A 72089-nucleotide genomic window follows, 5' to 3' on the forward strand; every position below is an offset into this window, starting at 1 on the left:
ACAATAAAAGCAGTATCATAAGTGCTTTCGGGTAAATCCTTTCATCAGATGATAAAACACTAGTAAAAACATAGTATCTTATATAGTACAACACAGCCAGTAAAAATCAATAGTTTACCCTCCTTTTTGCTAGAGCTGGTTTTAAAGGGACAACATCATTTAATCCTGGGGCTTTGTCAGCTCCCAGTCTAAGAATCCATTGCATCTCTTTGTATTCAGTTTCATTATACAAGTCACCCATTCTTTGACTTCTGTTTACAACACATATAACCATAAAAGCAAATACATGACCACTATGCAATTCTATATGCTTGTACAGTGCATTGTGTTCTTTTCTTAACCATATATCTGATAGATGCTTAAAAATTCTATCTTTAAGTCTGCAGTTTGTTTTTCCTACATAATATGCAGTACACTGTTGACAGTTAGCAATATAGACAACATTTTGCGTGTTACAGTCAGCATACATATTTGAAAGGTAATTCTTGTTGGTCCTGGGATGTATAAAACAGTTCCATTGTAGGATGTGCTTACAGGCTTTACAATGTAGGCATGGATAAGTTCCCTTCTTCTTAATGCCTGAATTTTTAAAATGCATAGGTTATTGACACAAAATAACTTTCAAATTTGTATTTCTTTTAAAAATAAATCTAGGTTGTGTCCCTACAACTCTAGTTATATTCTCATCTGTTAAAAGAATTCTCCAGTTGTCTCTCTCCATTTTCTTTCTTAATAATACTACCATCCAGGTATTCAATAACTGAACTAGAAAAATCTTGCAATATATCTTGCAAATCCATCAGCTATAGCAATCACTCAGTAGTTCAGTCTGTTAAATGTCTTACAAGCTGTACATTTTGCCACACACAGTCCTGGGTTCAAATCCAGTGGTGTGTAGTAGTGGAATTATAGTATTGTGAAGCCAGCAAATAATGACTGAGTCATGGACTCTTTATCCACACAATGCATATCAAATGAAATGCCTGCATTTCACTGATGGAAGTCACAGGCTGGCAGATAGAAACACACTTCACATATCCCTATAGCAAAAGTATAAGTGCATAAAGTGTCACGTCAAGCATTAATATGCATTCACAGAGAAATTCAACTCAGGTACTGCAAATGAGGGCCACTAATATCAGAGTGTACCACACGATCCTTTCAAACTCAGTGCCGATTAGCACAGCTGTGCACATAACATAACACATTTGAAATACCTGCTTGTAACATGAGATGGTCTCATACATGCTCCAAATTAATACTACACTGTAACACATGGCCTGACAGTTGGCCAAATGTTGGACATATTGTTATATTTATCCACCATGTTGCTCAAGGACACAAGTATGTGGCCTAGTACTCTGTTAGTGATTATATTGTCTAACATACTTACCTTAAACATATGCTTTAATTCATGGACTGGAAAGGGTAGCTTCCCACTGGCTCTGGCTCTACAACAAGGCTGACACAGCTCCCAAAGTTACTCCTATAGCTTGCTGTCCTCCAGCGTGATCACACTCTCTGTCTATGCCTATTACCTGCAGCAGCAGTTGTAGCGTGTAGCATCCCCATCTTTATGTAAATGTTGCTGCTACAGACCTACCCTCTGCAATGGAGTAGTCTCATCTCCCCAGTAATGTCATAAAATAATAAAAACATATCAGAAAGGGCCCTTAATCTATATGAAGAACTTATATATTGTACTGCTGTTGCATGTGATAGGCTGATGATAGTGCAAATCAGCTTTGTTGGCTGCAATTAGCATTTCAGAACCACAGATGGTTTAAGAGGCAATCACCTGCTGATGAGAAGCATGTTAAAAAGGCAAGCAGCTGGCTATGGGGAACCATTCTGTATGAGACTTTCCTCACACAGACCATGCATATACAAAGTATTACCTATCAGCATATATCAGCAGAGGAGTTCTGCACTCCATCAGATATGTAACCATCTTGTTTACATCAAGATGCAGATGTCTGACTATACTTAAGGGGAACAGGGATTACAGCATTAAGACTTTCTTAGAACTGTGATAATGACGTGTCAGTGATCTCCCGATTTGTTACACATACAGAGGATGTGCAAGACATCAAGGGTGGAATGTATATTTTCAATGTGGCACACTGGGCTCATGGAACACTTCCTTTACAGTGGCTGTAACAGCACACTGCTATTTGTTTGGCACAGTTGGTTTGACATATTATCAGGGGTCTTTACCCCTTGGGGTCACAATGCAATAGACTTCAGTATCAGCTGTATGAACATACAGCAGTATCTGTCATGGCACATACAGGAATACCTGACTATCGCTAGCATCCTAGTTCTATCCACATGCTTAACATGTTTGCACATTGTGGAATATGACATGTGTGATCAAGCAGTGGATATTGCCAGCCATTCTGTCCTTACTGTATCTCTACATAGTGTACTTCCACGTATGCTATCCTGACATGTGTTCTCATGTTGTTGTCTTTCAGGGAACATGTATGCAAGACACAGTGTAGCTTTCGCAGATGCAGAGAATGAGTTAATACTGGAAGGGGGTCCATCAACACCATGACCTCCTACTGTCCAGGGAGAGGCACAACAGGGAACAGTGGAAGGCATTATGGGCTGACTTTGTCTGTGATGTCAATGCCACTGGTCATCAGAGCAGGACATATGAGCAGGTTCAACAGTGCACAATGGACATGATCAATGCTGCATGTAGAAGAGCAACAGATCTAACCAGGGATCATGGTGGCACCAGTGGAGGGCCTGTATTGGGGTAACCAATCTCAGCCACTGAGGAATTCCTGGAAAATCTAGGCACACATGACAGCTCCCAGGCATCCATCACACCCAGCATCATGGAGGTGGGTGCCACAGTGTCCATGGCAGAGGAGTGTGCAGGTAAGCTTAGTTTGATCAGCACTGCAATACTGGAGCATTCAGTGTGTCAGGGCATACATAGTCTTACGTGGGTGTCCAGTCTGTCTGCTTTTGGGAGGAGAAGGGTTTCACTGCAGTTTGACTGTCATGCTCAGATTCTGATCAATATAACAATTAACAAGCAACTAGTGTAAATGTGAGATATATAGAAGTATTACCTTGTGGTGGTGGAACATGCGGTGGTACTGACATTACCCTTCCCTCAACTTTTCACAGATCTGTCAGGTTTTGGCCAAACCCATGGTCTTGTTCCTGATAAGCATGATACTGTCTTGTTGCAGGTGTAGGTTTTGTTTACATCAGTGTAATCCCTAGACTGTCATACCAGGCCAGTTGCCTGCATTGTTGTACTGTTGGCATGATTTCCAACTGCACAGATATATTCTGACTATACACATGTTGAACTCATACCTGTGCCTTGTAGATGTGACCACATTGATAGATGTGATGGTATTGCCAGGACACTACAGAGTGTCATATGTGTCAACTGTGGAGAATCTACACAAATGTCAACAGTGTACCTCACTGTTGCTGATGAGATTGCAGTGTAATGAGATGTTATTTTCAAGTAACTACAGCTGTTAGTGGGAAGAATACTGTCCTCATGTCCTACCATATGAGGTTGGGATTTCAACAGATCTGTCATAGTGATGATAGTATATAGAGCCTTACATAGATCACAACATAGTACTGCAGAGCATAGTAGTGAAGGTATTAATGTACTGCTTTTTTCTTTCTTATCACAGGTGACGTAGGGATTGGTGTCTGTCCCCTACACAACCTGATGTCAGTGTCCCTTCATACTCTAATGATGATGATAGACAGAAAGAGGTAAACATGGGGGTTTCAGGGGCTGAATCTGTCCCAGAGGTTGACACCACCTCTTCTGGTCTCATTGTCACCACACACAGTCAGTATGCCCACACATACCCAGTCCCTGGAGGCCACAGATATTGGACAGTCAGAGGGTGGGGGCATTGAACAGGAATGTGTGGCAACTATGGCTCCAGTGAGTGTAGACAATGGTCATAGCCTGAGAGCTGGCAAGGTCCCACACAGGCAGTTTAACAGGGGTGCTTGTAGGAGGCTTGCTGTCCATCCACCATCTGTTGCAGGTGTCACATCATGGATCACTCAGCACATGTTTAGGCTCATCATAGAGGCACAGGCACATTCTGAATGGAACACCAGATGTATGCTTAGGATTATGGATGCAGCACAGTCTGACATCCATGACTGCCTCCATCACATTGGGGACACCCTTGATCTGTTCACAGTTGCAGTGGACAGAAGTTTGGCTGAGACAATGTCTGTCTTGGACTGCACATTATCTGTCCTGGAAAGTGTGGTTGGAGTTGGGTGTTGGACCCCTGGATGTAGGTCAGCAACACCATCTGCTGAGAATCCACATGACCATGCACAAACACTCTCTCATAGTGGAAGTATATCAAGTGCTGCAGAGGGGAATGTGCTGTCCACACCATGACATGGCAGACCATGGGCTCCTGGTCTTGGGCATTCCCATGAGGGACACAGTCACAGCAGATAGCAGTCACCATCAGGTACTAGCACTGCTTCTGACCTTGGGCATCGAGTTGCCAGTGCAACTCCTGGCAGAGCCACTTCCATTGTTGAGGGTCAGAGATGGTGAACTGACAACTCTACCATGTATGGTCCAAAGCTGTCCAACATACACACATGTAGGGCTAGCACTGAGCTTGACTATGTACAAACACATACTCACACACCACAGTTAAATGCAGGTCACCTACAGACACGCACTGTACCTTTCTATGGTCCATCTTACCTTCTTTCCTTCCTGACTCACACACATGCTGTCAACCATATGGGTCAACCTAGACCTCCTGTGCCCCCACACAACACCCTGTGCAAGTGATGATACCTGTGCCAAATCCCTGTCATCCTTGCCATTGATGCAGGGAAATGAAGCTATGTGTCTAGATGCACAGGTGACTATATTAGTTAACATGTACTTGTGTAATGCAGTGTTGTTTTTGCCATGCCACTTGTAATGGTTATGAACAGATATTGTATGCTGGCATTTGTCATGAGTATGCCACATACTTTTGTGTACCTTATGTTTTATTATGTTGTAATGGTTGCATAGTTACACAATGACAGGTGTGTCATGGACCTGTTTATTTTTCTGTTTAAGGAGTCTGTTGGGATAACCCATGGATATACAGCGGCAATAAACCAGCACAGTATGACATGTCAGCACAGCAGAAATAAGCCTTCAGCAAGGAACAGCACTATAAGTGCATGGCTCCATAGGTTCATATGTATATAACAGGCTATCAAGGATGATGGCAACATTCAGCATACTCATGCATCCCTAATCTGTAAAAAGGTCTGCTACCCTTGATAAGTGTCACCAGGGTTTTGGGAACTAACACATCTCTATGGTGATGGAGATGACCCATCTGCAAATATCCTGTGTCCAGTACACAAAGTTGCCCGACACCAGTTATGATTGTCATGTTCTGCATCCCATTGTGTAACCTGCATATTATGTGTGTCATAGCAGATGTGTGCTTCACATGCATGGGGAAGCCTATTTCATGTAGGGTGTACTGTCTGTGTTACATACCTGTTTCTACAGCATGTACTATGTATATCACAGTGATGTTGTAGGTGTGTAGAACAGGTGAGACATGTGTTAGCCCTGTCATGGATATGCAGGAAGTACACAGTGGGATCCAACACCTCCCTGTATGGAACCATACACATCCCCTCCAAAGCATTTAGGAGATAGACTACACATGTACGGTCATGACACGGACTCCATAGGACATGTTATCTACACTGTTTATTGGTGTACCATGGAACATGTGTGGCTGCTACAGTTGTATAATATGCCTGTGTAGTGACATAGCACAGGTGCTATTGCAGACAATGATAGGTGTGATGACTACCACATTGAGTATAGCAGTAACAGTGTGGGATTTACATCCCAAACCTATTGGCATAGGTTGTACAACAGTGAATGCATCTCCACATCTTACTGACCAGCGAATGTCAAAGGCAACATTGCCCTCTGTGTCCATAACTCTATGAGTAATGGCTCAACTGTGTGCAGTGTGCAGACACTACAATAGTTTGCAGGGGTAGATGAATTCCCACAGGATATTTTTGTGCAGTCTGTGGTATTTAGTCTTTGTCAGTGGCTCAGAGAACAACTGACTGTGTCTTAGGCCATCCTGGATAACTGTTAGTTCTGTGTGGGATTCTGTGACAGCTCCTAATATTAGCAATCACCTGCTAATGTACTCAGTCAGAGGTCACTGACAGTGGGTGTGAATTGCAGAGAGGGAACAGGTAGATGGGGTATGCCAATAATGGAGGATGGTGAACACCACTGGTGACTGGTGTCATTGCATCTTAGGTCTCCCAATGCTGTCTTCCCAGAGTATGACTGTCAGACACTTGCCTATCCTCCAGCTGACATAAAACTCTGTACATGATGTGTACAATTTCCAGCAAGGCCTGGTGGCCTAATATTGTCATAAACCTTGTCAGGCCATGGCTGGTGGAGTGAGACATGTGTCTGACACCCATTGCATAGTGTAACAATCAATGGGCTCTGTCAGCTACAGTCAGTAGGCATGATCTGGGGTTCAGCAAAAGTAACAGTGTCTGGTCCAGTGTCAGTAAGTATATGACAGTGCTAGTGCTCATATCCATGCTAACTCCTATCATGGCATTTTAGCTGATATGACTCAGAGATCTGGGGACACCACTTGACACTACATGCTAGTTGTCCTCTGTGCAAGTAAGTGCTGCAGTTACTTCCAGCATGTTGCAAGAAGACAGTCATGCAAGGTGTCTGTACATAGCACAAACACTTTAGGGAAGTGTAATATCTACACACTGTGTTGCTTAGTCATGCTGCAGTTCATACATAGAAACACAAACCACACACCCACCTTTGCAAAGGTTCTCAATACAAATTTACCCAAACAACAGATACCTCCAAGGCAGAAATGCAACCGACCACCACAACACACTACCAGCCTCAGGACACATAGCTCACCTCCATAGTGTGCCCCTCAACCTAAGCCCCCTAAGGCAAAACACCTTGCCCAACATACTAATTATAGGAGACTCAATAGTGATATACACAGATGTCCCACTCACTATGCTGAACAAAGAGAAGGTGACAGTCAATTGTTTATCAGGTGCCAGGATCTGCCATATAACACATGCACTCAGGTCACTCTACAGCAAGTATAAGTATGACTCAGTTATTGTCCATGTGGGTGTGAATGATCTGAGACACACCTCCTTGGACTATATGAAAAGCGGCATGATGGAGCTCCTAGATTATGTGGCCCAGGCAGGCTGAGCAGTATCCTACCATCACCCAGAATGGTACCACAGTACAAGCAGAAAATAATTGACTTCAACACTTGGCTAAGTTTCTGGTATCATTCTAAGGGGATCCAGTATCTGTCTGCATGGGATGACATGATTAACAGACCTCAATGCTTTGCCAGAGATGGCCTGCATCTGTCACCCCAGGGATTCGGGGACTGGCTAAGGCTCTTGCCACCCCTATAGTGCTTTTTTAGGTGGTGTTCCAAAGACCAAAATCCCACTGTAACAACTATAAACAAATACAATCTGAAGGTCATGCTACTCAATGCTAGAAGTCTAAATCTCAAGATGCACTCATTCAAAGCTTTCCTCAAAATGGAGAAAGTTGACATTTGTGCTGTAACTGAGACTTGGTTTAAAGTGGCAGAAGGCACCCCCTGCACTCCCAGGCTGCAACACATTCCACACCTTTCAGCTCCTGAACATGGCCAGAAGCTCCAAAGGCAGTGGTATCTCCATATTCATAAAGGATCTCCGCACCTCCAGACTAGTAGCCCAGCATAATGCATCTGAGATACTTCAGGTTCAATTAACATTGGGTAAGACTGCAATTCAGGTCATAGCCTGTTATAGGACCAAAAACATGTCCTTAGACTCCCACTCCATGTTCCTAAGCACCCTAGAATCTATCAAGGTCCAGCCCAATACTCTCATACTAAGTGACTTCAACTACCCTCTATCAACTGGGAAAACTATCCTTGTACCAATGCACGAGCCCAACACTTCTTGGAATTCATGAATTCCAATGCCCTGGACCTGTTCATCCTGACCCACACTAGAGGAAGCAACATCCTTAACCTGGTTATCACTAACATGGGCGACCATTGCTCTATACCAACAGTCATTTCTCCCTGGTTAGATCTGACCACAAGCTAATCACCAGGGAAATCTACATCTCACCCACACCCCCCACAAATGTGACCATCTTGATAAACTTCTCCACAGCTGACTTTGGGCTCCTGAAAACAGAGGTGACTAACTTCACAGTACCCATAACAATGGAAAATAGCTGCATGACTGTCGAATCATACACCTATGCACTGTACAAACATGTACATAAATTCATGGAACTAGTCATACCCAATAGAACCAGGATGCTTTCTTCCCAAAAAAGGAAGCCAGTCCAGTGCTCCCCAGCTATCAATAAACTCTACAACAGAAGGAAGAAACTGTTAGAAATAAAGGTAGTCCCAAGACTGGAAAAAAACCCTCATTAGCCTCAAGAAAAAGTTGAGATCCCTTATCAAATCCTCTAAAGTCATCTATGAAGGCAAAATTGTGGCAGATACTAAAAACAACCACAAAGCCTTCTATAGTTACATCAAGAACCTCCATGGAAATATCCAGATTTGCTTTGAGTTATTGCAGAATGGTACCCCCTACACTGAGCCAACAGATATTGTCAACATACTAACTAACAGATTCAATGTTAACTTTACCCCCCCAAAGCCCCAATCACAATACCAGAAGAATGCCAGGTACCCAACATTTCTGCAGCACAAGTAAGAGCTGCATTGCCCAAGGCCAAGAATATAGCATCCATGGGACGTGATAATATCCCTGGCTGTGTTTTACATGAACTACAAAATGAACTGGCACCACATCTGTGTGCCCCGTTTAATCACTGCCTTACATCAGGCTTTGTCCCTACCAAATGGTGTAATGCTACAGTCATTCCTCTCCATAAAGGGGGAGTGACAACATACCCTAGGAATTATTGCCCCATTAGCTTGATGAGTCTGATTTGTAAAGTCATAGAGCTCATCATCATGGACCTGCTTAACAAGGATATAGGTAATCAGCAAACTCTAGACCCCACACAGTTTGGCTTTGTTAAAGGGAGATCCTGCCTACTTAACCAGGTTGACGTCTTCAAGACAGTCACCAGGGCTGTGGATGAGGGTAAGGAAGTGCATACAGCCTACCTCAATCTGGCCAAGGCCTTTGATGCCATTCCTCACTCAGGAATTATTGATCAACTCATCAAACTAGGCATCAACCCCTATATCACTAGGTGGATTGCAAACTGGCTCACAGACAGAATCCATAAAGTGAAAGTAGCAGATTCCAAATCTGACTGCTAACCAGTCATGAGTGGAGTCCTACAATGTTTGGTCCTAGGTCTTCTCCTGTTTGGCATCTACTTCTCAGAAGACCAGGCCAACACAGAGGGACTCTGGCTGGCCAAGTTCACAGATGACTGCAAACTGGGGAGCCATTATCAACTAACCAAGTGATGCAGACATCCTACAGAAAGGCCTCACTAACAACAATGGTGTTGGAGCCATGGCCTTAAACCTAACGCAAAAAAATGTGTTATCATTCCCTTTGGTAAAAACTCAGTTCCCACTAATTACCACATCGATGGGAGCCCACTGAACACTGAAGGTGTTATAAGAGATCTGGGCACCCAGGTTGACTGCAAACTCTCATTCAACCACCACATTGCCACTGTGGTCGGAAAGTCCTTTTGTGTGGCACATCTCATAACCAAGGGTTTTGCATCCAGGAAGAAGGAGGTCATCATCTCTCTCTCTCTCTCTCTACTCATCCCTCATTAGACCAGTCATTGAATATAATGCCCCATTTGGCATGTACCTCAACAGACACCTGTAACAGCTGGAGAGACCACAGAAGTACCTCACAAAGAGATCCTAGGCTTTAAACACATGTCCTACATGGACAGACTCAAGAAACTTCAGCTATTCTCTGTCTCTTATTGTCTACTTAGAGGTGATCTCTGCTTGACATACAAAGCCATGTCTGACCTAGCTCTGCTAGAAATTCTACACCTAAAGAAATCCCAATCAATCCACATCACACAATCAAGAGATCTCAACTTCATTACCACAATCAACAGAACATGCTGGAGGGACAGGCTTATCACCCAGAGACTGCCCATGCTCTGGAACAAGCTTCAAATTCATGTCAAGCATAGCACCTCACTGGCCCTCTTCAAGAGAAACCTTGATGAGTGGATGGGTAACAGAAAGTTCACCCCATGGATCACTCCAGTGGCTGTACTGGATAGAGGCACTGGGAGCTAACGTCGTGCAGTACAATGACAGGACACTTTTATGAGCTAGACATGTGAAGGCTCCAGGGTCGTTAGCCTAGTGCACACCTATGAACCCATGAACTTGCCCAAAAGATGGTCCAGGTCTTTACCTACAATGTCCTGCAGAAGTGTTGTGACATCCCCACACAGGGAATCAATGTATTGCATCATGTGTTTACCAATATTGGTGACCAGTACATCCCCCACAATGTGAGGCCCTCCCTGGTGGGTTCTGGCCACAGATCAGTCTCCTAAGAACTACCTGCATGTATCCCACCTTGCACACAATACAGACATATATGTCAAGAAAGCCATTTTTCAACTCCTGCGGGATGGTTGGCATAGTGACTGCACCTCCCCCTTCAGATGGGACAGGCAAGTATGTAGAGCTCTACATCCATGCATTATGTCAGCAACATTACAACTGCATGAACTCAGCTGTACGTGATAGGGGAGACACAGACTCATCTTGGCTCAGCAAACCTGACTGGTGGACAACTGCCTTTAGCAGGCTGTACAATAACAGGTGGACAGTGCTGTGTAACAGTTGGCGTGAGGGTGCTCTCCTTAACATGGAGGCACTATCTCCTCAGCTAAAAGAAGCACATAGTGTTGTTGTGATGGTGTGTAGACATGGTAAGTGACAAAAGTAGTCACCCACACAAAGCAGAATCTCAATGCACATGTGTGATCTCAAAGGACAGACCCAGGTTGCTGGTGACCTTATATGTCATAGGTTCATAGGGGCTATACAAGTCTAGCCCTAGGGGCTATACAAGTCTAGCCATAACAATTCCCTGGATATTTCTTCCCACAGTATTTACTTCCCTGGACCCCTGTCTAGCAGGGGCGACTGATGTGATCCCCAGGGTGAATTTTCTATCTCCCATCCAGTCGACAATGTTCCTTTTGAAAAGGGCCAAGGAGGCGCTCTGCTTGACATGTATGGGCAGTCTATTCCAGAGCATGGGGAGTCTCTGTGTCAGGAACCTATCCCTCCAGCATGTTTTGTTCATTGTGATGACAAGGTTTATCCCTGGATCATGTGGCTCTGAGGGATTGGGATTTCTTTAAGTGGAGGATGTCCAACAGCTCAGGGTTTGACATGGCCTTGTATGTTAAGCAGAGATTGCCTCTGAGTAGACGATATGCCACAGAGCCTAGCTGGAGTTTTTTAGATGGTCAGCATAGGGCATCTGCTTTAGGCCTGTGATTCTTTTAGTGAGGTATTTTTGTGGCCTTTCCAGCTGTTGCAGATGTCTTGTGATGTACATACCAAATGGGGCATTATACTCTATAATGGGTCTAATGAAGGATGAGTAAAGTGGGACAATGACCTCCTTTTTTTCTGGATGAAAAGCCCTTAGTGAGGAGGTGTGCCACATAGAAGAATTTCCTGACTGTTGTGATGATGTGGTTATCGAAGGTGAGACCACTGTCCATCTGTGTCCCTAGGTCTCTCATCACACTTTTGGTGTTTAGTGTACTGCCACCTATGAGGTAATTCATGGGTACATGTTTTTTTCCAAAAAGGATAACTATACATTTCTTGTCATTAAGCTTGAGCCCATGGCTCTGGCACTAAGCATTTGTTTCTGTAAGGCCCTTTTGCAGAATAGCCACATCATTTGAGGATTCAATAATGGCTCCCAGTTTGCAGTCATCTGCAAACTTTGTTAGCCAGAGTCGCGTAGTGTTGGCCTGTACTTTAGAGAAGTAGATGCCAAACAAGAGCAGTCCCAGAACTGAACCCTGAGGTATACCACATGCCACTTGTCTAGAGCTGGATTTGGAGTTGGCTACTTTTACAGTCTGGGTTCTGTCAGTAAGCCAGTTGGCAACCCATTGAGTGACATAGGGATTTATGCCCAGTTTAGTAAGTTTATCTATGATTCCAGAGTGGGGGATGGTGTTGAAAGCATTGACGAGGTCCAGATAGGCTGTGTAGACTGCCTTACCCTCATCCACAGCTCTGGAGACTGATTCGAAGAAGTCAATCAGGTTCAGGAGACATGATCGGCCCTTCACGAACCCAAACTGGGTGGGGTCCAGTGTTTGAAGATTGCCAATGTCTTTGTTTATACGTTCCATGATAATGCATTCCATGCCCTTGCAGATCAGGCTCTTCAGACTGATGGGACAGTAGTTCCTAGGATCTAAGATGGATCACCCCTTGCGGAGTGGGATAACTGCAGCTGTGCACCACTTAGTGGGCATGAAGCCTGAGGTGAGGCTATGATTAAACATGACACTTAGGTGAGGTGCCAGTTCATTTTGTAGTTCATGTAGTACACAGCCTGGGATGTCATCTGGTCCCATGTATGCTGTATTCTTAGCTTTGGAGAGTGCGGTTTCTACCTGTGTGGCCATGATTACTGGAATTTGGCAATCTTTAGGTATTGAGATGGGCCCTTTAGTTGGTGAGAGGGGGGTGAAGTTGGCACTAAATCGATCTGCCAGGATATTGGCAATATCCTTGGGATCAGTATATTTAATGCCATTCTTTTGTAGCTCAGAGCAGATCTGAGCATTGCTGTTTAGATTCTTGGCATAACTATAGAATGCCTTGTGGTTGTCTTTGGAATCTTTGGCAATTTTATTTTCGTAACTAGCTTTAGAGGATTTTATGAGGGATCTCAGCTTTTTATTGAGGCTGGTAAGGAAGTTTTTTGCATCCTGGGATTTTCCTCTTTTCTGCAACAGTTTCTTCTTTTCTTTTGTTGCATAGTTTGTTTATGGCAGGGGACCACCAGATTGGCTTCCTTTTTTTGGAGTACAGCATCTTGGTTCTATTTGGGATGGCACGATTCATGCACAAGTGGATGTGCTCATACAGTGCCTTAGTGTAGGATTCAGCAGTCAAACTTTCAGCTCCCGTCTCCATGGGTGTCATGAAGTTTGTCACTTCTGACTTGAGTAGAATGAAGTTGGCTTTGGAGAAGTTTTTTACGGAGGTTTCCTAACTGGGGGGCCACCATATGATGTGTCTGTAATCATACCTAACCTGTACTCCCACACTGTCTGTATTAACTGCACTCCCTTGTCCCTACCACATGTGACACATGCCATTCCCACAACCTGTCCCATAACTTCCATAGTTACAGAGCAGTTCATAACTGACCTCTCACTGGAAGATGCACAACATTTATTGCACATGCTAACATTCCAGGCTGCTTCCCACATGTGATTTGACAAGGATTCCTAACACCATTGCAAATCCCTTGCAATCATACTGACACCACTGGCTGCATACCAGCTGAGTGGACAGTGGCAAGTGTTATACCCTTGCACAGAGGTGGTGCATCCACTGACCAACATTACTATACACCTCTTTGTCTGACCAACATAATTATACAACTCTTTGTCTAAGTATCCATATCTGTATGCCCATAGGAGCAATCATCACAGAGCTGATCAGCACATATGCATGTGATCTACACATAGATGACTGTACACAGTTTGGATGTGTGACAGGGGGAGCATGACTGTTATGTGTAGTGGACATTGCTGAGGCAGTCACGAAGGACCTGGGTGAGGGTACATCAGGGTGCACAACCCCCTAGACTGTGCAAAGCCATCTGACTATATCCCCAACTCAGGCAACATTTACGAAGCACCCACTTAGGCATCCACGATGCTGTCATTGTATGGGGTCACTAAGTGGCCCATTGATAGCACATGTACATGACATTGGGACATCCACTTCCAATATCTGATCTGTAAGTAGAAGTGCTCAACATTGTGCAGTCTTGGGTCTTCTACTGCTTGGAATCCATTTAACCACAATACACTTAACTACTGACTGTGGCTAACAATGTTGGCTGATGCCTGCAAACTGTGAGCACTCATAGAGTCTCTGTGGTATATTACTATCCACTATCCTGCAACAGGGTATTGTGAACACATACTTGTTGACATGCTAATGGCCATAAACTCCATGCAAATATATATGTAGTATCATTTTCATCAGTTAGACCTATGTACCTGGTAAGTAGCATATCAGTTGAAACATGTGATGTACATACTCAGGGGTGAAAAAACTGGGCACATAGAACTGGCCACACAGGTTTACACCTAATGTGTCTCAGATCACCATGTCTCTACAGTGGTATGGCAGGAATCATATGGCATAGCTGAGGCCACAGTCACCAGTAAGTGACATACTCATAACCTCCAAGTACTCGTCCCTCAGCATGCTAATATCTGAGAGCAATGGCCATTTGTTGATGTACCTTTCCAAAGCAGTACTGGCAGTTGCACACAACAGTATGGTCCCTCAAAAGGTCACTTAATGTTTTCAATATGTGTTCCATGGGGATCGTCTGCAATGAGTGTCATTGTCGCTTGTGACATATAGACTACTCAGAGGTGATCTGTGCCTTGCATATAGGGAAAAGTGTCATCCTGGTTGATTGCATATGCTGCCTATGTGTAGGTGGCATAGTAGATGGATAACTCACTATAAGGACATTAACCTCATATGTGATGTTAGTACTACATGCTTGTGGGGGAGATTTGTCTAGCAGACTTAAACACATCCTTGAAACCGAACCCTGCCTAATGGAATACAAAGCACCTCAGTGCACCTCAGCACATGCCATCTATATGATTGGCCCAGTGACCGCCATCTCAACACAGGGTATCTGCCTGTATCCATCTTGGACTGGGGCAATATGTGCTGATCCTGTAACTACAGGTATAAAGATATCTATGATTGTGAGGGCTGTATGGCCATTATGCTAGTGAAGTTCATACATCCTATGGTTCCATAACATGATGTAAAATTCTCTAACAGGCTCACACACAAACATGGCTACATTGAGGCTAGCATCACTTCCAATCACTGCATACAGGACATGCCAGGACACACACGTAGTGCAAGTTAGACGTATGTAGATTAAAACACTTACCTATGTAATGGTGCACTTTGCAGATCACAGTATGTGATGCATGCAACACACCTCATGTCTGCTAGTACTATCAGTTTAGGACATATTATGCTTGATGACACCAGCAGGCATTGTTGTGGTCAGTCCTTTGGGGGGCCATATCACACACTACAAATAAAATACTGGAAAACCCTACCTATTTCTAATTTACCAATGTGATCATATTTATGCCATATGGACATACACACACCAAGTAGCTTGGAGGGAGCTTAGAACCCCAACCTGTTTAGTCTTACACACTACAGCTCACAGCATTTATCACACATGCCACATCTTAAGTTAGATATTATGCTGTAAGCCGGTAGTCTTAAGGTGGATGACTTCATCAGGACTTGTAGAAGAGGAGAGTTTGGAAGCCAGCAGCAAGTTACAGAGACAAAAAGTGCATAACCATTGCAGGTGGATAACCCATGAGAGCATGCCTGTTTTCTATAGGGGTATATACAGACACCAGCATGTGCACCAAATGGCCTGGAGTGACATTAGAACTCCTACCTATCGAGTCTTATACACTATTGATGACAGCACTTATCACATGTGCCACAGGTTAGGTCTGTTGCAAATATAATTGCAGGCACAATATTTGTGCATTACACAAACTAGCCTTGTATTAAACAGTATCTTTGGCCTGGAGAGTGATATTGCTCTGTACTGTTATCTGCATCTAGTATCCTAGCAATGAGATAAGTATTATTATCCTAGCTATGTGTGTACAGTTACCTGTATGGTCATTTGTGGCTGTTTGCACTTAGATAGGCAAACCTGTGGGCAGGAACAATGTGCCCTGTCCATGCGTGTATTGACAACATTATACATTACACCACCTGCTCTCCTGTGTCTGTCTAAGTGGTGATATCCAGCAGGCACAGGTGTGTGTAGGTAAGTGGATTATGTACTGTTGCTCCCTTAATTTGGATCCTTTCAGCAACTGTATGGATGTGTGAAAGTGCAGATTTACTCACCATTATTAGGGTATGTAGGACAATTCAGACATCCACGTACATATTTATGTATATAACAGGGATGTATATATAAATGTAGCTGTGTGTGTGTATGATATGTATATGTGTTATGTAGATATATGGGAAGAGTTTGTGTATCATTTTAATATATATATATATATATATATATATATATATATATATATATATATACATATATATATATATATATATATATATATATATATATATATAATATATATTTATATATATATATATATATATATATATATATATATATATATATATATCTATAGCTGTATATATCAGTATATATATATATATATATATATATCTATATATATATATATATATATATATATATATATATATATATATATATATATATATTTGACACTACACAGAGATAGATATACTATGTATGTGAGAGAGAGATAATGACAGACGGATATGTATACATGTATGTCTGTATGTATAGACATATCTATACATAACAGGTTATTCTGATGAAGGGGCAAGAGAATTGCACTCATTTTAACTAAATGTATGGGCATGCCCAATGGGATTGTCAGTACTTATAAAGTGACTCCAGGCCACACCTATATGTACTCCAGTCGGGGATTTTGTGTGCTGCAATGACATCTGTCCCTGGGGATGTGGGAACAACAGCACATAATCTGTTGGGATAAACAGAAGCCCAAATATCATGTGACCCCACTGTTTAACATCTACTTTTACTGATGTAGTGAATATTCCAATGATGAGGCCTAGTGATTATTAGGAAACACATACTATTGGACTGGGTATCTGTAGTCCCATGTTAATGTTAGTTCTGGCCACATAGCCAACTATATTTCCTTGCATAAATGCAGCAGATCCATACATACAATACCATATTATTATAATCCTTACAATTAGTGTGTAGCTTAGAGACTTACATTGCAAATGCAACAGTTGAGAGGACTGTAGTTCAGGGCTGACTCTGTGTGATGCAAACAGTGCACAGCCAATACATGGATAGGTACAGGTTGTATGGGTTGCCTGTCATCAATAATTTTAATATATGTATGTAAGTAGGAGTAAGGTGTCTGTCCCTAGGGCCCTAAGTTGTCAATGAATGTGCTATGCATTGTCTCTTAGCCAAAGCCAGGGTGTACTGGGCATGCCTAGATCTGCCTACAGAGACATCATCAGGGGTTCCTCCTGTGAGTGCGACTGTGGTGACCTAGGCACTGGTGGGGGACTGTGTATCCTTTCCCTTTGCTGATCCTACTGCAGCTATTTCCATAGGATCATATTGTGTAGCATGGCACATACTGTGAACATATGTGCACATGTAGCTGGAGATTACTGCAGGTCTCCACCAGATATATCAAGGCATCAAAACCATGACTTCAGAAGTCCAGACACATGCTCTATGATGTTCCTAGTTTATGCGTGTGCCTCTTTATGGCATTCTTCCATGGGTGTCTGTGCATTTCTGATGGTTGTCATCATCCACGGTTCCAGGGCATAGCCAACATCCCCCGGTAAATGCCTTGTGGGATGTCCTCCCTAGCAAACATCTGGTACAGCTGTGATGTGTGCCAGATATGGGAGTGATGATAACTGCCAGGGCTACCAGCACACACATTCATGATAATTCCCTGGGCATTGCACATGACCTGGCAGTTGATGGAGTGGTACCCCTTGTGGTTGATGTAGAGTCTACCCTCCTCACCAGGTGGTGACTTGATGTGTACATGAGTGCAATCTATGGCACCCAGAACCTCAGGGTAGTGTGCTACATGTTAGAAGTGTTGCATATTGCTGGGCCTCACCTCAGTGATGAGGGGAAAAGAAATGTGCTCACTGACATGTAGTAGCATGGCACCCAGGAACTGGTGGAGTACCCTGGATGCTGATGCCTGTGAGACCCCCATCATGCGCCTTTTTGTCTTTGGAACATACCTATAGCTCGTATTCTAAGGGCTACACATACGTTTGTTTCCACTGGGATGGGTTCCCCTCTGTTGGCTCTGGGTCTGAGATGAGGGCGACAGAGCTCAGTGAGTTCTTGTAGTATGCCCCTGTCCACCCTGTAGTTCTCTACAATCTCCAGCTCATGTAGCTCCTAGAAGGTTACTCTGGGCCTGAACACTCATCTCCTTCTGTTTCTTGGCCTATTGTCAGCAGCAGCAGCACTGACTTTAGCATTTATCACACACAGATGTAGCAGACCTGCAGCAGCCCCTAGCATTCTCTCAGTTAAAATCCCCAAGTTTGCACTCCAATGGTGCAAAGTATGGGGAAAATCAGATTGTAGGGTGTATGCATACTTTATAGTGTTCTGCTGTAGGTGCTGACTGTGTGATTGGCTACATATGATGCATTCCATCTGCCTAGTATATCATCAAAATCATTTAATGTCCCTAGTTTAAGTTAAACTGGGGTCAAAACTAATTAATATGTCATTGGCTTTTAGACATGCTCAGCATTGCAGCACTCTGCACAAATGCGTGCCCAGTAGGTAAACAAAGCTTAGCACCTAGTGTACACCCCCCCAGACTTCCATGCTCAGCATAGTGACATGTCACACAAACATACAGAAACATGTGCCCCTTAGCTAAGCAAAGCTTAGAAGTTAGTGGACACAACCCCCTTAAAGGACACTCTCAGCACTGTGGCACACCACACAAACAGGCACAGCTAATCTGAAATAAGCTTAGAAGTCATTGGATACACCCTCCTCTGATGTCAGCTACCTCCTCTGTAAACACCAACATGGTTCTCTGCCTACATGAAGGGGATATGCAGACATGATTACCTCTTTATGCTATTCAGTAACTCCACCTCATTTGTATAGGCATCCGTGCTCACAGCCTGGAAACTACACACTTCATAGCCCTACCACATTAGCAGCAGCACCAATGCACCATTGTAGGTACTCCACAAAACGTTCTGTAATACATTTCTTTAACATAATATTAATTTTGTTTTATACAGTTTTTTAAAGCATGTTAGTGCACTGCAAAGTGCCTCACAAACATGCCCAGATTATTAAAAAAATAAAATTAATTTAACTTATTTTCTTTAATTTTTCAGACATACAGGAGGATAGTTTCACTCATATCTGTATGTGGTATACCATTTCTTTCCCTATATCTACATTTTTACAGCCCTTTTTGTTTGTCTACACTCCTGTACATGGAATGTTTCCATGTACACTACAGACACTAACACAGGGTCTGAAGAGCTGCCTATCTGCTTGCTGGATTGTTCTACCTGACTCATTTTCATGAGATTCACCTGCTTATGAGGTCATTTGCATGCCATGGAACCTCCCGTATTAGTGCATGCATGCACCCCACTCAGCAGTGTTTATTGAATCTAAAACCTTCTTACTTTTATGTAAGCAGAGTGGCGCGATGCCTACACAGTAAAAAACCACCATGTAGGCTTTATTAAATTCCCCCCTTACTCTGATGAATCTGTGTTTGACAAGAAGGAGTGGATCTGTACATAGGTACATACATTATTTATTTATTTATTTATTTATTTATATTTTTTGACCGGGAGTGTCCGACTGGGCGTAGGTCCATTTTCAGTGGAGGCCCAGGGAGAAAAGCTCCACAATTACATAAACAGACAGTAGTTACATTGGATTACATAGCGATTAACAATCTACATAGCAATTACTTACAACATATTTACAGATGAAGAACACAGTACATCAGTAGACAACTAGAATCTTTATCTGTGAAGTACATAACAGACATTAACAAATGTTAAAATAAGAAGTTCCTGCTGTATAAGTACTAGGCTTATGAGCATCTGAGCTTGCTATAATCAAGGTAGTTAGTGGAGTGGAAAGAAAGGTAGTGGTTGGATGGGGTGGGTGATATTACAGTGGGAGTTGCAAGGGCATAGCCAGCATGTTTTTAGGTGCGCTTTTAGTAAAATACATAAATACAGAGACATGCATACATACATGCAGGCATGCATACACAGATAAATAGATACATAGTTAGATACATGCATACATACATAGATCGATATATACATTGATTTTTTTGTTTAATGCATTTGCTTATGCAATTTGTTGAAGTTTTCCTGAAAGTCTGCATTTTTGTTAAACTGAATTGATCTTGATTGTACTAAAATATATTTTGAAACAACACTGCCTGAATCCACATCTGATAAAATAAGATCAATTTGGCCTATCAAAGTAGATTCATGGAGGGTAATTTTTTACACATTAATATCCTATGTGTTTATTTTTACCTAGGTGAGGAAAAGTTCCTGGAAAGACTGCAATGGCCTTTACCATGCACCCAGTGTTAAATTATAGCCTTCTGGTCATTTTAAATAAACTGTAATAAAATGATTCAGAAAACTCAGAAATCGTGTTCATTCTACAAGCACACAATCTGGCAAGCTTTCATGTTGAAAAGACTATTTTTCATTACAAATTGAGCCTAATAACCTCATACATTTAAATACCCCCTGACATATTATGATAGACTAAAACTACCGAGTGATATCAGGGACATGACTTGATATCTTAATGAAAGAGTGCTATGCAGACATGAATGTTTCAGGTTTTAGATGTTTCAGAGTTGCATTTCCACATTACTAGACATTCCAACTACAATGTAAAGTGCCGCTTGCCCTACTTTTTCATTTTCATTCTTTGTTTCTCAGCATCAAGTACCTTTTTATAAAATCTGAAAAATGATTTTATCCTGTAAAGTTGTAGTTGACACAAATACTAATGAAAACAACAAAAACAAGGCAGTCTTATCTGGACCTGTAGTGCAGAAGGATAAGGCCTTTACTGCATCCGAGATGATCCATGCGTGAGTAAAGGCATGGGTACTGAATGGATCAGATGGGTGGATGATGGGAGTGAGCAGTCTGTGCCAGCATAGCCATCCTAGGGGGAGGGTGGCAGCCTAGACTTTTTGCAGTAGCAGCATCAGCATCTTGGTGGAATCCACTGTACAAAGAGGTATGCCAGTTTGCTGGGATGCTGCACATGCATGGAGGTGTGCATAGATCTCCTGAAGGCAGCAGTTGTGTGGCTTCCAAGGTTGCCATGTGGGGGAGGAATAATGCCCAAGAGTCTTACAGCTCCTCACTGGCCCCAGACATGGGTTGCATTGAGCCAAAGAGAGGCTAAGGCATGACTGATAGAATTAATGAATGATGCAAGAAGCTGGTAGCAACTAATGCCCAACTCTGGTGATTTAGAGAAAAAAAAATGGAATCATATTGGCTTGAAGGGATTTCTCAAGTCTATAATATGTATTAAAGAGGGTCAGGCTATAGTAAGGTATTTTAATGAAAAGAAGGTGTATCACATGCCAAAATGTTGCAAAAAAATCTGAGAACTTACTAAGGTAAATTAAACTGAAACACCACTTTCTTCATGAAATGTAAAATGCAAGTCCAATCTCCACTGATTACATATAGAATTCAAAACGACTTTAAAATTGTAATAAATGTAAACAAACCATGGCAGCATAGTTGGCTTCATAGTAAAGAGGGAAGAACCCATAACTCTGACCCAGAAAAACACAATTATATTAGCAGTCTGGGAGTTGGAAAGCCAAGCAAGGGAGGTGGGAATCAGTGGTGAACTCCTTGTCATACATCCTGGAAGAAAGAGACACTATCTTATTTATTGCAGTGCTGGTTCTTGAATTAAGTGGCAGCAGAGATTATATCATACAGGTAGAAGATCAATCTATATTCTGCCAGCCAGCAGTAGGTGGTAGCCTTTCAGGGCTATGTGCATAAGTGTGCACATCCTTGCAGAGTTGAAGGCCCTTGCAAATTTGACTATGCATGTCAGCTACTTGAAGTTGGACTTACCGTACTGCGGAAATTCTTAATGACTTCCTGTATGACAGAATTTCATGTCTGGCGCACATGTATAGGAGGGATAAATAGGCCAGTCTGCATAGGAGGGCTCATTGCTGGAAGACAGTACGGAGGAAAACATACTACAAAAATGGTAGCATAAATTGGTAGAATCATTGTGTGAAAAAGTGGTGAAAGACAAAACAGACTAAAGTGGATTTACACTTGAATGTGTGGTATTCGTACATTGCAGCTAAGCAAAGGAATGTATATGGTAATGCACAGTGAAGGAACACAAATCATATCATTAGAAAGATGAATGCAATTCCACAGAAATACTACAACCTGCATTTATCAGCATACCAGATGGTGGTACATTATGTATAATATCTGCAGACACTGCCATTGCACAAAGTCAGGGTGTAGTCCACACTGGGCATTCGTCTAAGGACACAGATTATTTTACAGGCATGTATGTGGGCCACAGAACATTAAGAATAACAAATGCTGTTAAAAAGAAAGGCAAAAATGGCACAATCAAATACTGAGTAACGCACTTCTTATCTATCAAGGTAATGCAGCATACTTACTGTAATCGTGCACTATGAATACTATCGTAATTCACGAACAGTTAGTTTAAGAGTGTTACAACTGGCTGCAGAGGCACATCTGTGATACATAGGCATGTACTAAACATGGGTCATCAGGTAAACAATAAAGGCTTTATCCTTCTGTACTCAGGCCCAGATAAGTCTAACTTATTTTTTGTTAAGTTTTCATTAGTATTTGTTTTAACTACAGCTTTACAAGTTAACATCATTTTTCAGATTTTAGAAAAAAGTCACTTGATGCTGAGCAACAAATAATGAAAATAAAAAACTAGTCAAGCTACCCATTACACTGTGATCTGAATGCATAGCAATATAGAAACGCTGTTCAGAAACAGCTCAAACACCAAACATTCATGAGCTGCCCGTTACACTGTGATCTGAATGCATAGTAATGTAGAAACATTCAGAAACACCTAAAACATTAAACATTCATGAGCTCTACATTACATTGTGATTTGAATGCATAGTTATGTAGAAATGCCATACAGAAACAGCTAAAACATCAAACATTCATGAGCTGCCAGTTACATTGTGATCTGAAATCATAGTAATGTAGAAACGCTGTTCAGAAACAGATGAAACATCAAACAATCATGAGCTGCCATTTATACTGTGATATGAATGTATAGTACTGTAGAAATGCTGTGCAGAAACAGTTAAAACATCAAACACTCATGAGCTAACCATTATTTTGTGATCTGAATACATAATAATGTAGAAACACTGTGCAGAAGTGCATAAAAATCAAACATTCATGAGATGCCCATTACACTGTGATCTGAACGCATAGTAATGTAGAAACACTGTTCAGAAACAGCTAAAACATCAAACATTCATGAGCTGCCCATTACACTGTGATATGAATGCATAGTAATGTAGAAACGCTGTTCAGAAACAGCTAAAACATTGAACATTCATGAGCTGCCCGTTACATTGTGATCGGAATGCATAGTAATTTAGAAACGCTGTTCAGAAACAGCTATAACATTGAACATTCATGAGCTCTGTGTTACACTGTGATCTGAATGCATAGTAATGTAGAAACGCTGTTCAGAAACAGCTAAAACATCAAACAGTCATGAGATGCCCATTACACTGTGATCTGAATGCATAGTACTGTAGAAACGCTGTTCAGAAACAGCTAAAACATCAAACATTCATGAGCTGCCCATTACACTGTGATCTGAACGCATAGTAATGTAAAAAGACTATTCAGAAACAGCTAAAACATCAAACATTCATGAGATGCCCATTACACTGTGATATGAATGCATAGTAATGTAGAAATGCTGTTCAGAAACAGCTAAAACATCAAACATTCATGAGCTGCCCATTACACTGTGATATGAATGCATAGTAATGTAGAAACGCTGTTCAGAAACAGCTAAAACATTGAACATTCACGAGCTGCCCGTTACATTGTGATCGGAATGCATAGTAATTGAGAAATGCTGTTCAGAAACAGCTAAAGCATCAAACATTCATAAGATGCCCATTACACTGTGATCTGAATGCATAGTAATGTAGAAACACTGTTCAGAAACAGCTAAAACATTGAACATTCATGAGCTCTGTGTTACATTGTGATCTGAATGCATAGTAATGTAGAAACGCTGTTCAGAAACAGATGAAACATCAAACATTCATAAGCTGCCAGTTACATTGTGATCTGAATGCATAGTAATGTAGAAATGTTGTTCAGAAACAGCAAAAACATCAAACATTCATGAGATGCCCATTACATTGTGCTCTGAATTTATACTAATGTACAAATGTTCAGAAACAGCTAAAACATCAAACATTCATGAGCTCTGCGTTACATTGTCATCCCAATGTATATAATGTAGAAACGCTGTTCAGAAACAGCTAAAACATCAAACATTCATGAGCTGCACTTTACATTGTGATCTGAATGCATAGTAATGTAGGAATGCTATTCAGAAGCAGCTAAAACATCAAACATTCATGAACTCTGCATTACATTGTGATCCAAATGTATATAATGTACAAATGTTGTTCAGAAACAGCTCAAACATCAAACATTCATGAGCTCTGTGTTACATTGTCATCCCAATGTATATAATGTAGAAACGCTGTTCAGAAACAGCTAAAACATCAAACATTCATGAGCTGCACTTTACATTGTGATCTGAATGCATAGTAATGTAGGAATGCTATTCAGAAGCAGCTAAAACATCAAACATTCATGAACTCTGCATTACATTGTGATCCAAATGTATATAATGTAGAAATGCTGTTTAGAAACAGCTAAAACATCAAACATTCATGAGCTGAATTTTACATTGTGATTTGAATGCATAGTAATGTAGGAATGCTGTTCAGAAGCAGCTAAAACATCAAACATTTATGATTGATGTATTTCTTATTCTGCATAGTACCTTCAGGCACCTGTATACCTGAAGGATTGTGATTTGTTTCTTTTTTTTAAATAACATCTTTATTGAATTATCACTTAAGACAGAGGCAAACTTACATAAACATAATCAAACCATATTAACAAGTTCACATTTACAAACATTATACATCACATGCTATATATTTGCATGTGCAGTTGAATCTAGTAGTGCAGAAACCAGGCTGGAGCCATTATTGCAGACACAAGCCTGAGGCACCACAGCAACTGAACTTGGGTCACAGGAGATAAGGATGGAGTGTCATACAAAATGCCATCTTTAAACATTGTCTATAAGAAGCTCTAGTAAGCTCAAGTCAGAATCTCCTGCCACTGACTCATATTTTGTATTAAAAAGCTACAAAAATAATGGCACCAGTCAAAGTTAATGAGCAATCATTAGAGAATAATGCAGGTCATTGTCAAGTTTATATCCATTTCTCAGCAAATCTGAAAATGTGACATTGCTGCTAAATAATCTAAATATGTGATCATACCTGGTCCACTACATATAATTCTGCAGTCAAAATTGTATTTCATCTGTTTAAAACAATATTGAGACATTTATGTTATATATGAGTTGCTAACTTTATCTAGTAATGTTTTAAAACACCTACAATGTCAGTCTTTTTACTTTCTTCTGTTGTCAACTGTCACTAGATTATTACTGAAAATGTATCTTCTGCAGTCCCGTGTACCTACCTGTAATAGAAGAAAGAAAGAAAGAGAAAGAAAGAAAGAAAGAAAGAAAGAAAGAAAGAAAGAAAGAAAGAAAGAAAGAAAAAGAAAGAAAAAGAAAGAAAGAAAGACAGGAAATGGCCTTATGTATGACATCCACGGATGTCCACTAATTCAGATAGAATCTGTACAAAATTTTCCACAGCAGTATGTTGCAGATTGATTTCCCAATAGCATCCCAAATACCTAGTATCTACAGTTTCTCAGATTTTAAACACTAGCACTGATTTTTGCACTACTTGTACTTCCAAGGGTAAGAAGCACATCCAAAGACCTGTATATGCTGCAAATAACCACAACAAGGCGCGGGTGATGAAAAATCATGTGATTCATTACCAAATCTGACAGAGTTGGAGTGAGAAAAATGACTGCTGTCATACTGACTACATCCCACATATGAACCCTAAAAGACACGGCACTCAGGGCCACAGCATGGGTCATGGCATGCCCCCTACCTCCTGTGCCAATATACCTATCTGGTTAAGGACATTAACTCACAGATAGTCTGGCATGCACATTGTGATATTAATGCTTTGAAGAACTTTGAGCATGTTGAATAGAGATGTCCTAAATCTATCAGGTACATACATTGTTAATTTTGCTTACAACATGGACTTCAGAAAGCAATCACCAAAAATGGTTACAAATGTCATAAGGGAGCGCATCAATGCACAGAAATAGCCTGTAGAGTGTTTATATATATATATATATATATATATATATATATATATATATAGAGAGAGAGAGAGAGAGAGAGAGTTATACATTTATTTTGAATTTGTCAACTGGGGTAGAGCAATGGACCCACTTCAGTCTCAAGCTGGGGAAAACACAATGCATGACATTTTATATAGAGTGAATGACAAAATGCAAAATTACATATGTGTGTATATATATATATATATATATATATATATATATATATATATATATATATATACAGACACACACACACACACATGTATGCGTATATGCGCATAAACACACACACACACACACACACACACACACACACACACACACAGACACACACAGATATGTGCATATGAGCGCACACACACACACACACACACACACACACACACATATATATGTGTATGCACACACATACACACACACACACACACATATATATATATATATATATATAGAGAGAGAGAGAGACGTACACATATATTGCATACAAAGTGAATATCATAGTTGGCTTGAGGGAATAAGGACAATATTTAAATGATATTATATACAGAGTGAGTAAAAAAAACAATATATGAATGCATTATATATGGAGTGAAAATCAGAGCTGGCATGCTGAAAGAATTACCATCAAGAATAGAGTCAGAGCAAGATATGTTAATGGAGGAAGGGTGTGAAGAGGTCAAGTTATATGACTAGAGAGATAGTAGTTATATTTTCCTTGAGTCTTGAAATGTGCTTTTACAGTATAGCTTAAAAAGATAAATGTTAATAATAAGAATGTCACAAGTTTAACACTTTCGCTTAAGACCTTCATCAGGTAAACAACTACATAAAGCAAAACATTTATTTTTATACATAAAACACATTAACCTGACTAAAATTCACATGATTAAAGGTCATATGAGTCATATGATTAAAATACCAATCAAACAATACTAATCATGTAATTAAGATTTTTAAAGAGACATATGGCTAGAGAGTTCAATAAATTTAAGTACCCAGTTTATTAATTCTACAATGATTTAGTATATGTTTTGTTTATATAACATAATATGTTTTTTCAGATTATTAAATTTCTTATATCGAAAACTAAGATTCCCGTTCCCTGCTCCTTTCAGTAAGGGAAGTTGTTGTACAATTGGTCAATATTTCTTAATAATACATATAACTTGAGATGTATTTCTATTATAAGTTTATATACATCTGCAGTTATGCTCAAAATCAACTCTATTTTCCTATTCTTGTTGAATATCACTCCTACATGAAAAAATAAGTTTAATTTCTTGTAGTCTCTTCTGTATAATATCATTCTCAGTCATGGCTTTTTGTTATTCATCATAGCCCTTAGCTTTAAATTCTCTAGCCATATTTCTCATTTGAATACACATTTCATTATCTACTATACTGCATCTAGCTACTCATACCATTTGATTTTATACTAAATAATTTTAGAAGTAATAAACATTATAATTATATTTGCAACAAATGTATGTATTGTAATTATATTTATACTAATACATTTTTATACATCTAGTGAGTAAAAACTAATTTTTTATTAATGGCTTATGGAACTTGTGATACTATGGTGAAGTATCAAACATGTAACACTTTCTGTGTTGGAAAAATTAATCAGAAACATAAAGAATGTATAGGAGACCATCTATCAGACATAAGAAGATGTGTTGAAACTAATGCTTTGTACAATTAAAGAAACAGATACACTTTTTAAAATTTGTTATATTACATGTAGTTTATGAACATATAAGAGGCAGTGATGTTAAAAATATGACATAGAAAGAAGAAAATAAAAGGATTATTAGATTTAGGGCACAACAGTATCCAGGTCTAAATAGAATGTTTAATATCAAACCCATAAGGAAGGAATTACATAACCAAGTTAAGTGAGTGCTGCTTTAAAAATTTTAATTATATGATTAGTATTGTTTAATTGCTATTTTTAATCATATGACCTTTAATCGTGTAGATTTTAGTCATATGAACTTGTTTTATATATAAAAAGAAATGTACTTTATGTAGTTATTTGTCTCATGATGCTTTTAAGTGAAAGCGTTAAACTTGTGACATTCTTATTTACTAGAAAGGCTTTACTAGAAAGGATCACCCAGACTCTGCTACACTTTGTTGTGAGGGAAAGGTTAGTTTGCTTTTTATTTGATGTATTACTTTATTGCCTTTTTCTGTTTTGAATAGTGTGATTTGTTTTATTTACCTTGTGTTTTACTTGTATTCTGCTTTTAACTGCATATTAAAACTTGAAAAGAGACCACAGCTCTCTCTCTTGTGAGTCAAGCAGAATTTTTTCCCCCCAATCTCCCACCCGGTTACTGTAGTGTTCTTAAACTCCACTGTCTTTTTAGTTGCCTCCCCCTATGTTAATTTGACCATATATCTCATTTCCTCTCTGTTTTTACTGGCTTGTGTGAGTAAGCACAAAATTATCATTTTGTGAAATCACTATCCTTCAACTATTTAAATTTATTGGCCATCCTACTGTATTCCACAGTACCAGAATACAAAAGTGACCACCCCCTTTCAATCTCTCTTGCTGTTTTAAAAATAGTGACTCTCCACTAAAACTTTACTTTTTAGATATGTAAAACTTAAGTTACCTACTTTCACATCTAACTCCTCTAGTGCACACTGCAGTGTTTAGGATAAACCATTTATTTTCAACTTACCTTTAAGCATCCCTGTGGCTGGCACTTGCTTTAAAACCTGCTGGAAAGCACTAGGAAGTCTTAAACTGATACAACCACTCAACTCTCCTTGTAAATAAGGAGAAATTAATTGTAGGAACTAAACAGACTATAATTGCAAAGTACCTTGCTAAGGTAAGGAAAAACAGCTCTTGTACTTTACAAAAAAAAAAAAAAAAGCACCAAACCAGGCATGTCCAAGGTTCAGCTTCTGGTGATTTCTCCTGTCCACCTAGTGAATCTGTGCATACTGGGGCAATGCAGCAATTGCCTCATGTACACAGACAACCCTCTCCTCCTACCACCCAACACTACAACCTGCGAGAGATGCACTTACATAGCCAAATTGGAAGCAAAGCTCTCTCCACCTAAGATTGTGCTAGATAGTCAAGAGGAGAAGGTAACACCCGCATTACACCTCAAGCAACACATAGTCCTTCTAAACCCACAACACCAACACACACACATAGCAACACTAAACCCACATATATGGAGGCCCTTAACAGTGACCTGCCCAAGCAACAAGGGCCTCTGAAGCAGAAACGCAAACACCAGTCACAACCAAAGTGTCACATAGCTCACATTACCAGTGTGCCACCCAACAACAGCCCCTAAGGAAAGACAACGTACCCAAAACTTTAGTCATAGGTGACTATAGTCAGCACACTGATGTCTCACTCACCAGGCTGAACAAGGAGAAAATTACATTCAGCTGCCTGTTGGGTGCCAGGATCTGCCACATAATGCATGCACTCAAGTCACTCCAGAACAAGTACAAATATCACTCTGTCATTGTCCATGTTGGAGTGAATGACTTGAGACATACCTCCCTGGACTACATGAAAAGAGGCATGGAAGAGCTCTTGGATCATGTGGCCCAGGCAGGTATGACCATAGCCCTGAGTAGCATCCTGCCTTCACCCAGAATAATACCACAGTCTTCTTCTTCTTTCTTTCTTCTTCTTTCGGCTTTTAAAAGTTAGGGGTCACCACAGCGGAACTCCGGTTTGCTAATGATTGGCAGTAGATTTTTATGGTGCTGAGGTGCCAGCCCAATGCCCAACCTTCAATGAAGGCACGCCCATTCACGCATGTCTTTTGAATGCCACTCGATCGTGGGGAGGACATGCAGACTCCACACAGAAGGCGCTCCAGCTGAGAATCGAACGGGAGAACCTCTTGCTACCGCTGTACCATTGCGGCTTAGAATGATACCACAGTAAAATAAAAAATGATTGACTTTAACAATTGGCTAAGCTTCTGGTGTCATTCAAAGGGGATCCAGTATCTGTTTGCCTGGGACGATATGATCGACAGACCACGATGCTTTGCCAGAGATGGTCTGCTTCTATCGCCCCTTGGATTCAGGTCATAGTGTTTTTTTTAGGCAAAGTTCAAAGGACAAAATCACCACCGTAACAGGTACAAGCGTGCAAAATCTGAAGGTAATGCTACTCGATGCTAGATGTCAAAACCTCAAAATGCACTCTGTTGAGGCACTCCTAAAAATGGAGAACGTTGATATCTGTACAGTAACTGAGACCTGGTTCAAGACTCCATTGAGCACCCCATGCAATACCAGGCTACAACTCTTACAACACTTTTTGGCCACACCCTAATACTGGGTGATTTCAAATACCCTGCTATTACCTGGGAAAACTACTCGTATACCAACACCTTTGTCCAACGATTCTTGGAATTCATAAGTTCCAATGCCCTGTATCAACTAATCCTTAGTCCAACCAGAGACTCCAGTATCCTAGACCTGGTCATTATCAACATGGGAAATTGATGCTCCACACCTATGGTCACCCCTCATTGGTCAGTTCTGACCATAATCTAATCACCCTCTACATCCACATCCCACCCCCACCCCCACCCCCCAGTAAGGAAATCTCCGTAAAAAACTTCTCCAAAGCCAACTTCATTTTACTCAAGTCAGAAGTGACAAACTTTATGACACCCATGCAGATGGGAACTGAAAGTTTGACTGCTGGGGGCGTGGCTAGGATGTAGACTGGTTGGCAGCATCTTTTCTCAGCTCTGCACTCAAAAGATATTTCTGACAGGAATTTTTAAAAAGTAGATATTGTAGACAAACCTATTTTGTTGAATTACTTCTACTAATATCACTAGAAGTCTACAGTGCAAACAATTTGGCTTTAAACATTATTTTTCCTGTCAAAAACAAGAAGGAAGGTATCTGAATCTACTGAAAATGAACTTTTCTAAGCATACCACACAGGACCAGATGATGAAAAAGGAGATACAGTCTTTATTAAATGCTATACAAGACTTGTCAGTGAAATTTGACAAAATGAATACCAAACTGGACACTTTTGAGGAGAGATCTACAAAACAAATACAGCAACTACAAGAAATAATGACGCAACAGAAGTCTCAAATAGCTGACATAGAGAGATCCTTAAATGATACTGAGGGCAGACTCTCAGAACAAGATCTTCAGCTACATTTTTATCACAACAAAATGCTTCATTACAAAATAAAATAGAGGATCTAGAGAACAGGTCCAGATGAAATAACCTTCGCATCTATGGGCTACCAGAGAAAACAGAGGGAGATAACATGGTGACTTTCCTTACTACCTGCTTACCAGAAGTTTTAAAATTGCCTGAAGCTCTTTCTTATGGAATTGAAAGGGCCCACAGATCCTTAAGAGCTGCTTCATCAACCATCAAATCAAAAAATCACCCGAGATCAATAATAGTAAAGTTTTTTTCATCACAGGACAAGGAACTTATTTTAAAAACAGCACGGTCAACTTCTCCAGTTAAATACAAAGACAACATAATCAGATTTGATAATGATTATTCTGCTGGAGTTATAACTGCAAGAAAAGAATGTCTCCCTCTGATAAAGGAATTGAAAAAAGACAACTTAAAGTCCACTTGCTGTTCCCTGCAAGAATAAAAATATTTTTTACTGAAGGTCCTAAAACTTTTGACACTCTGCAAGCAACAGTTTCTTATCTTTCAGCTAATAAAGCCTTGGATAATGTGGAAGAAATGGATTTCTCCCAATCTGGGGTTAAGCGTCACTTAGAAAAAAATGAATGGAGCACTGCTGACAAGAAGAAGAAGAAACGATAAAAGACATATGGAAAACACAAACATTATTGTCTTCTATTTGCTCTGTAAGGCAAAAAAGTTCTTTGAAAGCATTCATGCTTTACACATGTGTCAGTCTTTGAAACAATATAAATACAAGATAAGCGGGACATTTTATAACTAAAGGAAACAACCCTAAAAGAAAGCAAGGTAACATATCTTTCTCTACTACAGTGTAAATACTTACAGTCATGATTTTTCTAACTCTAAATGATGTTTAGATAGTTCATTTATAAATTACCTGCCTTTTACTGCTAGTATAGAATATGATGTATTTACACTGACATATTAATGTGGTGTGTTTAAATGAGCATGATTCCTTTTTATATTATTTACACTAAGCTGCATGAAATATCTAAACTGATGTATGTAATACACATAATAATATATAAAAACTGATAGTAATAACTGTCAAAAAGTGCCTTGAAAAGTAATTATCTATTCTTTGATGCTAAAAGTGCCTTTTTGACTAACAAACAACTGTTTGGCTTGTATATCTGCTTTTAATGTTAAGAAAACTAATAGAAGTTTAATGAGCTGGTGTTCAGTTTAAAAAAAAGCCCTAAAAACTTCACTTTGTTTTTGTCTTCCCGCCATGGTCACGAGCTGGGAACTCTTATTTTACCACCCCTGAATGAAGGTTCTTCAGTTAGAATCCATTACAGTGTGTTAAACCTTCTAACAGCACAAAATGAAAGTAAACAGTCATGAGTGATGTCAGCACTAAAACAAGACAGTATGGGTGTGGTGTCAGCTCCTAAGCTACTTAAAGTAACCAGCACACTATTTATGAGATGGCAAAGTGCTTTTACAGTTTTAACAAATATTAAAAGTACACTGAAGTACCTAATGAATTTAGAAGGTATCAACACATACATGACATTTTATTATATTGTAATATTTGTTATTCATTTGGAATTGTACACATAAACAGCACACAAAGCTTAAAAAGAAGTATATCACTTGGAAGAAACTGTATGAATAGTTAACACATACAGACTTTACTATAATCTTTTCTGATAAGATCACCCACGTAAATTACTATAATTTAACTTAATTTTATAAAAATTTAATATATTTAAGTCCTTGACTGGAACTATATAACATATTTGTAAACACACTGCAGCTAGTGTACTCAACCTTAAGGATAGTAAGTCAATTAAGGTTCATGAATGTAGCTATGTGTTATTAGGCATTGTAAGGGTAAAAAGGAGTTGCTGTTTAATTATCAAAATACTCTGTAAATATTAAATTGTTCAAGTAGCACAATCATTAAGCAGTAATGAGCAAGAAAAATCTCAGTCTTGCTTATGATATTGTTTTATATATATATATATATATATATATATATATATATATATATATATATATATATATATATAGGAAAGAACTGCTGAATTATAAGTATGCTTTTATTAAAGGCAAGTTATATTAATATTGAACATCCTCACTGAAAATGAATGGTTGTGTAGAGACACAGTAACTCCCATTATATAACCAAGGCTAAAGAGATTGTCTTGTATGTCTAAATTGATCAGCATTGAACCTTAGATTGCAAATAGACATGCAACATACTTTTACTTATAATACTGAATATATATTATATAACATCACAAACGCTAAAGCCATTGTCAGCTACATCTCATATCAATCAGCATTAAAATATGATTTCAATAGCATAGGCATTTACTAACATACTGCTGTTGGTACCTGATATGCATATAAGTAACAGGTCTAATTTCTGTCTATTAAAGTAAATACCAAGCTGTGTGCATTTGTTAATTATGAAACAAGAGCGTGCTATCTATTCTTTTTAATATCCTATAGGTATGTACTTGTTAGAGACACACACATGCTGCAAAGCTGCTAGTTATTGCATATTCATTAGTATATTTCTGACTGCAGTGTTGTAAATATATGGTGTGGACCACTTGAGTTGAGAATATGTCTCTATATTGGGCATGTTCTCTGTTTGAACATTGTATATTATCTATAATATGATATGGAGTACCCTCACTAAATTCAAAGAAGCCACAATAGAAACAAATATTTATTAAAAATGGAGAATAGAAGGATGAAGAGAAAAATGAAGGAAAATGGTTGATGGTCATATAAGATTATCTTTTCCTGTGTATGTAGAAGAGTTGACAGTAATAAGTACCAAACAATTGTGTTATAGCATATTTAAAGCCTACTTTGCTTCTCATATTTTCCAAACTTACAGTTATAACGCTGCAGATAAATCCTGTAATATCATAAGGAGTATGAGTTGCTATTTGACATATGACATATGTGGTGCACTAGCGATGAAATATGCCAGTGGCACTAATAAATATATAGGAATTGCTAAGAAATATAGTCTTAAACTATATAATACCAATGCCAAAAACAAATTAGTAGCATTCATACCACTAAAATATGACTTTTTGGATTAAAAGAAAACTATAAGATTACTGATAAATGACAATACAAATGTAGCGTTATATTCATTGTTATTGATACCTTCTGATTTAATCAGCTTGTGGCATGGTTAACTGATGCATATAATGCTTAACATTTTTTTTTTTTTTATGTATGTATGCATATATGTGTGTATGTATGTATGTGTGTATTATGTGTGTGTATGTATGTATATGTATATATATATATATATATATATATATATATATATATATATATATATATATATATATATAGGTAGACCATTACAATAAATTTGATACCTATGAATGCCACTCACACTATAAGGGAGATAGAAAGCAAGCATATTATTTTTAAGATGCATAACCATTATTGCTACACAAAAGATATATTAAAATAAAAGATTTTCCTTTACAATTTAAACAAAACCAAATAGTTAAGTATTAAATCTATGTAAAGTTGTGTTGCCTTAGTGTTTTATAAAATATTAAAAATAGATAAAGACTGTATTTAAGTAATCTGTAAAGACATACATGTATACTTAAAAGATATATAAGATACTTTTCATTATAAAACTACCATATGGCAGGGCCGGGGGAGGATGCTGAAATGCAGACTTAGATCGCTTGAATGATTAGATCATTCAAGGATGAGATATTTTTCTCATGGAGGGTTTGGTGGTTGTTTATCTTATATTGTTCTCAGTTATGATCTTGTAATTTACTTTTATTGGGTGTCTATAATCTATTGTAATACTGTTGGAAGAAGAAAGAACAAGTCATTCTCTTCATGTACACACATCTACACATTGTTACGAGAATATGAATATGGATAAAAGCAAAGCTAATATAAATCCAATTGCAAAATGTATATCTCTTAATGTAAATGGTTTAAATAATAGCTGCAAAAGGGGAAGTCTTTATAGATATTTAAAGCTATGTGAAGCGCAACTAGTATTTTTACAGGAAACACACCTTACACAGGAAGACATAAATAAAATAAACAATAAAAATTATACAATACTAGTAAGTTCCACCTATAATCAGAAGCGAAGGGGAGTAGCAATTTTGTGGAAAAACACTACTTTAATGCCTAAAATCATAAACACGTTCCATGACAACTCAGGAATGTTTTGTCTAGTGACAATATCTATCAATGAAATGATATATACATTACTGAATATTTATTGGATACCAGGACTAGGTGTTAGAGTGGCCAAACAACACTTAGAAGACATTGTACAATATACCAAAGGCAATTTAATCATAGTTGGAGATTTCAATTGTATTATAAAAGAAACTGACACAAATACTAAAACTACACGTAAGAGATCACCTTTAACAAAGTTGTTATCTGAGTTTGTTGAAACTTTTATTATAGTTGACATAAATGAGTATGCTACCCAGATTCACTATTCTTTACACATTTTTCCCATAGACATAATACATACCCTAGAATAGATAGAGGGCAGGATTCACGAAGGCTTGCATGGAGTGTAAGAGACGTGCAACACTCCATGCAAGCCTCGCGATCCAGGAACAGCCCTAAACTCCGTGTAAGAGACCAGCTAAAACGTCTCTTACACGGACTGGGCGTGGGCAAGCTAAATACCTCACTTGCATCAGAAAGGTATGCAAATGAGGTATATTAGCGATCCACGAAGCAGAAACCAGTCCGTGTAGGAGACGTTTTAGCTGCAGAAATGTACTCAGTTGACAAATGAGTACATTTCTGCAAAATCCACAACAGAGCGATGTCAGCTCCCAAAAAAGGTTGCATATGAATCAGGCAGCATGCCAATGGCCAAATATGTGGCCATTGGCATGATAACCCGATGCAAAAATATTAAAAATATATTTTTTTTTTTTCGGCAATCACCGATGTTTAAACCCAGCGCAGCCCCGCGCAAATGGGCTGCGCTGTATAAAAGCATAAAAAAGAAGGATATAAACCCACAAATGTGGGATTCATGTAATACATGGAATGACAATGCAGGGACCAGCAGACCAAAACCAACATGGCCACCGTGTAGTGGTTGCTAAGGGGGGAAGCTGAGTCTAAGACATGTAACTAAGCATTAGTAGGCAATCTTATGTAAATGAGGGTTAGGATACTGAATACCACAGTCACATAGCAAATGAGCACGGCCTGAGTAGTGTAAGAGATACAAAAGGGGGAGGAATAGAGTAGGAGATAGGTGACATCACTGGGGGGAATGGTAGAAAGAAACGCAGTTCATTGGAGGCCAGTGTAACATGACAGATGACAGGCACAGATCATGGAAAGAGGTGTGCCACTAGATAAGTCAAGGAAAGACAAGAAATGGAAGGTGTACACTGTTACCTACACTAAAGTTTCTTGCTGGCCGTGCATGCGCACGTGTGCGCGCAATAAAGCGCGAGTAAGGCAGTGTGAGTATGTTGGAGGCTGTTGGCAGACGTGTAACAGTGTTTGCGCGGGTGTACGCGCGTGTAAGACAGTCTAAGTATGTTGGAGGCTGTTGGCAGATGTGTAACAGTGTTTGCATGGGTGTACGCGTGTTTAAACCTGAATAAGTAGATCTTTAACCGTGTAAGCACGTGTGCGCGCATTTAAGCCACTGTGACCGTGTTTCAGGTAGTATGCAAGTTGCTCCCCCCTGAGGAAACAGAAAGGAAAAAGGAAGCAACAGAATTAATAGGAAGCTAGCAGGGATAACTGCTGAAGCTAGCAGGTGAAAATAATTAGAAGCAGGCAATTACACAGGCAAATTAGTAGGCCAGCTCAGCACTTAAAACACTGCAAACAGTACTGCAGGATGTTGTCATTAAGAGACACTGCAAAACAGGAGTAAGCTAATAGAAGTGAAAACTGAAAAAGCTGAACTCAGAGCAGAAATGCTAGGGGCTGCCCTAGCTGTCTTAATGAGACATAGGCGACTTGCTGAGGGTGGTGACAATGCAGATGGTGCCAGACAACCCACAGTGAGGAGACGGAGAAGAGTGTACAGGCCCAGGGTCACCTACCATGGGTTACATGAGCTGGAGATAGTAGAGCGCTATAGAGTGGACAGAGAGCTCCTGCAGCAGATTGTTGAGCTGTGCAGGCCACGCCTCACACACAGAACCAACAGAGGGGAACCCATCCCAGTGGAAACCAAGGTATGTGTTGGCCTAAGAATACTAGCAACAGATACCTTCCAGAGACCAACTGGCGATATGATGGGGATATCACAGGCATCAGCCTCCAGGGTACTACACTAGTTCCTGGATGCCATGTCAGCACATGTCGGTGATCATGTATATTTCCCCAATGCCCGTGAGGTATTGGCCAGCAATATGCGTCTCTTCCAGCAAATAGCGGAATACCCTGAGGTACTGGGTGCTATAGACTGCACGCACATACGCATTAAAGCACTAGCAGGAGAGTAGGGTAGGGCCTACATAAACCGCAAGGGCTTCCCCTCCATCAACTGCCAGGTCGTGTGTGACGCCCAGGGCATAATAATGAATGTGTGTGCTGGCTGCCCTGGGAGTTATCATGATTCCCACATCTGGCATTTGACGCAGCTGTACCAGACATTTGCCAATGGGGACATCCCACACGGACACCTAGTGGGGGATGCAGGTTATGCACTGGAGCCGTGGCTGATGACACCCATCAGAAACGCACACACACCTGAACAGGAACGCCATAATGAGGCACACGCACAAACACGTAATGTGATAGAGCGTGTGTTTGGGCTGCTCAAGTCATGGTTCCGGTGTCTGGACACATCTGTTGGAGCCTTGCAGTACACACCAACTACATGTACCCAAATTGTCATGGTATGTGCTATGCTACATAATATGATCTTGCGAAAACAGCTGCAGCAGGACCAGCATAGGGCCGGGCCAAACAGCCCCCCACCCTTGCCAAGGCCAGCACAGGCAGAGCATGACTCGGAGGAGGAACAACCTGAGCCTGCCCCAGTAGGCAGAAGGAGGCGTGCCCAGTATGCCCTGGCCTTGGCAAAGAGGCAATGCATAGCACATACATTGGCACAGTAGGAACCTTGGGAATGATACCCCTCTCTGACTCACTCATATAGTAACAGGGATGCCTAACATGACACAACCTGCTCTCAAACATGTACAGGGAAGTGTAATATGCGCATCCAACAGAGGCAGCCCTGCTGCACCACCTGAGGCATGAATGCTATGTGTCAAGTAATGTAACACCAAGTACTATATGCACACCTGTGGACCCTGACTAACATCCTATCCTCACCAAGCATCATGCCACAACATGACAACGAGATGATCAAGTGCAACAATTGACTGAAGTATCGCAGTTAGTCAAAGGGGACCCAATGTGTGCCAGTCTGGGATGACATGCTGAGCATGACATGATGCACCACCCGCTAGGACTGGCGTGCACCTATCAGTGCAGGCCGTATGGATACTGGCAAAGGCTGTCGTCACCCACAGTGTGCCCTGAATAGGTAAGGCTCAAAAGACAAACCTATCTCCATAGGTACCAGAAGGGATAAGAATAAGATAATGGATAAGTTGAAACAGCAAGATGCATGCAGTCTGGACTCACCCAGTATGGAGAATGTTGATAACTGTGCTGTAACAGAAAACTGAGGCAAGGCCAACAACAGCACCCTAACACTACCAGGTTACACCCCATACTGTGCTGTACAGCCGCAAAACTTGGAACAAGCTACAAAAGGAGGGTGACTAGCAAGAATTGGCAAGGATAACCACACCCCCATGTTGGTACCACAACAAAAAGCAGCATGGACTAGCCATGCTCAAGTAACAGTGGCTAAAACTGCCCCCCAGTTTATAGCCTGCTACAGACTACTGTCCCAACACCAGGAACTGCATCTGGCCTATGCTGGAATACATGAATATATCAAGTCCTCCAACCCACATTATATTGGGTGACTGCAAATACCCAGACATATAGACTTGGAACATTATACTAGCTCCAACAGTGTCGGACAAAGGTTCATAGAATCCACAAACCAAAAGACCCAGGAACAACGTACCACTCCCACAAGAGGGGTAAGCATACCGGATGTGATAATCAGCAACATGGGTACTGGATGTCAAGATGAGAAGTGTATTGCTCACTAGTAAAACCAGACCATAGAGTAATCACACTGGATATCCAAAACCTGACCACAGTCCCTGGCCGGGAAACCACAGTGGAAAACATGTGTTAAGCAATATCTGCACCCCACCAAACTGATGTGGAATCCATTAAAGGTCCCGTGCAGGTGCAAAATATGGGCCACACCACAGAACCTGTAATACAGCCATTCCATGAACACTGCCAGGAATGCTTGGATTATGCAGTCCTAAATTAAAACAAGACACAGTGCCTATATCTGGCATGGTGGACACCACCCATAACCAAAACATGCAAGAGAACGAGGAAGCTACTACATGATAGAGCAAACATAAACAATGAAGTAAGCACAGATCAGTAGTATGGCAATAACATCTGTCCACACATGCAATCCACTAAGGCCAGCCACAACAAGTGGAATCTGTGAATCCCGAGGCAATGTCACACCTGGCCCAAGTACACAGACAACCCCCAACTCCACCCAAGAAATACAAAAATATGTGAGAGATGCAACCATCCATCCAAACAGGAGGCTGAGCTCCCTCAACCCAGTACTCCCAAAACCAGTCAGTAGGAGAAGGTAACTACACACACCAAAAACACAGTCCCACATAGACCTATCACAACTGCAAACCAAACACATAAACACAGACAAACATTCCCAGAGGCACAAATTAGAAACACAGCACACCAACAGAGGCCTCTAAAGCAGACACCCAATCAAACAGCCCCCAAACATAGCACATGCAACACATAGCACACAAAGCTGGTGTGCCAAACAGTCACAGGCCAGAAGGAGAAACAACATGCCTGATACAGTTGTAATAGGTGACTCCATAGTCAGACACACCACTGTCCTGCACACCAGACTGAACAAGGGAAAGGGTACAGTAAGCTGCCTGTAGGCTGCCACAATATGCCACATAACAGAAGTATGTAGGTCACTCCAAAGCAAGTAGAAATATGATGCAGTCATAGTCCATGCTGGTGTGAATGACCTGAGATGTACCACCCTAGACTACAGGAAAAGAGACATAGATGAGCTATCTGATTATGTAGTCCAGGCCGGTATGACACTCACCGTTCGCAGCATCCTACCCTTACAAGAGTAATGCCACAGTACAAACATGGAATGATCAGTCATAGCAAGTGGCACACTTACTGGTGTTAGTCCAAGGGGATGCAATGTCTGTCTGCCTGGGATGTCATGCTTGACAAGCCACGCAGCTGTCCTTGGGATGGCCTGCACCTGTTACCCCTGGGCGTCTGAATATTGGATAAGGCCTTTGCCACCTCCATAGAGCCTTTCGTAGGCAAGGCTGAAAAGACTGACCCACCACCCTACAAAACATAAGTGGGAAGAAACATAAGGGAAATGCTGACCAATGCCAGATGTGTACACCCCAATATGCATGCTTCCGAGGCCATCCCCAGAATGGAGAACATCGATGTCTGTGCAGTGACAGAATCCTGCTGCAAGCCTCCTGACAGCACACCAGCACTACCAGGTTATACCACGTATCATGCATCATGGCCCCAAACCCTGGAACGAAACATAAAAGGAGGGTGAGTATCCTAGTCAGTGCAGACACCCATACGTCCAGGTAACTGACAATGCACAAGGCATTGGAGTACACACATGTGCAACTAACTGTAGGCAAGACTGCTGTGCAGTCTGTAGTATGCTACAGACCACACCCTCACACACAATAACCCCACCCAGCCGTCCTGAAGACAATGGACAGTATGAATGTCCCACCAAATAACAAACAAGGTACCACAAATTACCACATAGGTGGTAAACCAGTATGTATAGAAAGAGGTACCAGGGACCTAGGGACACACGTGGACAGTAACCTGTTATGTGACACCCACATTGCCAATGTGGCTAGGAAGACTGTCTACATGTGACACTGTAGCAGGAAAGGAGTCACATCTACGGCAACAGAGGTCATTGTGCCCCTATACCTTTCTCCAATCACACCCATAATCCAGTACAATGCCTCATATGGGATGTATCTTACCTGACACCTGCAGCAGTTAGAAAGACCTCAAAGGTACCTCACCAATAGGATAAAGGGTCACAAATACATGTCATATGCTGCCTGGCTGTAGACACCCCAGCTGAATCCAGTCACATACGGCCTACACAGAGGCATTGCATGCCTGTTGTAGGAGGCCATGCCCAACACAGGAGTAATGGACAAGCCCCACCCTAGAAAACACAAAGCCATTGGGGCTGTGAGAGGGAGAGATGTCAACCTCAACTAATAATGAAATAGGATGTGCTGGTGGGACAGATACATATTCCATAGGCTCCCCACACCCTGGACCAGAATCCCATTTCATGTTAGGCAGAGCCCCTCACTGACACTCTTCAACAGGAATCTTGCCAAGTGGATGGATGATTGCAGAGTTACACTGGGGGTCTTCACTGTGTCATGTCCAGACAGAGGCACAGCCAAGCAAAACATCAATGGCCATAATATGCACATAGCAAGGGGTGTCAAAAGCCACACACACTCTGGCTAGGCTAACAAATGCCCAGGGTGGATAGCCTAGTATGACCCTATGAACCTATGAAGATACAAATTGTACAGGACACTAAGGATAATCCCAAGGCCTTCACAACTGATGGTAGGAACCATGTTGTGAATTCACAGATATGCCCTGAATCACACAAATATCACAAACACACACACATACTGCCAACATACACCCTGACAGGTGCAGTGCAACCCCCCCCCCCCCGAATGCAGAATATCTATCCCAGCAGACTGCTGGCCCCCTGACATTGCAGATGCTGAGGTAACAGCCAACATCTACAAAGCAAAACACACAGCAGCAATGGTATGAGATGTTGTCCTGGGCTTAGTGCAACATGGACTCCAGGATGAATGGAATGCAAAACCACACTACTGTTCAATGTCAGCCTTACCACAGAATATGTACCAAAAGAGCAGTGTACAACAACAGTGGTCCTTCTCAACAAAGGTGTTGCCTGAATGGATACTGAACAGTACCACCCCAGAATCCTGAGAAGCTCGGTTTGCACAGCTATGGAAAGGATCAGCATGTACCACAGACATAAAGATATTGGGGACCTACTGACACTGGACCCAACCCAGTGTGGCCCACCCAAGTGCAGATGCTGCCCCTAACCATGTTTGGCTCAATTGAAACAGCCAGTAAGGTCATTGATGAGGGCAATGTGCTCCACACAGTGTATCTGGACCTTGCAAAGGCATCTATACAATACCCTACGTGTTCATCATAGATAGGCTCACCAGCTTAAATATAAACCCACATGTCAGTAGAGGGGTTGCAAACCAGACCAAGGACAGAACAGACATGGTCAGACATGCTGCAGTCATGTCAGACTACAAACCAGATATAACTGGCATCCCACAAGGCTTCGTCCTAGGATCTCCCCCGTCTGGTATATATGTCCCATAGGTACAGGCAAACATGGAAGGACTGTGTCTGAAGATGGTTGCAGAGGACTACAAACTGCTCACCACATATGATCCACCAGCTGACACAAGCATCCCACAAAAGGGCCACATAGAAACAGACAACCGGTGCCATAGCCATGTCAGCAAGCTAAGTGCAGAAACGTGTATAGTCAACCCCCGTGGATATACAGTAAGTGCCCACCAATTACCACATATGTGTTAACCCATTATGTAGTCAACATGTAATGAGAGACCTGGGGACACAAGGTGATAGATATCCTGCATTGGACAAACATGTGCTGTAGTGTTTACAGGAACATACCATATACCCACCTAATCACGAAGGCTGTCAGATCTAGATAAGGGGAGGTCATTGTGGCTCTGCAGTCATCCATCATCAGCGGTACAATTGACTACAATCGCCCCTGTGGGATGTACCTCATCAGACACCTCCAGCAACTGTAAAGTCCCCAACAGTACCTCATCAGGAGTATCAAAGAGCTTGCCCAGATGCCATGTGTTGCCTGTGTTGCTGGCATCAATAAACATGCTGCACCTTGCACAATCTGAATAGCAGTGAGCTATGCACATGAGAGACCTGAACCCCAGCACTGACTTACATAGGACAAGCTGTACTGCGTGCTCCATAACACAGAAGCCACCCCCAGCACAGGCTACCCATAGAGTCACATATCAATCTACCTCAATAGGAATCCAGATGAGTGGATGGGAGATGGTAGATTTAACCTGGGTACCACTGTCATGTCACAGGTAGACAGAGGCACAGTATACTAACCATGACATATGTCATGGCAAACTCCACTTACAATGTGTGTGTTGAAGGACAAACATACTCCCCAACAAGCATTACACATGGACTAGGGCACATCACTAGTGTTTGCAAATGTACACCTATGTTGTGGAATACACTACCAATGTCGGACAAGCCTGGTTTAAGTAGTTCATATCTGAACAGAATGCAACATGGTCAGATGTACACAACTGGCCCGTAACCAGGCTGTTGTGCCCACTATCGAAATGTAAAGCAGTGATAGCAGTAAAGCATAGGATACTGCCTACCACAGTCAAAGTACAACCAGTACACTATACAGTACTACAGTGTTACGTCAGTGTGAAAGGATGTTGACAACTGTATGCAAAGTATCCCATGCAAACACTGCAGGCACAGTATAACTCTGTTGTGTTCACACACAAAGCAGTTGTACCGTAACTACACAACATGACACACAACACACAACCATAAACGGGTGATAGTTGTTGAAGTTCACACCCATCCACAAATGTGGTGGGCTGCAGAGTCCAACATATGGAATGCTCACACTGGGCATGCTCACACACATTGACAACATGCCATGGGAAGGCTGAACTGGGCATGCTCACACACTTAGGCCAAATCTCGGTGTAGCAGTTGGACACACATAGCTGGTATTGTTATGTTGTAATCCAGGAACCAACCACATTATAGCAGTCTGCCCAGTGCACACAGCTAGATGACTACAGAGACATACGTGATATAGTGGATCCCTCCCATATGCAAACATCTTCCACAGATGCACAAGTTGTTCATACAAACAGGGAATGTTATGGCAATAAAGATGTGCAAACAGTCTATCAGCAACAAATAATGTGCATTTGACAATTAAACATATGGGTGTAGAGGTCAACAGTAGGCCATTTGCCCTAGGGAATGACAGCTTAGCCAGACTGTGCTTGGTGTCTGCCTCCCCACAGGATGCACATTCCCCTTTCTAAACACAGATGATGTCTGCACCCTATAAGTACAGCAGGAGGAAAGTAACTTCCCAGTAATCCGAATAGCGCGCTCTGCTACTGCGTCCGTCTCAAGTGTCATAACATAGTTAGGTAGGGGTTTCAAATCCTGCAAATGCTCTGTGTGTGTGTGTGTGTGAGTGTGGTTGGTGTGTGTGTAAGTCTGCGGAAGAGAAATGCCCCTTTTGGCAAATAGGAAAACACACTACAGGATGCACATTCCCTTTCTAAACACCGATGACATCAGCACCCAATAAGTACAGCAGGAGAAAAGAAACCTCCCAGTAATGCGAATAGCGCACTCTGCTAATGCGTCCGTCTCAAGTGTCATAACATAGTTAGGTAGGGGTTTGAATCCTGTGAATGGCAAGTGTGTGTGCCTGTCTGAGGGGGGTAGTGTGTGTGAGGGAAATGTCCCTTTGGCAAATAGGACAACACACTACAGGATGCACATTCCCTTTCCAAACACCGATGACATCAGCACCCAATAAGTACAGCAGGAGAAAAGAAACCTCCCAGTAATGCGAATAGCGCGCTCTGCTAATGCATCTGTCTCAAGTGTCATAACATAGTTAGGTAGGGGTTGGAATCCTGTGAATGGCAAGTGTGTGTGCCTGTCTGAGGGGGGGTAGTGTGTGTGAGGGAAATGTCCCTTTTGGCAAATAGGACGACACACTACAGGATGCACATTCCCTTTCCAAACACCGATGACATCAGCACCCAATAAGTACAGCAGGAGAAAAGAAACCTCCCAGTAATGCGAATAGCACGCTCTGCTAATGCGTCGCCCTCAAGTGTCATAATATAGTTAGGTAGGGGTTCGAATCCTGGAAATGCTCAGTGTGGGTGAGTGGGGTTTGTGTGTGTGAAAGGCTGTGAGAGGGAAATGTTCCTTTAGCCAACTGGGAGAACACACTACAGGATGCACATGACCCTTTCTTAACACAGATGATGTCAGCATCCTATAAGTACAGCAGGAGAAGGAAAGCTTCCCAGTAATGCGAATAGCACGCTCTGCTAATGCATCCGTCACATGTGTCAGGACATAGTTAGGTAGTGGTTTGAATCCTGCAGATGCCACGTGTGTGTGTTTGGAGAGGGGGGGGTGATTGTGTGTGTGTAGGTATGTATGAGGGAAATGTTCCTTTTGCCAGATGGGAGAACACACTACAGGATGCACACACCACTTTCTTAACACAGATGATGTCAGCACCGTATAGGTACAGCAGGAGAAGGGAAGGCTCCCAGTAATGCGAATAGCATGCTCTGCTAATGTGTTTCCCCTGTGTATCGTAATGTCATTACGTAGGGATTTGAAACCTGTACATACATGTGTGTGTGTGCATGTCCGTATGAAAGACATGTTAGTTTTGGCAACCAGGTGATCACACCACCTGATGCACATTACCCCTTCAAAGTACTGATGTTGTCAGCACCCTCTAAGTATATCCGGAGACAAGGAACTATGTAGTAAACCGAACAGTGCGCTTTGCTAATGCGTCCCTCCCATGTGTCATGACATAGGTAGGTAGGGGAATGAATCCTGCATATGGCACGTTTGCATGTGTGTGGGGGTAGTAGGGTGTGTGTAAATGCAAGTGTGAGGGTACAGATCCTTTTGGCAAATAATACTGTACACCAGATGCTGCATACCCCACCAGTAAACACAGGGGATGTCACCACACTATCAGCACAGCCAGACAGGGCTACTTGGCTAGTAATGCCAATAGTGTGCTCTGCTACTGTGTCTATTACCATCATCAGAGTACAGATAGGTATGTTTGGGTAACCCACAACTACCGCGTGTGGTTGTGTCACACAGTATGACCTTGTGCGGGTGTGTGTACATTCCAATGCATGCCATTGCCTAACCCAGCAATGGCATTGCACACATGATGTATGTGTGTGACACATACACAGAAATACCTGTGAGCCGCAGTAGTTACCATGTCTGACACATGCTTTGTGTGGATAAATGGTATTAGCAATGTATACCAATATGATTGTGTGTCCTGCTGTGCAGGGTCCGCACGTGGTATGTCCCTAGACAGTGTGGGTGTCTATGGTGAAAGACCTACAGCAGGGGATACACATCTGGTCTGGCCCATATAGTGTACATGTAGTCAATGTACAGGTGCTGTATGTTCCCACCTGTTGTGGTAGTGGTAACATGTCATTCCACTGCATTTCGATGACCACATGCTGTGAACCCGTCAACTAGAGTGTTGTAGCTACAGCAATGTTCACACACAATGTTCGGCTGGATGCAGTATGGCCTTATAAACACAGTTCATGGGACTGTCATATTGCCGCTGTTGTTATGGAGGATAGGTGGTCTTCCTGTGTATGTGAGGGTTGTGTGTGCCATGCTATGGACCAGATGGCATTCCGACACACTGTCAGCTGCACCTGAGTAGGCCCTGATGGTTTGTGCTGTGCCAACAACTTGGAGGTGTGTGTATCTGTGTTGACCCGGGATACCACACCCCTATCCATGTGTGGTACATGTGTAGGGGATGACAGGCATGGTAAGGGGCATAGCCTGTCAGTGATGGGTAACACCTGTGAGCTATGACTCATGCATCTGGTACTGCACAGACACTGCGGTTCACCGTGCTGAGGGCAGTGTCCGGTGCATGCATCCTCCGGTGTACACTGCTGTAGTTGTGTAGCAGCACTGTCAGTGTCCTAACCTGTGTGATACCCACGGAGGTCGCTATGTAAACCATGTCCTGCAGCATAAGGCAGTATGTGTGTACCAAGGAGCCTTGCCAGTATACATCGGGCCATGTGTGTCACGTGCAAGATGACCCGTGAACAGCAATGTGGCTTCCCTAGCATGTAAGCACACGTTGACAGCCAGTGGATACCCTATGAATGACAGTGGAGACTGAGCATAATGTAGACATACAACAGCCTTCCCACATATAGTGGTAGAATACCTGGGGAGAGTATGTTGGCAACTAATATCAGGCTCATACTGGCCTGTGCCAAATGCTGAGAGATCCATTCTATGTTCCCTATCACGTAGTCCAGGGAGGTATGTCCCAGGCAGCCACACTGGCATGGTCAATGAGTGAGTCATATCTGTCCATGCCTCTGTCTGACCTGTATGCATGTGTGCTGTGGTGGACCATAGTGCCCCTGAGTCATATCACTGTGCCCTTCACCAGATACAGCCTGTTGAGCGGGACCCCAGTGCAGCACACATGACAGGTACCTGACACGTCTGTAGCAGGTGTGTTGTGTAGCCCTACAGGCTGTGGGTGTGCGGTACAGGGGATGTGCATGCCATGTGTGGCATGTACTGTGTTCCGACGGAACATATGCCTGTGTGCCAGCTGCGGAGGTGTGTGATGCACAGGCAGACTGCTAGTCTGAGTCCCTACGTATGCCCCATTGTGTTCAGCATGCTGTCAGTGTGTGGCAATGTCTGCCTGGTATTGTTGTCACTGTAATATCATGTATTGATACATTTATTGGTCCTACATATGTTGACTGGGATAGCCCAACTGGATGCATGTCCATTCCCAGGGTAGGCCCGTGGAGACAAGCTACGAGGGTAGCAGATACAGCATTAGAAAATACTAGCATGACATAGTACAAACAGATTCTGAACAGAGATTACATAAGTAAGCAGGTCCAACATGTTCCACAGGTTAATGTCAGACCTGAGCACAAGCCAGGATTACATTGTATTTACACAGTACAGTGGTTCACACAGGTTACACATCCGAGTTAGCCAGGCCTGATACACTGACATAACCAGTTACATGACAAATGTTGTTTGGGTCTACTGTTGAATGAACTAAGGTGGACATTAGGGTAATATCAGCTGGAAGTGGGTTCCAGGATCTACGTACAGGGTTTGCAAAGACAGAATCACCAGCTGTGTTAATAGACTCGCTAGTCCGAAGCAGTACAATGTTAGAGGCTCGAAGCGGTCTAGGATTGTTATAGGGGGTGAGTGTAATTTAAGTGCAGGAGTATTGTCCGGATTATACAGGATGTTATAGGCCATAATCATTTGGTTATACTGTATTAGGCTGGGTATTGCAAGCCAAACAAGCTGATTTAGATTGATGCAATGATGTGTCCTACCAGGCGGGCCAGTGGCAAGCCTGGCAATGTGGTTGTAGCAAATCCAGTGCTTGTTAAGGACAGTCTTGTTCATATGTGAGAGTAGAGGGGATGCATACAGAAGGGCTGCAACACGGTGTGAGTGAGCTATGGCACCTCTAGCTGGAGGGGCTAGGAAGGCTTTAATTCTGTAAAGTGACCCTAGCTTTCTATTGATGGCTTGGCTAATCTGGTTAACATGTATGTCACATGTGAGGTTATTGTCTATGATGACACCTAATAGTTGTTGAGATGGGTCAGGGTAGAGTATTGTGCCATTGGTTGTTGTTATGGTAATGGTGAACGTGGTAGACATACGTGTTTGTGGAATAACAGCAGTCCAGTGTGACTGGGATGTAGGATCAGGCGGCGTTCAGAAAGCCAGTTTGCTATTGTATTACAGGTGGTCTGGGTAGCTGAACATAACTGTACTGGAGATGTGGCTGAGCAGATCAGAGTAGGGTATACAGCGTATTGGATACAGCTGGCGTTTGGGATGACAGTATAACGGTCGTTAATGATGATGGAGGACAGCAAGGGCCTTAGGATAGAGCCTTGTGGTACTCTGAGGGTGTCTGGTAGACGGTTAGAGGGTTTGGTCTGCCAGAGGCCGGCCTGCTGTTGACTATGCAGGTAGGATTGACACCATTGGAAGGCTCCAGTATCTAGACAGTCTGTGCAGGGTGCAGAGTCCAAGTTGGTGATCAACCATATCGTATGCCTTTGAGTTATCCAAACAGAGGGCTGTGGATATATCATTGATGTTGCAGGTATGGATTATGGTGTTAGTAAAGGCTAGGAGGCCTGGCCGAGTGCTGTGATGAGAGCGTAAGCCATGCTGAGTGTCTGCCATACTGCAATGTTGGACTAGGCGGTGCATGACTTGTCTATGTCGAAAGTCACCATAACCTCTGCAAGTGGAGAGTGTATAGCTATTGGCCTATCAGTGGAGACGTCAGTAGAGCTGCCTCCTGTGTGAAGTGGGATTACATATGACATTTTACAGATGGTGGGAATGTTAGATTCTGACATAGTACCTTTGATTACCTTTGAGACGGGGTAAGCAATAGCATCATCTGGTGTTGATAGGTACTCGGCAGGGTGTTGATCGGCACACAGTGTAGTGGGTTTCACTGTTACAACCGAGGTACGGAGATGTGAAGTGGTGACCGGTTGGCAGCTGGACGCACGTAGTTTTCTAGGGGTGCTGCTTTCGGGACCAGGGGAGCTAGGAGGTAGTCGGCAAGCTAGGGTCTGCACTGTCTCAGTAAAGGACTGGTCAAAGCTATCAGGAACGTCTTCAGGGGTATTATCATTAGTAGCGGCAGGGATTGGGTCTGACGTTTGTCCTGTACGTAGTATATATGACATGCCACCTGACAGGGTATGGCATCACTGGGTTGAGAGAGACCGGTCCCCAGACTGGCTGTGTGGTGGCATCCCACACATGTGTTGTATATACCTGGCCAAGGGTGATGGCTGACTGCATACATGTGGCAGCTGTGACGATGACACATGACCCACATAAACCATGACTGGACCATAGAGGTGATTCACAGGTTACCTCTGGACATGCCACCCTAGTAGTGTGATTGCCATGGTGAGTACCAACACATAGGGCCAAAGGGGAACAACATACTGAAGGTGTGTATGTGTGGGTGGACTGCCTCTGTCTCATAGCACTGACATATATGACTGCACACGTGGGTATATGCTGGGTAAGACGTGTGCAATGTGTCACAGGCTACTTACATGTGCACAGGACAGACAGTGCCGTTCTGTCATGTTTAAGGTTGACATACATATGGTACGCTATGCAGATGTCAGTAGCAGTCTACAGAAGCACTGTAACCCTACATTGCAGGTGTAAGCAGTGTTCCAGGGGACCCCAGGTGAACATGCATGCATACAAGGCTACAGTACACAGGGCTACAAGTACTGCATCATACAACGAAGAAGGGGTAACAATAACAGTAATTCACAATGCATATATGTAGGCACTGTCAACATGTACCCATGAATACGCAGCACAGATGGCCATGGTGGAACCGATATTATGTCATACTTATTTGTGGTCTGGACAACATTGGTACTGCACACATATCTAGATGCGTGAACATACACATGGCATAGTTGTTGTGGGCATCTTGACACCATTACTGTACATGTCCACCATTGCATATCACTACTTGCGTTAGCATTCCCCCTGTGCTACCCATGTATGCGGCTATCTGTTGACAACCTTACCACCGGCATGCAATTATGTGCAGCTGTTATGCTTTGGTATGTACTATGGGTGCAGATAACAATTCATGACATTCATACAGTTACTACAGCAGGCATGCTGGGGTACACACAGTCATAGCAGCACACTGTGCTGTTACCAACATGATACTAATAATACACGTCTATGTAGTCACCCTGTGCATCAGCAACGTGTTTACCTGTTCCCGCAATGATGTTGGAGATTGCAGGAGGTGGCACAGTGTCATCATATGCTCAGGGTGTGGATTAGGTATGCCTGAGTCAGCCACTGATACCACCAATTGACATGTGTGTGTATGTGTGTTGGTGAGGGGCAGCAGTACAGGGTGGGCCAGTGTTGCTGCAGTGTGTGCATGTATGTGGTTGCCCTAAGTGTTGACATTCCGCATGTGTGTATGCACGCACACAGTTCCACCTCATGGCTGCCATATACAGTGGTTTGTGGACAGCCACAGACTGCACCTGGCAGGCCGTACAGATCAATGTCTGTGTGCACGGACACGGTACCTGTGCCTGGCAGGGGTGCTACGGACCATATCCAGTACAACGCCTGACTGGGTACTGTCATCAGAAGCGGGAGTGTGTTGACTGGACACATGTCCCTGTTGGGACTGTCCAGAGCCACGCGCACGTGTTCTCCTTGGGCGTTCCGATGACAGCACAGACCCAGCATTGTTGGGTCTGCTGCTGGCACTATGGGGGCATGCACAAGCCTGTTGCCATCCGCGCCGACTGCCAGCTGCTGCCGCTGCCGGCATACGGCCACGTCGATGCCGCAGATGCCCACCACTGCCCTGGCTCATGGACATCTGGTTGTGGAACTGCTGTAAGATGTCCCCACAACGTCTGTCTATGACATCGGTGAAGTTACGGATAGCATCCACAATGTCACGCATACTGTCTGTCATGGCTGTGCGGCATGCTCTGAGCTCCCTCAGACCCTGTCTGCTGTACCTTTCCATACGTGACTGAGCCTGCATGACAGTCCGAAACATCACTGAGGTTGACAGACCTCGTTGGGCACGTCGGCCAGAGGCAAATACGAATGCTCCCACGAGAACCCATGGGCAACTGTCTGTGTGGTACCATCGGAGGACCCTGCCCATGGCTGCTGTGTGGGGACGCATGTGCCACAGGTACCACATTACCCTGGTCTATGCCCGCTGTATCCTGTCCATCACCTAGGGACAATGGTGACATAGGATGTATAGGCAGGATGACTGTGCGCAATGATGGGGTTGACAGCTGTGTACTGTCAATTGGCTGACCAATGGCAGACCCTGACACACCTTCCTGTACCATTACACATATATCATCATTACCAGTAGCCGTGGCACAGGATTCAGGTTCCCTGCTGCAGGTCACCAGAGCAGCCCCAGAACCTGTGGGATGGAGACAGGAAACACAGTTTACATTCTCCAGACATTGTTACCAGTGATGCACTTATACACACATGCACACATGGACACATGCACATGGGCACACATGCACGCATGCACACGTGGACACATGCACACGTGGACACATGCACACATGCACACATGCACACGTGGACACATGCACACGTGGGCACATGCACACATGCACACGTGGACACATGCACACATGGACACATGCACACATGCACACATGCACACATGGACACATGGACACAGGCACACATGCACACGTGGACACGGGCACACATGCACACATGCTCACGTGGACACAGGCACACATGCACACATTCACACATGGACACAGGCACACATGCACACGTGGACACAGGCACACTTGGACACAGGCACACCTGCCCACGTGCACACATGGGTACTGACACACCTGCACACCCTGCAGTATACACACAGAGCACTACTGAGTTACACTACTGTTACTAGCATTATCAGGACTATTATAGGTTATGTTAAACACACTCACCAGCATGGATGGCCTGTCTCTCTGTAACCCTGGAGGGACCTGCAGAAAGTATGAGATTAATGTTAGTGGGCACATCTGTCCCATTGATATTGCATATGATACAGTGTACAGAAGAGTCAGGTGTACATATGGCATATTACCTGCACGCTCCATGTCGTGCTGCTGTGTGGAACCAGCCTCCATCATAATGCAGGTGTACTGCTGTTGGTGTTCCGGGGCTGGAGCCACAACACTTAGGAGTAGCCCCTCCAGTCTGGTGAGGGGGGGATGTGTGGCCACCCCACCTCCTGTGGCGACCTGTTGCCTGTGGATATCTGCTGCACGCTGCCGGACACTTTGGATTAAATCACTGCAGTGATGTCGTACCTGCTCATATGTCCTGTTATGTGTGCCAATTTCATTTACCCTATGGACCAGGTCTTGCCACAGTGTGGCCCTCTCCTGCTGGTTCTGACTGGTGCAGGAAAACAGGATGTCATACTCCCGCACCAGGCTCTGGTGGATCTCCTCATCCTCTGCAATGGAGTAGGCAGGGTTACGCTGTCGCGCCATCTCCCTGGAAGAGAACACAGACAGGATATCAGCAGACCATGTCAGCAATGTATGGCACACATACTATACATGTTATGCATGTGTAGTGATATACTACTACTCCCATATGTTGCATGTGTGTGTGTCGTGGTGGATACACAGGTACATGGCCAGATATCAGTGCTCAGCCAATACCTGTGCAACAATACCTGCCACATTCCACACTACGTAGCATGCCCCATCGGTCAGCACACACTGACAGGTGCTATGCACAACCTCACTCTGGGGGTCCATCCCAAGGTACTGTATGTGGGACACCATCCACTACTCTGCTGTGGACAGACGTTACACGGCCTGGATATACATATCCCACCACCACCACCACCAGTACAGTAGACTACATTGATATGTATGTGGTTAGACAGTTATTCACTTGCTGGGACTGGGATGGTATCCATGCAGCACACTGGGCCATTGGAAGCCACAAGCCACACTGCTGACCCCTTTGCAAATGCTTACCACAGACATGCTGTGGATTGCATGACACTTGCACACACATGTCTAACCCGGACCCTATGCACAACGGTTAGGCATCCTGTCCAGTGGACCCCAGACAGAGGCAGATTGTATAACAATAGCAGGGGGCTACTGCAGGACAGAGCACATTCACATTAAGGGTAGGCATCTGTGGTCAGCACTGGTACTATGCTACCGTAACAACAGCCACAACCTACTCTGGGAGGGTAATAGACACAAACACTGTGGATGACCACAAGGCCTTCTTCAGTTATGTTACACATACCGACCACATGCCTCGGATATGCTCTGTGTTAGTCCACACCTACTTAACATTCACCAAACACATGCATATTGGCAACATTCCTGCAGACATGTTCGGTGCACATATCCCCCCTCCCTCTCCCTCACCTTTCGGATATTTATCACAGCTGGGTGTAACCTCCCTATCATCGCACATGTCCAGGTGAGGGCCGCCCTCAGCGGAGGAGAACACACAGCATCAATGTGACCTCGTGGTACCCCTGGATGTGTGCTACCAGCACTCTGGGGGACATACCACCGCATGTAACAGTGATAGTTTATCTTGGCCATGATACAGGATATGTACCTGGACAGTGGCATACAGCAGCAGTGGTCCCACAACACTAAGGGGACACCTCAACTGACCCTGGGAATTACCACATCATATGCATAATGGGCCTGGTCTGCTACGTTATGGGGTACTGCAGTATGGGATGCATGTGCAGTGACATCAGGTACCTGCAGACACTTGTTCCCAGCCAGTGTGCCTTTGGGATGGGCTGATCCTGGCTTGGGGCCTGGCTGACATTTCAAAGCAGTCAGTACAGCCATTGCTAGGCCAACGCACAGACACATGCTACCAGGGTCTTGGCCTATGCCTGCTTGACATGTGATGTGTGGTCATCCCCTTTTGTTGGAACTACGTACACACAACATATCACATGGACATACCTATGGATACAGACCTATGACACATTTGGAGGGTTCACAGTATGCACACTGTTAACCTGCTTCTTTGCATTACCTATGTATGTCACAGCTGGTTGCGTTCCACAGCTTCTGCTTGCCGCTGCTATCCTTGTCAGTGCTGACAGCTTCAGGGTAGGGAGAGTCACAGTGTTTTTTTTTTATTTTGGTGCTCTCTCTCTCTCTCTCTCTCTCTCTTCCACTTCTCGGCCTCTCTCTGTCTGCTTCCAGACAATGCAATTAATTTATTGCATGTGGGGAGTGTTAGCACTGGATGCTTTTGTAGGTATTTGCATAGGTCCATGTGATGGCCTCTGCACCAATTGAGGGCCAGCATTTGCTAATTGCATACAGCTGGTTGTGTACTGATTGCAGTTCTCACTGTGATTTCAGGTCAGTGCTATAAAAGGGTATGTGTGATAGGCGTTGCCCTTTCAGATTGTGTGGGCGGGTACCATGCTGGTATGCTGTGGACAGTGTTCTGTGATTGTAAAGGTTAGTATCTCTCTCATGCTTCAGGCTGTGTTGTATATTCACAGTTCTCCATTCCTCTTTCATGTTCCCTGTAGCAAGTGTGTATGCACTTTGACTCCTACAAGTATATCTAGATATATTTATATATATATGTATATATATATATATATATATATATATATATATATATATATATATATATATATATACATATGCATACATATACCTATGTACTTACAGGCTGCCAACTAGCATGGCTGTTTCTTTTCACACACTACTATTATGGATATCCATTGTTTGTGACATTTATTTTAAATGGCATGCTTTGTGTATTACACATCCTATATTCCCTTTACATTCATCACTACTTTTACATGTTATATTTATTTTAGCACAATGCATTTATATAAGAGTCATGGCTTAGTGGTAGGGTGTACAGACTAGTGTTTCCAAGGTCCTGGGTTCGGGACTGACAGTGGGAGTTTATTTTTCTTTTGAACTGAGTACAGGACCTGTCAATCACAGTGACTAAGGCACTTTTAAGCAGTTGTAACCGGGCTAGCACTGGTTTGCGCGGAGCTCACGCATGGGCACTGGCGGTTAGCTCCGCGCACACCCGCTTACAACTGCTTAACGGTGCTTACTCTGGCGCACACCCAAGAAAAGAAAATGGGAAGACAGGAAAGTGGTGAAAAAGGGGTCACAAAGAGGGTAAGACAGTAGGGAAACAAGCTTGGGATGTGCAGGAGGGATGTAGGTAAGGCCCATAGCTGCCCATTTCTTCATCAGCAACAGCTGTGCATATGTATGTAATTTGATGTGACATTTGAAACCTTCCACCCCTGGGAGAGGTGTCAGGACAACAATAATACTTGTTGTACAACCAATTGTAATTGATAGGGTCCATGTCCAGTGGACATGTGTGCGGAATGGGCAGCTATGTATGGGGCGTAATTTTTTTGTGGGTACAGAGTGCCCTTTTTTTTTTTTTTCAGGTAAGAGTGGTATGTCAGGTGAAGGAAGTTGGTTCAGATGGGGAGGTAGGCTGGGTGGGTAAACAGACAAGACAAACAAGATGCATAGAGGAGCGGTGTGTGACACGTGTGAGGGGGGTTACACAAATGACGGGGATGGAGGTTTGGATATCCAGAGCCCATGAGCCCACAGATGGCAACAGTGGAACTGATATCCCCACCCATAGGCAGTTGCCACTGTCCCTTCACTGCCCAGGACGGGGCTGTGCTGGGGGCTGTGTAGGCGGGGCAACGGGCATGCCCGTTAGTTGTGCCACTCGTGCCTCGAGCTGGCGTAGGGGCTCAAGGACAGAGTCCCGAATCTCCCTACGCACCACAGTCCGGACACTACGGAGGGTGAGTGGTGGATCTCCTCCAGCCACACTTGCAGGGGGGGGCGAGCCCCATCCCCTGCAGCGCTTCCACCCGCAGGTGGCACAGGGCCACCGGAGGAGGGTCCGGACTCGGCACTAGTGCCAGGTGCACTCGCCAGCTGAGGTGGGAGAGGTGGGTCCGCTGGAACCCGCCTTCCCTGTCGTTCTATGTTTTGCATTATGTCATGACAGTTTGGGTTAGTGACATATAATACCATTCACAGTTAGTTGTAACAGCATGCATTAGTATTCCCATTAAGCAAACACCCAGATATTCACACCATTGAACAGCGTGCAAAACACATGCATAATTTGAACAGTAATACACAGTCCAACAACATGCAGGGTTGATTGATGGCAACAGGCCATCAGGTGTGGATGTATGAACAGGGCAGATGCATCAACAGACATGCAAATATATATGACCCAACAGGACAGACGTCCAGGGGTGTTAATTGTGATTGCACATACCATTTTCACGTGGAATGGGTTATAGGTGGTTAGAGGGTGGGGTAAATAAAGCAATATTAACACCTTCGAATACAAATACATATGCTGTACATTTCTAATAGCTACAGTTATATACACACTGCTGTTCTAACTACAGTGTCCTATATGTTAACTACTTCACCTTGCAGATGGGACTGTTACTGCAACATCAATCTACATTTTATTGCTGTTCATACACATTCATATCAAGCTTTGTTCAGATACATCATCCTGTTACTTTTGCTTTATATACTTGTAGACAAGTGTGGCTGTTTGGTATATCAGACAATCATCCTATCTGCGTATTTCAGACTGGGAGCAACATATCCAGATTTTGGGGTACACATTCCACATGCAGCAACACTTTGAACAGATTTTGCTGTTTGGTTCTGAGTCTCACATGCATTTAATTCTGTCCTGACTGCAGTATAGTTTATTCAGGGGTTATTACTACTGTATTGCTGTATTCCTGACACTTTCTCACACTCTCTCACTTGCTTTCATGTTACTATTCAGACTGGTCCTTCTAGGCTTTATTGACATGTTTTAACAGTGGTTATTACAGTTCTTTCCAGCAGTCTCACTTCTGTCATGTTTTAGTATTTCCACAGGGATATATTTCACACATGTGATTTCATCCTCTTCTGCAGCTATACTTTACATGCTGCTGCAGGTTGTGTACTATTTTCTTACAGGCAGGGCATTTTTATTTCAAAATATATGTTGGACAGTTTCGTGTTTAGTTTACACTTTCAGGCTGGGAACTGTTGTAATCAAGCAATACTTGCATACACTTTCACACTGTTACTTGCAGATTTAATTCCTTCCTGGCTACACTGCACTCTTTTGCTGACTGTCATACATTTATATATCTTTACAGTTACTGGTAGTGGATTACTGACCTGCCTGGTGGCGCAACCGCACCAGCCTATCGGCATAGGCTCTGCGGTTCGCAGAACGGACACCTGCAGCTGTAATATAAATGAAGTAATATTGGAATACACATCTCCATAATTTCAGGTAGTTTAACTTTCTACATACATAATTAATTGTTACTTACTCAGTGGTGGGGCGTTGGGTGATTGCCAGGCCTCCTGGATCCAAAGGTTCAGTTGGTCCTGCTTGCGTCTCTTCGGGTCCGCATGGTGGTGACGGACCTGCTCACCTGTCCTTGGAATTCCTGTGGCACTGGTGAGTTCATGAGCCAACTGGCCCCACGCCTCAGCCCTGTACACTCCCCAGAGGACCTGGCCCTGCATGAGTTGGGCCTCATGGTTGTGGACTAGGAGCCAGGCCATGTACCTGGACTCCTCAACACCCCACCTCTGCACTTGAAAGCGACTACCCTCTCCTACACCTGACATTCTGCCTGCAGGTCTGTTCTACAATCGTTTATGCTGTGTATTCCCGCCTATGGGGCTTATATAGTCCGTTTTTCCTGCACATATCTGTGATTGGCCATTTTGGAATTGTATCAACTTCAGTAAACCTGCATTGTCATGCTGTAGTTCGTATTCATGCCTATATATGATCTATTATTGCATTTCTAGGTACTGCTGTCATGGCTTAGTGGTTCTGTACCTTGACTATGGTGTATAGTATCCTGGGTTCGAACCTGGCCACTGCTTTTTATTTTTCATGACTGTCTAGACATGTTGAGGGGTGTGTCTGTGTAAAGGCAGTTTTGATACGGCTTGCTCAACGTTGCCCGTCGGTTAGCTTGTTTGCGCGGTGCGCAGCTCCGCGCAAACGGGGTACGCTGCTTTAAGCCTCATTTGGCTATCGGCACGCATATTCGGCTCAGCTCAGTTAGGGGCACATATATTTAGCATGGTAAACCACTGCTCAGCTACAGGCACTCAGTTTGCACCAGTTGGACCAATGCTTATCTACGGGCAGATACACTCACTCTGTTGAACTGTAGCTCATCTATAGGCACATCTGGCAGTTTCTATTCATTTCTTAGCTCACATTTATTCAATATAAATGGGCTATTTCATTGCATTTTACATATATTCTGGTTTTATGTGTACATATGTGTCAGGGACTTTTTTCCTGCTTATTTTGCAAAAAAAAAAAAATGGTGTTGTGGGGGCTCGAACCATGAATGCCTGCTCTGCAGCCGGCATCTCTGCCACTACGCTATTGCTTCCTGGCTTATTTTGCATATTTAGTTCTTATATGCTTTCCCATTGACTGCTAACTGTAGCTGCACTACGGGCACGCTCGCGCAAACGAGCGCACTCACGCTTAAACATTTTTACTATTTAAAAAAAATATGACATGTTCATTTAGATTTCTTTTATGTTTAATAGTCTGTAGGGGCATGTGTTGTGTTGTGTTTATTCACATTTCCGTGGACTCTGTTGTGGGTGTCTACTTTGGACACCTTTACACTTATGGGGGCGTGTCCGCTTGCAGGGCTCAGCCTACGGACACGCCCCCAAATGTCTTACATGGACTGTGTTAGACTTAGGTGTGATTCAGCATGCTCTCATGAATATGCAGAACATGCTGACATCACTCCGTTTAACTGCAGCCTCCGTGTATGAGTTATAACTCTTACACGGAAGCTTCATGAATCCTGCCCAGAGTGTACATAACAAAGGATTTAACCTCTAAATTAAATAAAGTCAAGACAATTGCATGTCCATTTTCAGACCATAACACCATAACGTTTGAGATAGACTTATGTTTCAAGAGAAGGATATCAGTAACAAGAATAACATCTTACATAACAAATCTCAAAGATTTTAAGCAATTTTATATTAAAGAGACACAAACATTCCTAGATATCAATCTTACAAAAGATGTATCTGAAATATATATATGGGATGCATTGAAAGCATACCTATATGGAAGAGCAGTGGGATGGTATAAAAATAAACAAAAACAGTGGAATAAGGAATTAATGGAATTACAGTCAAAAGTAGATAATTTAAAGCTTGATATTCAAAATGGAAACACCAACTTAATAAAAGAACTAGAAGATACTAATAAAAAATACTCAGAGACGCTACACCACAAAACAATGATCAACTTAGAAAAAATTAAACTATGTTACTATTCAATGAAACCTAAAAAACAAAGAAGAATAGCAAATAGGACTAAAAAGATTATTAAAACAAATCAAATCAAGGAAATACATAATATAGAAACCAAAAAGAAAGTATCTGATTTAGAAGGAATACTAGAAGCTTTTAGGCTATTTTTTCATAAACTTAATAATCAAAATGAGAAAACAGAAACACATTCAGCATTGAAACCTTTTCTCAAAAACAATGTTAAAGTTAGGTTATTAGAGGAGCAGGTACAACTAATAGATAAACAAATAACAATGACAGAACTTAAAGCTGAAGTAAATAAGCTAAAATTAAACAAAGCTCCAGGTATAGATAATATCACCCCAGAAATGTTTAAATTACTATCAAATGAGGCTTTGCTGTTGTTATTGAATGTCTTTACATCAGTTAAAAATGGTAAAGACATTCCTCCTTCTTGGAAGTACACATTAATATCACCAATTCTGAAACAAAATAAAGATCCCAGTGAATGTTCATCATACAGACCCATTTCACTTCTTAATATAGATTATAAAATTTTTATGGCAATACATGCTGCTCGAATAAAACAATTACTACCACTTTTGATAGAGGAGGATCAAACAGGTTTTATAAAAGATAGGAACACTTATGACAACATTAAAAGAATTATTTCCTTAATTAATTATATAAATGTCACAAAAAACAAAATGAATGTTATTAGCTTAGACATAAATAGCGCATTTGATTCAGTGAACTGGGATTATCTGTGGTTAGTTTTAGAAGAATATGGCTTCTCAAACAACTTCACTTTGTTAATAAAATCATTATATGAAAAATCATTGGCCTATATAAAACTGGGATCTTGTCTGTCTAAATCTATTAAAATAACTAAGGGCACAAAACAAGGCTGCTCTCTTTCTCCGTTATTGTTTGTGCTAGTCATTGAACCCTTAGCAAATAATATACGTATGGATAAAAATATTGAAGGAATACAACTAGACAACAGCCTAGAGCTTAAAATTCAACTTTTTGCTGATGATATTTTAATTACCTTAAAAAATAATAATAGCAGTTTAAAAGCATTATGGGACTCCATTCAAAACTTTCAAAACTTTTCAAGTCTTAAATTTAATGAGAACAAAACAAATTTATTGCTTATAAATACTAATAAAAAAGATCTAAATAAAAAATACCATAAATACATCTCTACTGATAATATAATTAAATACTTGGGAATTATAATAACTAACAACCTAGATACTACAATTGAAACAAATTATAAAGAGACCTTAAATAATATTAAAAATCTAATACAAAGATGGAATAAATTCTTCTTTTCAATGGAAGAAAGGCTTTATATAATTAAAATGATCATATTTCCAAAAATTCTTTATGTCATACAATCTTGTTCTTTGCCACCAGCTAAATCGCACCTAAAACAATTAAATGATTTAATGGTAAGATTCCTATGGTACCCAAAAAAACCAAGGATAGCTATGAAGTATCATCTAGATGATTGGGATATAGGTGGCATAGGTTTACCAGACATAGAGATATATTTGCATTCATCCATTATTAAAACAATATCATTATGGCTAAATACAAAATATACATCAAAATGGAAGCTAGTTCATGAGAGAATCTGGTTAAAATCAGGATTTGTAGTAGCAAATAAGTATACAGATTTCATACCAAACAATTTTCTATGGCTGATGAAGGAATATATGATGATACATAAGAATAAAAATATAAGTTCCAAATACATTACTTATACATTAAAAATTTTCCAAAATTGTATTAATAGCAATCCTGACATTAAAGCATGGTCATTTCTTTTATATCCAGTAGCGTACACACAAGGTAATATAATAACATTTAATATGGAAGTAGTCAACATGCTTAAAGAAAAGGGATTAATATATTGGCATCAATTGCTAAACTCTGGAAAACCTCTGACAATAAACCAGATTAAACAGAAATTAAATATGGAAGATAGTTCGTGGTTACATGTAAAAGAATTAAGACAGTATATATTAAGCAAACAAGAAACAATGCAACCATCAATAAGACAAAATGTTCCTAACCTTATAGAACATATAATATTACTAATGAATCAACCCATTACTGGAAAGGGATACTTATCATCTATTTATAAAACAAACAAAAAAATAAAAATGCATAATAATGACAAAATATGGAATTGTTATAGATCAGTTAATGGACATGTGCCAAATGACAGAGATAAAAAACTAATTCTTCTCTCTCCAAAGCAGACATCACTTTCATTACATTGGAGATTTCTTACATGGCAATTCATACACAGATCTTATGTAACCCCTCATAAAATGGAACTTATGTTTAAGAAAAATATTGGCTGCTGGAGATGTGATTTATCAATAAAAGCAGACTGGCAACATATGTTCTATGAATGCCATTTGATTAAACCATATTGGGATAAAATAAATTATTTTCTGCAAATGGTATTCAATGATAAATTCCAGATTTCCAAATCTATTATTTTGTTTAATGCACCTGTACCCGATTGTGTGCCAAGAACAAAATATGTAATCTTATGGACTCTCCTAGCTATTGCAAGGAAGAACATTACATCAAACTGGAAATCCAAAGCTTCTCCAACTTTTAAGCAATTCATGAATATGGTGTCAGCAGTATCGCAATTGGAAATGAACACTATTAAAGGAAGAACTGAAATAACTACATCATTATACGTAGCATGGCAAAAAGTAACTGAAATACTGGAGAATAATGACTGCAGCAGATTATAATCAGGAAACAATTGTATAGAAAGTCAACTATATGTCAACAATAGACACCCTTGTAAATACTTTATTTTGGTTTTAATGTTTGATATCTGTTTAGAGGTTTTAGCCTATCTTTTTAAATAATTTGTAAATACTTCATTGTCATAAATAACCTGCATTCATGTTTTCTTGTTTTTGGAAATGAATAAAAATATTAAAAAAAAAAGAAAGTTTGACTGCTGAATCCTATACTAAGGCACTGTATGAGCACATTCACTAGTGCATAAATCATGCCATTCCCAATAGAACCAATATGCTCTCCTCCAAAAAAGGAAGCCAATCTGGTGATCCCTGGCTATAAACAAACTTTACAACAAAAGGAAAAAACTGTTGCAGAAAAGAGGAAAATCCCAGGATGCAAAAAACTCCCTTACCAGCCTCAGTAAGAAGCTGAGATCCTTCATAAAATCCTCCAAAGCTAGTTATGAAAATAAAATTGCCAAAGATTCCAGACACCCACAAGGCATTCTGTAGCTATGTCAAGAACCTAAATGGCAATGCTCAGATCTGCTCTGAGCTACAACAGAATGGCATTAAATATACTGATCCCAAGGATATTGCCAATATCCTGGCAGATCGATTCAGTGCAAACTTCACCCCCCCCACCCCCTAAAGGGCCCATCTCAATACCGAAAGATTGCCAAATTCTGGTAATAATGGCCACACAGGTAAAAAACACACTCTCCAAAGCTAAGATTACAACATCCATGGGACTAGACGACATCCCAGGCTGTGTACTACATGAACTACAAAATGAACTGGCACCTCACCTAAGTGTCATGTTTAATCATAGCCTCACCTCAGGCTTCGTGCCCACTGAGTGGCGCACAGCTACAAATATCCCACTCCATAAAGGGGAATCCATCTTTGATCCTGGGAACTACTGCCCCATCAGTCTGACAAGCCTGATCTGGAAGGCCATGGAATGTATTATCATGGAACTTATAAACAAAGACATTGGCAACCTTCAAAAACTGGACCCCATGCAGTTTGGGTTTGTGAAGGGCCTATCATGTCTCCTGAACCTGATTGACTTCTTCGAATCAGACTTCAGAGTTGTGGACAAGAGTAAGGTGGTCCGCACAGCCTATCTGGACCACGCCAAGGCCTTCGCCACCATCCCCCACTCTGGAATCATAGATAAACTTACTAAGCTGGGCATTAATCCCTACATCACTCGATGGGCTGCCAACTGGCTTACTGACAGAACCAACACTGTAAAAGTAGCCGACTCCAAATCCAGCTACAGACAAGTGACAAGTGGAGTACCTCAGGGTTCAGTCCTGGAACCACTCTCTTTTTGGCATCTATTTTTAGGTTAGGTTTAGGTATCTACTTCTCTGAAGTACAGGCCAACACTAAGGGACTATCGCTAACAAAGTTCGCAGATGACTGCAAACTGGGAGCCATTATTGAATCCCCAAATGATGTGGATATTCTACATAAAGGCCTTACAGAAACAGATGCTTGGTGCCAGAGCCATGGGCTCAAGCTCAATGCCAAGAAATGTATAGTTATCCCCTTTTGGAAAAAAAACATGTACCCATGAATTGCCACATAGGTGGCAGTAAACTAAACACCGAAAGTGTGATAAGAGACTTAGGGACACAGGTGGACAGTGGCCTCACCTTCGAGAACCACATTGCCACAACAGTCAGGAAATACTTCTATGTGGCACATTTCTTCACTAGGGGCTTTTCATCCAGAAAAAAGGAAGTCATTGTCCCACTGTACTCATCCCTCATTAGACCCATTATAGAATACAATGCCCTGTTTGGTATGTACCTCTCAAGACATCTGCAACCACAGGAAAGGCCGCAGAAATACCTCACTAAAAGAATCACAGGCCTAAAGCAGATGCCCTATTCTGATCGTCTAAGAAAACTCCACCTATACTTTGTCACATATCATCTACTCAGAGGCGATCTCTGCTTAACATACAAGGCCATGTCAAACCCAGAGCTGTTGGGGATGCTACACTTAATGAAATGACAATCCCTCAGAGACACATGCTCCAGGGATCTAAACCTTGTCATCACAATGAACAAAACATGCTGGAGGGATAGGTTTCTGACCCAGAGACTTCCCAGACTCTGGAATAGACTGCCCATACATGTCAAGCAGAGCGCCTCTTTGGCCTTCTTCAAAAGGAGCCTTGATGATTGGATGGGAGATGGGAAATTCACCCTCGCGATCATGTCAGTCACCCTGCTAGACAGGGGTCCAGGGAAGTAAATGCTGTGGGAAGGAATAGCCAAGGAATTGTTATGGCTAGGCTTGTATAGTCCCTAGAGTCAATAGCCTAGTACCAACCTATGAACCTATGAAACTATTATTGTTTTGAATATCTTTAGTCTATCCGGATTTATTGCTGTTGTGTTATCTTGTTTTATTTTAGTTTTGGACCAAGGACTGAAAACGTATGGCCTGTGCAGTGAAGTCTAATTTGGGAGGTTTGGAAGAGAGGACATGAGAGGTTAAGGTGCCTATAGGTTGTACATTCTGAAAGCTAGTGGAAGGAAGGAGTCATTATTAGTAAGTTTAAATAGTTGAAAGGCATGCCAGGGCACTTCTATGGGCTAGGCTTGTAAAGGCCCTAGGGCCATTAGCCTAGTGCACACCTATGAACCTGTGAACCTATGAACCTATGTAGAAAGACAGCACATTTTTGCACAGGTAGACAGCTAGCATTTTCAATGGTTTTGCAGTCACTAGCTAGCTTTTTCAATGGTTTTGCAGTCACTAGCTAGCTTTTTCAATGGTTTTGCAGTCACTAGCTAGCTTTTTCAATGGTTTTGCAGTAGTTTTCATTTTTTGGGGAGAGTGTGATGAATCTCCAAATAGCATTTGAAATGGACTGAATGGCAGATACATTTCTTTTAGAAGCTGCAGCAATTAGTGGAATACAATATTTTAGCTGAGTCAGTAAGATATCTTTACCTATGGCATTTCTACATGATGTGGATAGAAAAGTAGAGATCTTATTAGCCCAGAATATAATACAGTTGATTTTTTGTGTGCAGTACATGTGGATTTGAAAATTTAGGAAGAGGTCAGACCAAATCCATAGGTATTTGAATAAAGTGACATTTCCAATAGTTTTATCAAGATGATTGAAGATTTCTTAGAAGCCTGGAGATAGAAATGAGCGTTTGCCTATTGCAAAAAGCATTGTTTTTGCTTAAGAGGGTTTAGTAGAAATTGTTTATTAATGACACATTGAATAGCCTGAAGTTCAAGTTCAGTAGAACAGACAGAATGGTTGGAAGGAAATAGGACCAGGTCATCATCATAATACATGAGAGAAAGATGGTATAAGTCACAAGAAAGTTTGTTAATGTAAACCAAAAAGAGAAGAGGTGCCAGAATAGATCCTCGAGGGACACCTTTCTGCAGCGGCACTGATGTAGAGTTTGGGGAATTGAATTCACTGAGAAGTGGCAGTTAGAGAGGTGGTTTACATGGGGCAATGTGTCATCACTAATGTCTGTTTCAGTGAGATAGTCTAGGAGAATTGAGTGATCAACAAGATCAAAGGCTCTGGTGAGTTCTATAAAAATTACTCCAGTAATGTGGCCTTTGTCCATTACAAGAAGAATGCATTCACTTAGTATCCAGATAGATGTGCATGTACTGTGAGCAGACCAAAAATGCTGCTGCTTCTAAGAGAGACCGTAGTTATTGGTTGATATTTTGAGTGAGTTGCAAATAAAGCAGTTTTTTCAGACCCTTTCTTAGGGTAAGGAAAATAGAAATGGGTTGAAAGATTGATTGATTAGAGAGATTGGCTGTCTTAGGCAGAGGTCATGTAATGGCATTTTTTTTCAAATATTAGGCATGATATTAAGTACAATTATGCAGGTTGTAGATGTGTTTCAATGGAGTTATAATGTTGTCTCTACAGTGATTTATAAACCGTTTGTGAGTGTTGTCAGTACCAGGGGTCTATCACATTTAATCTGCTCAAGCAGAGGCCAGATGTCCTAGGATGTGATAGTTCTGAAGTAGAATGAAAGGATGTATGGAGGGGAGGTGGGACTGTCAGATGCAGAATGGGATTGGTTAGAGAAAGGGCTGGGAAGGCGGCTGAAATGAGAAAGGAAATCAGATGAAGAACATTCAGAGGATGCCGAATTCATGGGGAGGGCTCTTTCATCAAGTAATGTTTATGATTGAGTTTAGCTTGTTTGTCAAGGTTGCATAGCTAGGTGTCACACTATCTGTGTATAGTTGTAGAAAGTGCTTTCTAATAATGCCATGCATTGTTTCTGAGCTGTAGAAGAGCTTTAAGCTCATATGTTAACCAGTTGTTAGTTTTAGGTGTGTACAGTCTTTAGATTATTGGGAAGCAGGAGTTTTGTAGGTCAGTTAGTATAGAAGTAAGATGTTCTACAGCAGTGTTAGGATCAAATGAGTTCAAAACAAAACCAGTGACCAGTCAATTAAGGAGAGGGTGAATTTAAGCTTGTTAATGTTATTCTGTGATTAATTACAGAAATATATGAGCTCTGTGGTGATGAATGTGAAAGTGAAAGGGCAATGGTCACTGAAAGGTAGTGGATGGATGGTGATGACTGAGATAAAAGAAGGTTTATTAGTTAATATGAGATCTAGGAGGGAGTAATGAGATATGCTGAGGTTGGGTCTAGTGGGTTGAGATAGGAGGTGGATGAGGATGAACTGCATCAGGAGAGTATTCAGGTTATTGGACATGGGATAGAGCAGTTGAGGTTTAAGTCTCTAAGTATTATGAGATGTTTTATATTATTTGTAGAGGAAGTTATTTCTTTTAGTAGGTTAATTAGTTTGGGGAGTGCAGTATAGTACAGGAATCTTGGAGGAAGGAATGGACATAAGTTGCCAGTTAAAATAAATATTTGTATTAGTGGTTCCTTGAGCAAGTAATTGGACATTTAAGTGTGACTTCAGACAGAAGAAGAGCTACACCCCTTGTCTTGTTCCTGGTCTGGGGTCAGAAAATAGTTATAACCAGGAAGAAAGTGATATAAGAAGGACTGTTAGTGTTACACCATGATTTTGTGATAGCAAGTAAATCAGCCTTATGTAAGGAAATGAAGGCATTAACCTAGTCAGTTTTACTTCTTTAACTTTGTGCACTTATTAGGATACAAGAGATTAGATCTGGACCTGATTTAGGTCCGATGTCACCTCGATGAATCAGTAGGAGTAAGACTAGTGAAACCCCTGGATTCAATAAACTCCATGCAGGAATAGTGCTATTCCTGCACGGAATGAAGTGTCCATTTAACCTTAGCTTTAACAGCAGTGTGCCTTGCATATTCATGAAGGTAAGCTGCTGCTAAGCCTAAATGGACATAAACGCTACTAAGTGCAGAGGGCGTGTTTAGGTAGTGCACATACATCTAACACATCCCCTGCAATTTTAAAAGTATTTCAGTATCCGAGGACACTGACATGAAATAAATGAGTATTTCAGTGGCACGGACACTGAAATACATAGGGGAGAAAGCAATCAATGCAGGGTGTGTGTGACAGGTTCTGTCACACACCCCCTGCCTTGTAAAAGTGCTGTACAGCCATAGCCCTCAACTGTACAGGTTTCCGCAGAATGCCCAAATGCCTGCCTCACATACCACTCAACCTCCTAGAGCAAAAAAGCTGCAGAAAGCCATAAATAATGGGTAGACAAAGGCACAAAAATAGGGACACTTTTTAAATATTGCACCTACAAACCCGGAAAGCTAATAGAATAAAAGTTTTGCAGTAGCACAGACTTCCTGAAGAGTATGAAGACTTAAACCCAAATGTCTGCCATAGTAAAAGTGCCATACAGCCCTCAACTGTACAGGTTTCCACAGAATGCCCAGATGCCTGCTTCAAATACCTCTGAGTCTCCTAGTGCAAGAAAGCTGTATAAAGCCATAAATAATACTGGGACAAAGGTACAAAAATAGGGACACTTTTTAAATATTGCACTTACAAACTTGGAAGGTGGATAGAATAAAAGGTTTGCATTGGCACGGACATCCTGAAGGGTATGAAGACTGAAACCCAAATGTCTGCCATAGTAAAAGTGCCATACGGCCATAGGCCTCAACTGTGCAGGTTTCTGCAGGATGCCTAGATGCTTGCCTCACAAACCTCTCAACCTCCTAGTGCAAGAAAGCTGTACAAAGACATAAATAATGGGGAGACAAAGGCACAAATATAGGGACACTGTTTAAATATTGCACTTACAAACCCAGAAGGTTGATACAATAAAATGTTTGCAGTAGCACAAATTTCCTCAAGCGTATGAAGACTGAAATCCAAATATCTGCCATTGAAAAAGTGCCATATGTCCATAGCCCTCAACAGTACAGGTTTCTGCAGAATGCCCAGATGCCTGCTTCTAATACCTCTCAACCTCCTAGAGCTCATTTCTATCTCCAGGCTTCTAAGAAATCTTCAATCATCTTGATAACACTATTGGAAATGTCACTTTATTCAAAGCTGTATAAAACCATAAATGATAGGGAGACAAAGGCACAAAAATAGGCACACTTTTTAAATATTGTAATTACAAACCCAGAAAGTTGATTGAATAAAAGGTTTGCATTAACACGGATTTCCTGAAGGGTATGAAGTCTGAAACCCAAATGTCTGTCAGTATGTTCTGACTTAAACCCTGAGTGATTTGCCAATGATTTGCTAGAAAACCATAGTCATGCTTAATAGTAATAATTAAAATATGTCCCTATGTGTCCCTTTACAATTTCCCTTACAGTCACTGACAAGGAGTACAGATACATGTAAATGAAGTGGGTTTATTAATTTTTTTTTTTTTTTAACATTCTAAGGTACGTTTAAGCATAGCTCAGCAGGTGTGCATGTTATGGCCCTCTACTTAGCATTGCTTAAACATCCCACAGGAGATAAAGAAAAATATACAGCAGAAAACTTCATGCTGAGATAGCATAGTGGTTAGAGTCCCAGCTTTGCATGCAGGCGTTCACGGTTCGAGTACTAAGAGAGGCACTTTATCTAAAATGTAAGTTTGAGTCCATATAACATGTGAAATCGCCCATGTATACACACGTGTCCCATACAGTATAGTCACATCCCATGGTAATGTAATGAAAGTACATAGAGGGATGTCATGTAAAGTAAATCATATACACTTAATAATATATTAGTAATGATTAAGTCGTTATCCTGATGTTGTTGTTGTGTCTTTCAGCTTTTCCCGGTTAGGGGTCGCCACAGTGGAACTCCAGTCCACTAATGATTGGTAGTTGATTTTTTTTTAAATGAAAAGTGAGCAATGGCTAGTAGTGCTCAGTTATGCTTAGTTGGTGTAAACATTTCTTCAATGTGAATGCTAAGCAGCAGTCAGCTCAGCTAAATGGATTTGCGCACTGTTAAGCAATGCTCAGCAATTGCCCCTTTAAGCACTATCCAACCCAGCTTAGCAGGTTTGGGTGCTGCTAAGCTGTGCTCAGCATTTTCTAAATGGTTCAATGACAGCAAAGGGTGGGAATATGGCTTTATTTAAACCATGCAGGTGGGACTACAGCCATGACCTGTTTAGCTTGATCTCTGCAGGAACATGTCTGGCGTTGGAGAGGGAGTGCGCTTTCGGGCACAGCGCTGGGGCATCCTGGACTCCAGGGTCATGGCTGGATGTCTCATAGAACACCATGATGACAGACTGCTGCAGGGCCAGTACCAAGGCTCTCAGTGCAAAGTGGAAGCCTGGGACCATCTGTCATGTGACCTCACCAGTGCCACTGGAATCTCCCAAACTGGTGAGCAGGTACGGGATCATTATGCTGACCTAAAGCATAGGAAGGGGGAGCTCTTGGCCCAGTAGTTCCAAGATGCTTGGGACCAGCATGATCCAGCAGTTTGTAAGTATCCCAGATATAGCTGTACCAAATTCTAGCCAGAGTATGTGATAGACAGGTATGCAGAATGTTTTTTTCTCATCCTTGCAGTTGCATAACAGAGGGCTATGAACATTAAGGCCCATACCGACAGACTGACAAGGATGCGCCGACAGGCTGGTGAGTACAGATCTACCTTTCAGTATATAGTGAAATAAATAAGAAGGAGTAACTTCTTTACTATGTTCTGTGTATAACGATTAAAGAAAAGTTTGCCAGACTAATAACCATCCACAGCATATGCAGTAGTAGAGCATTGTGTCATATAACTACAATAAAAACCTAAACCACCAACTGATGTGTTTATTCCAGTATGTTGTTTTAGAAATAGATTGTGTACAGGTTCTGCACAGAAAATATGGCTTTGACAGCATGAATTAACAGAGGTTGTTCTGAGGATCAGCTAGAATGCAAAA

This window comes from Protopterus annectens, chromosome 6.part0 (genome assembly GCF_019279795.1).
Source record: "Protopterus annectens isolate FY-2018-M chromosome 6.part0, PAN1.0, whole genome shotgun sequence".
In the NCBI taxonomy this organism is placed as follows: domain Eukaryota; kingdom Metazoa; phylum Chordata; order Ceratodontiformes; family Protopteridae; genus Protopterus; species Protopterus annectens.